The sequence below is a fragment of the Hylobates moloch genome, unplaced genomic scaffold (genome assembly GCF_009828535.3).
Source record: "Hylobates moloch isolate HMO894 unplaced genomic scaffold, HMol_V3 SCAFFOLD_7, whole genome shotgun sequence".
Classification (NCBI taxonomy): domain Eukaryota; kingdom Metazoa; phylum Chordata; class Mammalia; order Primates; family Hylobatidae; genus Hylobates; species Hylobates moloch.
Window position 1 is genome coordinate 100,279,807 of NW_026652282.1, and position 71,819 is coordinate 100,351,625.

General features: G+C 44.7%; 1 protein-coding gene across 3 annotated transcripts; it reads left to right on the forward strand.

Annotated features, from left to right (window-relative positions):
- The first annotated feature begins 13,241 nt into the window (after positions 1 to 13,241).
- Positions 13,242 to 59,430, forward strand: LONRF3 (LON peptidase N-terminal domain and ring finger 3). 3 transcript variants are annotated; one of them, XM_058441699.1, is made up of 12 exons: positions 13,271 to 14,225; positions 16,976 to 17,094; positions 21,488 to 21,610; positions 25,590 to 25,745; positions 28,062 to 28,323; positions 29,121 to 29,211; positions 45,315 to 45,429; positions 48,338 to 48,459; positions 51,029 to 51,187; positions 52,252 to 52,414; positions 53,420 to 53,569; positions 56,609 to 59,430. In XM_058441699.1, exons 1-12 carry the CDS (start codon positions 13,409 to 13,411, stop codon positions 56,762 to 56,764), a joined length of 2,433 nt encoding a protein of 810 aa, XP_058297682.1. In that variant the 5' UTR covers positions 13,271 to 13,408; the 3' UTR covers positions 56,765 to 59,430. The 3 variants fall into 3 exon arrangements, with proteins under 3 accessions (XP_032613403.1, XP_032613401.1, XP_058297682.1); XM_032757510.2 differs by lacking the exon at positions 25,590 to 25,745 and having other exon boundaries at positions 13,246 to 14,225; XM_032757512.2 differs by lacking the exons at positions 21,488 to 21,610; positions 25,590 to 25,745 and having other exon boundaries at positions 13,242 to 14,225.
- The last annotated feature ends 12,389 nt before the right edge of the window (positions 59,431 to 71,819 follow it).

Here is a 71,819-nt window from a genome sequence, read left to right on the forward strand (position 1 = left end):
AACAAAGAGCGAAACTCCGTAAAAAACAAACAAACAGACAAACAAACAAACAAAAAAACGTATAAGATTAAATGTTCATGACCTCAGCTTTGGCAAGGAATTGTTATTTATGATACCAAAGGACAAGCAACAAAATAAAAAATAGATAAATTTGATCTCATCAAAATGTAAAACAAGGACACCATCATGAAAGTGAAAAGTCAACCCTCAGAATGGGGGAAATATTTTCAGTTCATTAATATTATAAGGGAGTGGTATCTAAACTATATAAAAACTCAATAATAAAAAGACGAACCAGTTAAAAATGGGCAAAGGATCTGAATAGACATTTCTTTGGGGAAGATGTACAAATGGACAATAAACACATGAAAAGTTGCTTAACATAGTCAGGGAGATGCAAGGTAAAATTACAATGAGACACCACTTCATACCCATGAGGATGACTATAATTAAAAAGTCAGACAACAAGTATGGGCAAGGATGTGGAGAAATTGGAATCGTCCTACATTGCTGACAGGAAGGTTAAATGATGCAGCCACTTTGGAAGACAGTCTGGCAGTTCGTGAAAAGTTTAAACAGAAAGCTCTCATGTGAACCAGCAATTCCCCTTCTAGGTGTATATCCAAGAGTAAGGAAAATATATGTCCACACAAAAACTTACACAGAAATTGTACAGGAGTGTTTATAGCAGCGTCCTTCATAATAACCAAAAGGTGAAAACAACATAAATATCCATCAACTGATGAATGAATAGACACAATGTGGTATCTCCCTACAATGGTATACTATTTGGCCATAAAAAGAATGAAGTACTTACTGATACATGCTACGACATGGATAAACCTTGAAAACATTACATGGAGTAAAATAACCCAGATACAAAAACCACATATTGTATGATTCCATTAATTTGAAAGTCCAGAATAGGGAAATCTATACAGACAGAAAGTAGATTGTTGCTTAAGGCTGAAGGGAATAGGGAATAGAACAGCGATAGCCAAAGGGCATGGGATTTCCTTTTGAGGTGATGAAAATGCTCCAAAATTGGTAATGGTTGCAGTATCTGTGAATATACTAAAACCACTGAATTCTACATTTTAAGTGGGTGAATTGTATGGTATGCGAGTTATAGCACAATAAAGCTGTTAAAAAAATAACCTAGGACATTCATAGGGCTCACCTTGTTTGTTTCCCATCTTCCTGGGATCACCATCCTTCGTCACCTACTATTAATATCTAGTGACTTGAAAACTTGATTCATGTTGTCTGTCTTTATTTGATTTTATTTGGTTGTTTCATTCGGGAGGGTAACTACAAACCCTGTTGCTCCATCTTAGCCAGAAGTGGAAGTCTCCCTATTTCTTAACTGGAGAAATTGAGGCAGTTAACTGGCTTGCCAAAGTTCACATCAGTCAGGACTATAACCAAGATTTCTTGATTTCTAATCTGCAGTTGAGACAGAATTGTTTCTTGTTTAACTTCCAGGACAACTTGATAGCAGAAAGTCGATTAATCAGGCATAGAAAAAGGAAATATGTGTGACTTGACAATCCCTGGAAGGTTCAGATCAGTTATCTGCCTTCCCCTCAAACAAGCAAGTGTTTGCCACATGCCTATGCGCAATGTCTTTTGGGAAACACTACTGGGGATAGAGAAGTCAGTGCTAGCATCTCTGGCAACAGGGGGATCACTATCTATTTGGGAGAAAAAGCTACAAATGAAACATCTCTATGACTCAAATGACTCAACCATGTTTACCTATAATATAATGACTTACTCAACTGTGCAGCCAAGAGAGCCAGGAAAGGCCACAGTGTGTGGCCTTTTCTCAAGAAGGGCTTCCCAGAGGAGGAGGGACTTGGGCTTCAAAAGATAGGCAGCATACTCTGTCTGGGTAGGGCAGTAAAGGCAGGACGTTGTCTCCACAGGACTTATGTCAAAATGCACATGAGGCCTCAGAGGGTTCTTGGCTGTAAAAAACAAACAAACAAACAAACAAAAAAACAAAAAAAACTTGAGCCTTGTGGTAGGGAGGAAGGAAGGGGATGTTGTCCTGTCCGGAGCACAGACCTAGAGGACAGACCTAGAAGATTTAATGGAAGTTCTATGGTGAGGAGGATGATGAATAAGGCATCTTTATGCCTACTGCAAAATCAAATCCTCCTAGGTAGACAGTTTTCATAGAAAGCAAAAAGTGTCTTCCCAGGTCATGAAGAGCAGGGCTGTCCACTCGAAGCTGCAAGACAAACACTCTAGACTCTACTCATTCAATCATGCAGTGAACATGTATTGAGCATCTACTATACGCCTGAAGTTGTGTTAGGGGCTGGGGACTCACAGTTGCCTAAGACTTGTGGCTTGCCCCAGTTTAGTCTAGATGAGAAGACAGACATTTGGATGATGATGACAATTTTCCTTAGGGAAAGGTGCTCTCTTTCCCCACCCTACTCCCTCTGTCAGTCAACAGAAGTGGCCAAGTCCTTTCCATTTGCAGACCAACATCAGGGTCAGGGTGGGACAGAGGGAGAGACCTAAAGCCACAACAACCCACAGAGGTTTCCACTTAATGTTGGGATAACAGGCAACACCCCTGGAAGACCAGCCCAAAGATCTACTTTACAGCCTGTCTCAAAACTCAGGGCCTCCACGCAGCCTACTTTTCTATATCTGCCCCCTACCACCCTCACCAGAGGCCATCCTGAATGACAGTGATATGTGTGGATATGGTTTAGCTCCCCTAAGAAAGGCCCTTTAGGGGGAACGCCCAGGCCTGCCTCAAGTTTGTAACACCCACGGAGCCTGCCACAGGGCTCTGCACCAGGTCAGTGTTTGGTAAATGCTTGCTGAATGACTCAAAGGGCTTTGGAGTCACTATCACCATGAATGGTGTTTCTCTTCTACCTGTCTAGGGCTTGACTGTCTACAAAGGGCCTTGCTATCCCCTCTTCCTTTTTCTTGGGATCATTTCCCTGGCCTCGCATGAGGTTTCTGCTCTTCCGGCCTAGTGTGATTCTGCTGTAAGGCTGGAGACAATGAGGGATCTCACCCCTCAGGGGAGACCCTGCGCCCGCCCCCCACATACAGGGAGTGACTTGGTCCCTTGCTGGCCTCCTAGTCTACTGTGTCACAGCCAGAGCAGGCTGCGGGCGCTCTCCAAAGAGAAACACAAGTGCAGGAGTGCCATCTCCCTCCAGGCGGGGTAGGGCCCGTGGTCCTCAAGCCCAGTACTTCCTGCTGCTCCTGGAAGCCACAGGAGGGGTGGGGGACAGTCTGGAATGCTGGTCTCTCTTGGGATTTGACCTTCACTCCCACATCCCATGGGGGTCACTGCACAGGCTCTGTGACCTTGAGCTCAGCCCCTGGGAGTGGAGTTGCCTGTCAGGGCTCCATCCTTCCTGTTGAGCAGGAACTGCAGCCCCACTGGGCCCTGATTCTGGGCAAGTCTGCACCACCACAGGCTCCTTTTCACTTACAGACTAACCTAGCTTGTGGGATTCGAAGAAAGATTATTATCATTAATACCCTCTGTGTGTGCAGGGCCTTGCCATTCACAGCGACACTTCTTCATAATCTTATTGATGTCTCAGGATAGGCATATCAGTTGGGTTTTTCATAAACTGTAATTTCATCTCCTTCCTCAGTCATTTTTTCCCTTCCTACTGGTTTTCTAACTCAGTGAGTGGCCCTCCCCCTTCAAAAGTATATTAGCAGTACAAGTGTCTCAGAAAAAAACAAACATACCCATGTATCTTGGTTGACACTTTGAGTCTGATAACACCATGCTCAGCAATTACAGGGCAGGGACACACTCCCTGCTGAGCAAACAGTAGAGTTCAGGGAAAATCGCTATCAAGTATAAGTGTATTATGAGGTCAGAGACCAATTTACCAAATAGATTGATGAGAGAGTTGCTATTCACAGTTTGAAAGTGCAGTTATTTTAAAAGACATTCACAAAGTTATTGAATTTGAGTGAGTATGCACTTGTTTATTCTATTCCCCTGGGTTTTCAGATATAAGTTTGTAAAAAGAAAGTGACTAGTTACATCCCACAGCTAATTAGTGGTCTGGGCTAGGACGCAAGCCCATTTTTCTTTCCTGAGCCTTGGCCTGTTTATATGCGCCTCCCTGGAATGGAAGCGTTTGCTTACAGGCTGCCCATTAAACACTAAAAGTAAAATTGAAGATAAAAGAGTGACTTGAAGCTCAAGTATTCCAAAACATAGTACAATGATGACCAGTTCAACATTTAGATAAAGTACTATACCTCTGAAATGAATATTTGCTGCATAGCAGTCACTGGGGAAACGGGACTTGAATTCCTTGAAGTGGCTTTACATACAAAGATCTAGCAACCCGTCTAACAGCATCTTCTGATGAAGTGAACAAAAGATGTCAAGGTGGAAAGCCAGGGTCCTGACCAAATTCTTTAGGCTGTGAGACCTTGTACAAGTCACTTAGCCTTCCTCAACTTCCATTGATGCTAATATCTAAGTTACTACCAAAGAGAATCAGTTGAGGTCATCCAGTCAGTCTCCACATTTGCTCTGTCTTATCCCTAAATTCCTCTTTTCTCCATCCTCTGTTCTCTCCTTAGCTGAGTCCTCTTCATTTCGCTCTCTACACTGTAGCCAAAGAGATCTTTTGAAAAGGCAAACCCAGTTACGTAGCTCATCTGCTCAAAACCCTTCAATAGGTCTCTGTTATTATTACAATAAAAATCCCAATTCCTTACCCTGGTCTACAAGGCCTTTCATGATCTGGCACCTGCTGGTTTCTCTGGACTCATCCCACACTACTACTCCCTCTTAAATCCTAGGCTCTAGCCATAATTAACAGCTGTTCCTGGGTGAGCCAGCTTCTCTCACCTCCAGCCTTTGCACTAGCTTCTTCTTGTTCCCAGAACACTCAGTGCCTTCCAGCTCCCACTCCCCCTTTTCTTCTTCTAACCCTGTAATATTCTGTATCTATATTACCCACCTGGGAAACCCTCCCCCAGTCTGAACTGCTCTTCCTCTGTGTCTCCCCCGTCACACCCCCGCAGCACCCTATGCTTCTGTCTTCTTAACACTCATCAGCCTGATTAAACGGCCTTTTTTTCCTTGTTGATTTCTCCCACTCACTTCTGCAGGACTGTGTCTTACTCATCACTATGTCCCCAGTGGAGCTCGTTGAATGAATGATGCATGTTTAAATGCTTTGTAAACTGCAACTTGCTACACAAGTGTTAAGTATTATGTAATGTTATTGTGTTCAGATTGCTTGCTTAGTTATTGTTGGCATACTCACCCATTTGATAATAACGAATATAATATTTCAAGCACATTATTCTGGCTCCTTCTTAAGCCCAATAGTAATAAAGGCTACCACTTATTGAGCACTTAACCTGGTCTAGGCTCTACGGTAAGATTTTACATGTACAATCCCATTTACTTATCATTATAGCAATCTTATAAGCAAGGTTCTATTATGAGCATCATCCCTATTTTTCAGATGAAAACACAGCTTGCCCAGTGTTACATAGCCAGATTTTGAATCCAGATTTTTCAAGTTCAAGATCCATGCCCTGCCAAAGTCTTCATATAAGAGAACTATCAACAGAGTGAAAAGGCAACCCACAGAATGGGAGAAAATATTTGCAAATCACATAGCCAGTAAGGGATCAATATCCGGAATATATAGAGAACTCCTAAAACTCAGCGGCAATTGTTTTCTTTTTCTTTTTTTATTTTTATTTTTGAGATGGAGTCTCGCTCTGTCACCCAGGCTGGAGTGCAGTGACGCGATCTTGGCTCACTGCAAGCTCTGCCTCCCGGGTTCATGCCATTCTCCTGCCTCAGCCTCTCAAGTAGCTGGGACTACAGGTGCCCACCACCACGCCTGGCTAATTTTTTGTATTTTTAGTAGAGACGGGGTTTCACCATGTTAGCCAGGATGGTCTCGATCTCCTGACCTCGTGATCCGCCTGCCTCGGCCTCCCAAAGCACTGGGATTACAGGCGTGAGCCACCGTGCCCGGCCAGCAATTGTTTTTTAAAAAAACAAACTGATTAAAAAATGGGAAAAGGCTTGAATAGTCCTTTCTCCAAAGAAGATACGAAAATGGCCAAAAAGCACATGAAAAGATGTTTAACATCACTAATCATTAGGGAGATGCAAATCAAAACCACAATGAGATATTACTCACACTCACTATGATGGCTACTATTAAAAAAAAAAAAAACAAAACAGAAAATAACAAGAGTTGGCCAGCATATGGAGAAATTGGAACCCTTACGCATTGCTGGTGGGAATGCAGAATAGTGCAGCCGCTGTAGAAAGCAGTGTGTTGGTTCCTTAAAAAATAAAAAGTAAAAAAAATAGAAGGACAATGTGAACTAGCAATTCCATTGCTGGGTATATACCCAAAAGAATTAAAATCAGGGTCTCAAAGACATATTTGTATACCCATGTTCATAGCAGCAGTATTCACAATAACCAGAAGGCAGAAATAACCTGTGTCCATCAACAGACGAATTAATAAACAAATGTGAGATTTACGTGCAATGGAATATTATTCAGCCTTAAAAAGGAAGGAAATTCTTGCGGCCGGGCGACATGGCTCATGCCTGTAATCCTAGCACTTTCGGAGGCCAAGGCCAGCAGATTGGCTGAGCTCAGGAGTTCGAGACCAGTCTGGGCAACACAGTGAAACCCCGTCTCTACTAAAAAATACAAAAAATAAGCCAGGCCTGGCAGCATGCACCTGTAATCCCAGTTACTCGGGAGGCTAAGGCAGGAGAATGGCTTAAACCCAGGAAGCGGAAGTTGCCATGAACTGAGATTGCGCCATTGCACTCCAGACTGGGCGATAGAGCGAGACTCCGTCTCCAAAAAAAAAGGAAGGGAATTCTCATATGCTACAACGTGGATGAACCTTGAGGACATTATGCTAAGTGAAATAAGCCAGTTGGAAAAAGACACATATTGTATGAATCTACTTCTTTGAGCTGCTTAGAGTAGTCCAATTGATAGAGACAGAAAGTAGAATGGTGGCTTACTAGGGGATTGGGGGAAAACAGAATGGGGAATTAATGTTGAACGGGTATAGAATTTTGGTTTTACAAGATGAAAAAAGTTCTGGAGATGGATGAATGATGACGATGGTTGCACACCAATGTGAATGTATTTAATGCCACTGATCATGCACTTAAAAGTGGTTAAATGATAAATGTTATGTTATGTATATTTTACTACAATTTAATAAAAAGATCCAAGCCCTGATTCTAACCATTTCTCAGTCCTGCCAAAGCCTTCAGATAATTTGCTCCTGATGAATGTTTGCTGCTTTCCCTCCAGATTACCTGCCTTTTGTTTCTTTTTCCTCCCATAACCAGACTGCTCTGTCTGGTCCTCTAGAGCCTCCACATTGGTGAGTGTCTCTGAAGAGGGCAGGGCCCAGGCTCAAGCCTCCTGCCCACTCTCCTCTTGGGAAGAAAATGCTTACTCTGAGAGCAGCCAGCGCAAATTTTACTCATAACAATTAACAGATGGCTGTGCATCCCTTCTGTTCCCAGGAATCACATCTCACATCGGGAATAACTGTACTGTGCATTTTCCATCACTGGTAACTAATTCAAACAGTGACATTGGGCATTGTTATTCATCGGTGAAGAACAGACATAAAGAGAAAGGGGAAGTGGCTTGGGCTGAGTCACATAGCAAAGTTAGAACTCCAACCTCCCAGTGAGAAACCTCACCCTGGACTCTGTCCCACACACCTGGCAGCTCAAGACTTGCTCCTTTTTGTACTCTGGGCGACAGACTCCCTGGCTAACCAAGCGGGTCTAACTTGTCTTGCAGAGAAATTAAGCAAAATCTTCCTTGGGATAGTATCTTGCCATCTTTCTGTTTTTGGTGGTTGACAGGCCAGTATCTCCACTACTGCTGAATGACCTTGTGCACATCATTGAAAGTCTCTGGACTCTCAGTTTACCCTTCAGTAAAATGTAGGGAAGAATTATTGATGCCACTACCAGGGGAACTGAGGATGAGGTAGGGAGGGAAGAATTGGGGTAAACTCCTCCAGTGTATTCTGCATCATCCTTTACATAGGTGAACATCAAATTTAACTGAGCATCACAATCACATGGGTAGCCTTTAAGAATACAAATTCCTGGCTGGGCGCGGTGGCTCACGCCTGTAATCCTAGCACTTTGGGAGGCTGAGGCGGATGGATCACCTGAGGTCAGGAGTTTGAGACCAGCCTGGCTAACATGGTGAAACAAAGATCACATGAAAAAAAATTTTATAAACAAAGAGATATGAGCCCTAGCTTCCAATTTGGCTGTATCAAATTCATTATGACCTGTGGCAAGTCACTTGCCTTCTCTAGTGTTCGTTGCCTCATTTGTGAAACCAGAGCTGACGTGTAAGCTAACTTTCCTTCCTTCCTTCCTTCCTTCCTTTTCTTTCCTTTTTTTTTTTTTTTTGAGACAGAGTCTTGCTCTGTCACTCAGGCTGGAGTGCAATGGTGTGATCTTGGCTCACTGTAGCCTCCACTTCCTGGGTTCAAGCAATTCTCCTGCCTGAGACTCCTCAGTAGCTGGGATTATAGGCACGCGCCACCATGCCCAGCTAATTTTTTTTTTTTAATTCTTATAGAGATGGGGGTTCACCATGTTGGTCAGGTTGGTCCTGAACTCCTGGCCTCAAGTGATGCACCCAGCTCCGCCTCCCAAACTTCTGGGATTACAGGCGTGAGCCACCATGCCCTGCTAAACTTTCTTTTAGTTGTGGGTTTTGGCTATTCTGTATAGCAAGGGGCGGTCTTGCTTTCCATATCAATACCATTAATGTCCGTGGTTCCTTTTTATCCCCCTGTAAGGACTGCAGATTTATGGGTCACCCCAGTTTATAAAATGAGAATATCAAATACAGAACAACTGCATGCTTTGGCCAAGCTTCCAGGCATAGAGTGTGTGCATGTGTATGTGTGTGCAGGGTTGCTTACACCTTACTACAGTTCTCTGGCTTTGAATGGACTCTTTCCTCCCAGAGTTGCTCAGCAGGCCTTTCCAAGTACAGGACTGTCAACCATTTGTTATTTGTGTGCCCAGTCTCTGCTTTGTGAATGACCACAGTGCATGGCATTCCAACTGTTTCCTCTTGTCCCTCTGCACACTCCTAGGGCCAGAACGTCCACTGGCATGTTCAGTAAGATCTGTTCAAGCACTGTCCTGCTTATGTCACTGGAGGAGATATAAGACACCAGTCCTTGCCCTCTGAAGCTTCTAGGCTACATGGGAAGCCAGTACAAGGATGTGTGTATGTGGGGAAAGATGCACTATCATAAGTGAGGGAGAGCCTGGGAGTTATGTGCTGCCTTTTTTTTTTTTTTTTTGGCAGAGTCTCTCACTCTGTCGCCCAGACTGGAGTGCAGTGGCGTGATCTTGGCTCACTGCAACCTCTGCTTCCTGGGTTCAAACCATTCTCCTGCCTCAGCCTCCCAAGTAGCTGGGATTACAGGCGTGCACCATGATGCCTTGCTATTTTTTTTTTTTTTTTTTTTGTATTTTTAGTAGAGACGGGGTTTCGCCGTGATCCACCAGCCTCAGCCTCCCTATGTGCTGGGATTACAGGCATGAGCTATCACACCCGGCTGCTGCTTTGATGTGTCTCCAGTATCTAGAACAGTCCTTGGTATGTGGAAGATGCCCAACAAATATATGAAAATGTGTGAAAATTGCTACGGTTTTCAAACTTGATATTGTAAGGGACAGCTTTTCTTCAATGAAATCATACCTGGAGGCTCAGTTATGTGAAACAGATGGATACAATACTGCCCTGCTTGAGGGGAGCTAGGGTCAAAGCCTGCCTGCTTGTCTCCTCTGAGCCCCAAAGAGATTCTTGAGAGTCCAGTTGGAAAACTACTAGTTGAAAATGAGGGGCAGCTCAATCCTTGCTCTCTCTTGTTGGTTAACCTTAGCCACAAGGTGATCCTAGCAAAATAAATGGAGGTTTAAAGAACCTTACACTCCAAAGGGAATATTTGCACCTGAAAAAGATGGTGTTAATCTCCCCCTTCCCCTCATTCCAGGGGGGCTCCAATTAGTAAGAGCAGAGGAAGGAAGTTCTGAGTAGGAGACTTCTGAATTGGTTCAACAATGTGTATCAATGTAATGGTAATATTTGTTTAACTTAAACAAAGAAAGAAAGAAAACCGCTGTGATAATGTTTTTCAGCATTCAATAGAAACCCACTTGGTGTTGTCCTACAGGCAGTCTTGATTACAATGTAAAACTCCCTGTGGAGTCTGGTCAGTGAGTAGCTGGTACTGCCATTTACACCAGAGTCCCCCGCATTATCCAGACCGCTATTCACATTCCTGACCAAGTTCACGGTCAACCTCCTGCACTGGCAGCCAAGAGGGCCTGCCTGGAGAGAGCTTCTCTTCTCCATGCCTGCAGGACTGTGACTCTCTACCTGACCTGGCCCTCTCTTAGCCTCCCTACCATAACAGGGCAAGGGAGGGGAATCAACCCAGGGGATATTCCCTTGTCAAGGTCGTCCACAGAGCAAAGCACATCCCAGATTTGCATCTAGGAAACAATTCTGAGTAACAGACATATATATATATATATATATATATATATATATATATATATATATATCTTAGATATGTCGAAGGGGTAAAGCTCTTGAATTAAGATGGTTTCATCGTTATCTAGCTCATGAATCTCTACCTTCCCCATCGACTGTCCTTCCTCACAGGTGCCTGAAGGGGCAGGCAGATAATTAGTGCTGGGGACCTCATTTGATAGTAGGGGAAACTGAGAGGTGAAAAGAGCTCCCTTCAGTTAGATAGCAGCTCACCAGGAACCCCAGTTTCTCCCCTACTGCTTGGTATGGCCACCTCCTCCACCTCTTAGCCAGTCCTCTGACTTCTACATCTTAAAAATCTAGCTCAGGGGCCGGGCGCGGTGGCTCACACCTGTAATTCCAGCACTTTGGGAGTCTGAGGCGGGCGGATCACCTGAGGTCAGGACCTGAGTTCGAGACCAGCCTGACCAACATGGAGAAACCCCATCTCTACTAAAAATACGAAAAAATTAGCCAGCTGTGGTGGCGCATGCCTGTAATCCCAGCTACTTGGGAGGCTGAGGCAGGAGAATCACTTGAACCCAGGAGGCGGAGGTTGTGGTGAGCTGAGATCATTCCATTGCACTCCTGCCTGGACAACAATAGCGGAACTCTGTCTCAAAAAAAAAAAAATCTAGCTCAGGTCTGACCCCGACTAAATGGACAATCTTCCATTGATTTCCCATCCCCTCAACCCCCGTTCAAGCCACCATCCACAGCATTTGGACTAGTCATTTGTACTTAAGTAACTGAGTTGGTATCATGAAATTTGGTCTTAGGATCAAAGCCACTCAAGGTTAGAGCTGGAGGGAACCTTGGAGATTAAGAGAAACTAAGGTTTGGAGAACCTACCTAAGGTTTCATAGCAAATACGTGACAAATCCAAGGCTTCAAGGCAAGTTTTCCAATGTGTTCCTCGTGCTTTCCTGGCTACACCTGGAGTTTCTCTATTTCTTCTTCTCCTTCTCCTTCTTGTGTGTGTGTGTGTGTGTGTGTGTGTGTCTTTTTTCTCCTATGTGAAGCTTCCTTTCTGCCCTGTGACCCTCTCCCTCTGTCCTGTTTTATTAGAAAGAGGCTCTAGAGCTGGCTGCATAGTACCTGTTCTCTGGGACCTTGGTGTTGATCTAAGGCTGATTTAACTACCTAAAGAGAAGCAGAGACCCGAGGGGGCCTGCCATAACCCAGCTCTGAAACATGACTTAATCCCAAGTAAGATCAGCTGTAACATTTGTTCAGAAGCAAAAATGATGGATTCTAAAGTTTGACTTGCCCAAGGTCATCCGGCTAAGAGGTGGCCGCAGCAGGGGGCAACAATAGGTCTTCAGGCCCCTGGGGCGGCACCCTGGCACTGCCCAAGAGCCCGAAGGCTCTGAAGGCCAACTGAGCCAGCGGCAAGCCTAGTCCCTGCCTCCCTGCTTGGAGCAGTGCGAGTATACCGTTTTCTGTCTGCTCATTTGTGAGCTTGGTTCCCGTCCTAAATGTGGGGGTCCAAGGGAGACAAAGAGTGTGCGGTTGGCCACCCCGCTCGCCTTCAGGAAGTGTGTGGGACACCGTCGAGGCCCCCTAGCCATTGTAAACCAGGCGCTGAGGCTCGTGCCCAGTTGTACCCTTCCCGCGCAGCGCTCAGGAGCGACAAACCTGGAGGCTATTCGGTCGGCCACTCGGCTGTGCCAGGATTCGCGGACTTTCTCCTGAGTAGCGCTGTCAGCTCGCGTCTTCCCCCTGCCACTCTCCCACGCCCCCAGAGTACCCACCGACCCCAGCAGGCCGGGTACATCCCTGCTGCGCCCATCCGGCCAGTGGCTCCAGGGGCCGGCCTGGTGTGTCTCCAGCTGGGCGCCTGCCGCCCGCCCCAGCGCTAGTTCTGGCGTTGGGGGCAGAGAGGTAAGGAGGGGAGTTAGCGGGGCATCTCCCTCCCAGGGCTGAGCCGGCAAACGCATCTTCTCCGCGAGTTCCTCACTGTCCAGCGAGCACTGCCCAACTTCTGCGCCGGTGGGACCCGCTGCTCTGAGTCGCTCTTGGCACAGAAGACCAAGCACCCTCAGAAACCGCATTCACCACCTTTGGGAGGCTCCTGTGAAGGCAAGGAACCCAGGCGGGGCTCCCAGGGCTCTCGGGCTGGGACTGGGTTGTGTGTGTGGGGGGCTTCATGGATATCCCTCCCAACCTGCTTCCTTTCCCTGACAGCAGCCATCTCCCCCAAGAGGGAGAGCCTTAGGCGTCCCGGAAGACCCGGCGGACTGTGCACCTCGAGGTACCAGCCTCTCCTGGGAGGAGCGGGGGGCCGCTGGTCAGCGGCTGGCAGAGGGGACCTGTTTGCTGGCCCGTTTGGAGGTGGGATGGGGTGGGGTTTGGAGACTGAGAAGCCCAAGAGAAGACACTGAGTTTCTCCCCACCCCCAACCCCACTTCCGAAAAAGAACCAGGTGGCGAGGAGGAATAAGGCGAAGTGTAAACACAAACAACCTCAAAAAGAAGCCAAGAAAAGCGAAGCCCAAAGAAGCAAGAGCAACACTGTTACAAAACTGTCTGGTTTTGTAACAATTTCCCCGCCGCTGGCCAATGAGCAGCGTGGCGGCACGTCACGTGGTACCGTTTTATATAACACTTTGCTGAGACAAGACAGTTATTAGGCGGCGCGGGGCGGCCGGCATGGAGCTCCGGGAGGCGCGGCAGGGTCAGGAGCTCGGTGGCACGGCGGCGGTGGCTGCCCCGATATTCTCCAGCTGCCACTCCTTGCTTCGTGTCCCCGGTCCCTAGACGCCTCGTCCCCTCCCGTGTCCCTCTTCCCATGGAGTCAGTACGGACCGAACAGATGCTGAGCTTGCCCGCCGAGGTCAGCAGCGACAACTTGGAGCTGGCGGAGCGAGGGGCATCAGCGGCCCAAGTAGACATGGGCCCCCATCCAAAGGCGGCTGCAGAGGGCCCCGCACCTCTACCGACGCGGGAGCCAGAGCAAGAGCAGTCTCCGGGGACCTCAACGCCAGAGAGCAAAGTCCTGCTCACGCAGGCAGACGCCTTGGCGTCCCGGGGGCGAATCCGGGAAGCCCTCGAGGTGTATAGACAGCTCTCCGAGCGGCAGCAGCTGGTGGCTGAGCAGCTGGAGCAGCTGGTGCGCTGCCTGGCGGAGAAAGTCCCGCAAGGCGAGGCGCTGGCGCCGGCGCCCCCGGACGAGGGTAGCACTGCAAGCGGCACCGTGGCGGCGGAAGAGACGGGGGCCGCCGCGGCTGCGGCGGCCACCGAGGTGTGGGACGGCTTTAAGTGCCGGAAATGTCATGGGTTTCTATCAGACCCCGTGTCCTTGTCGTGTGGCCACACCTTTTGTAAACTGTGCCTGGAACGTGGGCGGGCCGCCGACCGGCGCTGTGCGCTGTGCGGGGTCAAGCTCTCCGCGTTGATGGTGGCCACTGGGCGGGCGCGTGGAGCCCGGCGGGCTGGGCAGCAGCCGCCGCCGCCACTGCGAGTCAACGTGGTGCTCAGCGGCCTCCTTGGCAAGTTGTTCCCAGGCCCGGCGCGGGCGTCGCAACTCCGGCACGAGGGCAACCGGCTGTACCGCGAGCGCCAGGTGGAGGCGGCACTGCTCAAGTACAACGAGGCAGTTAAGTTGGGTGAGTCCAACGCGCTGCCGGCCCGGGGCTGGGGCTCGGTGGCTACATGAGGGAGCGGGAGAACAAACCCCGCAGCGAGAATGGATTTGGACCAGGGCAGAAGAGGGGGCGGGGGACCCATAGACTGTGGCCGGGGTGGGGGAGGGGTGATTCTGGGGCTGGGTCTCTGAGTTTGTCCTGTTTTCACTGCTTATCTGTCTTTCACTGTGTTTGTATTGATCTCGGTTGCTTTTTGTCTTTTCCTGCTACTTCTGTTAGCTTTTGTGTTCCTGTCTCAGTCCCCGTTCCTGTCTGCGTCTCCTTGCTTCTGGTTCTTTTTCTCCGTCTCTTCGTATCTTTGTCACTATTTCTTTCTTTTTCGGTGTCACTGTCTCTGTTCCTCTGACTCTCCTTCTCCCGCTGCACTCCTGGCCGCCTCTTACACCTGCTCGCACCTTCCCAGAGAGGAGAGGAACTTCGCGCGCTCCTCGCACTCGCGCCGGGTCCTCCGGGCTGTAGCCAGCAGGAGATGTCCGGTCGGCGCCTGCGTCCGCCGCTCGCGCCGCCGGGTGTTGCCCCTTCCGGGGCCGCGGCTCCCTGTGGGGTGGGTCCGGCGTGGAATTAGGTCAGGAGAGCACTGGTTGCATAAGGGCCGCGAGCGGCCCGGGTCGGGCGCCCCTCCCCCGCGCGAGCGGGCGGGATTGTGTAACCGCTGAGGTAACTGAAGTGGGCCACCACGCTCGCTTCGGAAACCATCCCACGAGCGTGTGCGGGGGGAGGGGGAGCGCTTGCGCCCCGCTGCCCTGTGACTCATTGTCACCGCTTCCTATCACAGGATCCTCGGCTGAAATAGATGCCCCCACCCCGCCCGCCCCGCCAACCCATAGCCTGTGCCCGCGCCTCCAACCCCTTTATCCTGACCAGCTCGGCGGGAGGCCGGCCCGGCAACTGCTTGGGGATCCCCGGGGGCCGTGGGCTGGCTACGAATGGGTCACGCCTCAGTCCCGCTTTCCAGTGCCGCCTGGGAGGGTTTGGTGGGCTTTGCAGCTTCAAGGGTAACATGGGCAGTCCCTCATCTCCAGCTAGACTAGGGCACCCGAATTTCCCCAGGGAGCCGCTCTCTCCGACCCACCACGCCTGGACCCAGGAAGTGGCTGCTGAGCCGCCAGCTGGTGTTGCCCAGCTCTGGCAGTCTGCCAGGAGCTCGGCCGCGGGGCGCGGTGTCTGGCGAAGCATGCCGGGGAGGAGGCAGCAGGGCTGGGCAGGCAGGGCCCTGGGATCCGAGGGTGTCCTGGACCTGACTCTGTGGAGTGGAGGAGGGGTGTGGGCTGGAGTCTCCACGTGTTGAATCTCCACTCAAGCTTGCAACAGGTAATGGGGGGAGGAGGAGGAGGAATGAGGACTGACGGGGCAAGGCTGGCAGCCGGAGAAGGGGACCCCTCTAGCTCTTGTCTGTGCAAAAGCGAGGCAGACTGAGCTGCCACCAGGCTGGAGTGTGCTGCAGAAGAGAAAAGGCAGAAAAGACTAAACAATTTGCTAATGTTTTAAGAGCAAGTAATGGGCACCCAAGCAAGCCCTGAGCACACCCCTGGGAAAAAAAAAACAAACATCAAAGCCTGTTGCCACAGAGGAAGCTAGAGCCCAGGTCTTGGGGAAGAGCAGGGCAATATGAATGAGGCAGGTGGAGGTCACTTAACTCCAGATCTCTAAGGCAGATTCCATACCTTTTAGCCATCCCCCAGGGGCCAGGAAAGCCCCTTCCTGCCCTCACCCTCCTCCTCTGTTGCCACCACATTCCCCTGGAGGTTCTTCCTTGCATCTTTGTTAATCCCCTCAGAGAAGTCAGGGTGAAAATGTCAAGGCCAGCTTTACCCTTCTAAGAGGAAAGGAGGCTCTCTGTTCTGGAAGATGGCCATTGTGTCCCTATTATTCCAAGTACTGCACACACCTTCAGAAAAAGGAGCCTGCTCCCCACATCCCAGCTTCAAAGCTTCAAAGTCTGACCAGTTATCAGTGACTGCCCAGCTAGCTGTGTGACCTTGAGAAGATGCCTTCCCTTCTCTGGGCTTGATTTTCCCATCTGAGGAATGGGTTGATTGAGCCAGATAATCTCTAATAGCCTGTCCAGCTCTGACATCTAGTAATTCAGAGTTTTTGGTGACAGCCGGCCTCACCTTATTCCCAGAAACCTTTTCCAAGTTCATTTACATTTGGCCATTTGAAATGAGGGGATGGGACCATGTAAATGTATTTCCATTTTCTTCAGGAAATCTTCATATGTGCTGGGCTTTGTAGACAAAGATGTTACTAATGTCATCAGTCATTCCCACCTGGAAAAGTAACTTGGATTTGTCTTCTTGGTGGTTCAGATAGGGGTCACATCTGCCCACATCTCTCTCCTTCCTACCTGGACTGCTTTCTTGTTGGTAATACTGCACTCATAAACCAGGCTGCCAGGCACTAGCTGTGTGTAGCCACATCTCGTCTATGTCAAAGTGTCTAATGCATCACTGACACCACGGGGCCTCTAATGAACCGCTTGTGAGTGGGGGCAAAAATGACTTTGCAGTTGGGGAACCTCAGGCCCAGAGTGGCTGGGGGTGTAGAAGGCAGGACAATATTAGGACTAGAAATAGAGCCTAACCCTTTTGATCTCCAGTAGAAAAGTCCTAGAAAACTTATCATTTGCTCAAGATCCATACTCATACAGGACTTAACACCTGCTTGTGCTGGGGGCCATTAATAAGGGTTTTTCTTTCTTATTTTGGCAGCTCCGAATGACCACTTGCTTTATAGCAATCGGTCTCAGATTTATTTCACCTTGGAGTCTCATGAGAACGCACTACATGATGCAGAAATAGCATGTAAGCTCCGCCCAATGGGTTTTAAGGTGAGTGTGGGATGGAAGAGGTGGGAAGGGGTTGTACTGTAGACAGGAATTGGCAGGAAGGGCTGCCTCCCTGGAGCGTAGGGGCACTAGAGCTCAAGCAGAACAGGAAGAAGGCTTTGCAAAGGAGCCAGGGTAAAGATCCCTGGGCAAAGGGTGACTCAGGTCTGCAAGGAAACTGGATTCTTCTCCAATTCAGTCTTCAACTGATGACCTTCAGAGCAGCCTGGGCATAGTGACTCTAGAATATGCACTTGGGAGCCAGACTGCCTGGGTTTGTGTCCCAACTCTGCTAACTTTTATGACCTTTGTAGCCTTGGGCAAATGACTTAACTTCCCAGTACTTCATCTCCTCATCTGTAAAATGGGGGCTATTCAAAGCAGCTACTAAATAGGGCTGTTGTGAGGATTACATAAGCTAATAATGTAAGGTGCTTAGAACAGTGTCTGGCATGTAGCACTGTATAAACGTTTTCTTTCTTTCTTTCTTTCTTTCTTTCTTTCTTTCTTTCTTTCTTTCTTCTTTCTTTCTTCCTTTCTCTCTCTCTCTCTCTCTTTCTGTTTTCTTTCTTTCTTTCTTTTTTTGACACGGAGTTTCCCTCTCGCACCCAGGCTGGAGTGCAGTGGCGCAGTCTCGGCTCACTGCAACCTCCGCCTCCTGGGTTCACGCCATTCTCCTGCCTCAGCCTCCTGAGTAGCTGGGACTACAGGCGCCCGCCACCACGCCTGGCTAATTTTTTGTATTTTTTTAGTAGAGACGGGTTTTCACCATGTTAGCCAGGATGGTCTCGATCTCCTGACCTCGTGATCCACCCGCCTTGGCCTCCCAAAGTGCTGGGATTACAGGCGTGAGCCACCGCGCTGGCTTTTTTTTTTTTTTTTACGACGGGGCGGCACTTTGCCAGCTACTCGGGAGTGCGATGGCGTGATCTCAGCTCACTGCAACCTCCATCTCCCAGGTTCAAGTGAGTCTCCCACCTCAGCCTCCCGAGTAGCTGGGATCACAGGCGTGTGCCACCATGCCCAGCTAATTTTTTGTATTTTTAGTAGAGACGGGGTTTCGCCATGTTGGCTGGTCTCAAACTGCTGGCCTCAAGCAATCTACCCGCCTCAGTCTCCCAAAGTGCTGGGATTCCAGGTGTGAGCCACCATGTCCAGTCTATATAAATGTTTTCTATCGCCATTGTTATCATTTTCCAGGGACATTAGAAAGAGGAAGGTGAGAGTGGTGTTGCTGGCCTGGTGCTCCTGAACCTCTACTGATAGCCAGGCTCCTTGGCAGCTTGGCCAGTTTTCTCTGAAGGGATCCTCACACTCACACAATGGTTGTGCCATTTCAAGTCCTTAATATAGTCAGTCAGCCTGCCAGTATCCCCAAGGATTTAGGTCACATGGGGGGTGAGAAGAAAAACAGCCTGGACACCTCTCAGGATGCCAGGATGCAAAGTGTCACTTTCTGTATCTTTGCCTCGCTTCAGGACTGGCCCTCAGCCACATGTCAGTACTTTGTTTAGAAGATTAGATTTGAGCCTGTGCTCTACTACTTGCAAACCATGGGGAGGTGGCTTCACTCTCTGAACCCCAAGTATCCTTGTTTGCAAAATGAAGCTATTGATATCTGCCCTGATTGCCTCGCAATGATGCAATGAGGGTCAAAAGTGAACGTGGCCAAGAGGACATTCTGCAAGCTATAAATTTCCTGGGTGTAGTGCTCTCTCTCTACACAACCCAAGGATGCCTTCCTCAGAAAACCAATGTATCCAAGTTCAAGTCCATGATCCCTTATCTGAATCTTATAAGACCAGAAGTGTTCAGAATCCAGAATGTTTTACATTTTGCAAGGACCATATATTAGGTCTCAGTGAGCTCTAGACAGCTTCCTGTAATCCAACACACTATCCAGCAGATTCCGTGAAAATTCACACTCAGTGGGACAAATATTTTTAAATACTTTATATCAGTTTAGGTCAGGTTTTCCCATCTAATGAATTTTGATGTCAAGCTTATGAAAATAATGGATTATCAGAACTTTTTTGGATCTGGAAACCAGATAAAGCATGTGGACCTGTGTACTCTGCCATGAATGTCAGGTGAATCTTGTATGTTCTTTCCTGAGAAGGTTTTCATGAGTGATGATGGATTCGTATGTTTTTTTTTTTTCCGAGAAGGTTTTCATGAGTAATGATGGATTGGTATGGTTTTTTTTCCCCAAGGAACACATTTAGTGTTTAATACAAGTCACCAGTGTCTTAACCCAAAGCAACTTTAGTGGGGGCACTTTCGGCCTCCCAGTAGTGCAAGTCAGGGAGCTGCCTGGGAGTAAGAGGACTTGCAACTCTTTCCACCTCCACCCTAAGCCTAGATCCTAGGGCTAAGGACCTTGATAGTGTGGTGAGAAGCAGAGCTGAGAAGCAGTGAAGCATTTTGGATGAAATGGGAAAAGTGACTTCCCCAGTGAAGGAAGAGTTGATGAAAGTATTAAATAGGAGTTCCATTTCCCCATAGTGATGAAGTGAGAGGTGGGGGCAGTGATGAGATAATTTATTTTCTTGGGGGTTAAGAGAAGACAAACTGATGCATATAATTCAAAACCACCTCCCACCCTGATTTGCATATTTCCCAACATTTCTATGTAAAATGCCCCAAGTGTAGGGGTTTATCTGGCAGCCCTATTCTTTATTCCAGCCATCCAGCCAGAGTGTGTGGTACTCAGCACATCCTGCAGGTGATACAGCTCTCAGTGGTGTGAGCTGGTTGCCCTGAGCAGGTAGGGTACATGGATTGGCTGGGCACGGTGGCTCATGCCTGTTATCCCAGCACTTTGGGAGGCTGAGGCAGGTGGACAACTTGAGGTTAGAAGTTTGAGACCAGCCTGGCCAACATGGTGAAACCCCATCTCTACTAAAAATACAAAAATTAGCCGGGCATGGTGACGCATGCCTGTAGTCCCAGCTACTCAGGAGACTGAGGCAGGAGAATCGCTTGAAGCCAGGAGGCGGAGGTTGTAGTGAGCCGAGATCCACCACTGCACTCCAGCCTGTGTGACAGAGCAAGATTTTATCTCAAAAAAAAAAGTGTATATGGATTGCTACTTGATATGATTAGTGGGATCACACAGAGGCCTTTCCAGTCTCCCAACACTTCTCCCCTCTAGCTGCCCTGTGGTGTCACACAAGCCTTTCCCAAAGGCCCTTGGTAAACACTGCTGGGAGAAGCAACAAGGGAGGCCATCAACATCCATGTATCAGCCAAGACAAGGCTTCAGAAGGAGCTGGGGGAATGAGGAAAGGTCCTCAAGAGGTTTGGAGCAGGGGCCACTGCTCAAGAAGGCAGCTTCAGGGCAGCCTCTGCAGCCAGGCCATAGCCTGAGGGCTCTGGGGCCTGCAAAGAGGCATGTTAGAAAGGGGGGCAGGGGAGTATCCAGCAGCCACAACCGGGATCACTTCATTCACTAAGTTAGGCTTAGCACTGCCAATGGAGGAGGCAAGGGAGCAGGCCACTGGGTGGAGGGATGTCCTAGATGACTCAAGTGAAATGCTCTTCAAGGCAAGTTGCTAGTGTCCACCTGTCTCAAGACACACACAGCGGGCAGCCCCCTCCCCAGCTACTTTTTTTCTTCCTTCTTCCCCAGGATGTTCCTCTGCCCTCCCTAGAGTGTCTTTCCCAGAGCAGTTGGGCTTGGGCCCTGAGGAGCCATAAACTTCTTTATACTTTTTAAAGTATGTGGTGAGGGAGCAGAAGTGATCCAGGCCCTAGGAGAGTAAGCATCTGCTCAGCCCCTGGTTAGCCCTCTGAAGGGCAGTCTGCTTTGTGGAGAAGAGCATTCTGGGAGTCCTGAGACTGCAGTTCAAGTTCCAGCTTTGCCACTAGCTACCTTTGAGGTCTTGGAGAGGTCAGATCCCTTCTCCTGGGCCTCTTCTGAAAACTGATCAGTTAGTTTAGGTGCTCTTTCAAGCCACTACTGAGGACTAGTTCTCTGCTTGAGAGACTAGTTCAAATGAAGGCATAGCTGGGCAGGCCCTGAAAGCTGGTTAGCATGTGGTCAAATGGGGGTTCTTGCTACATTTGATGGTCACTCCGTACAATGGTGGGGCAGAGACAAGGTAGTATGGCAGAGTGGTTAAGAATACAGGCTTTGGTATCAGTCAGTCCCAGGTTCAAACCCTGATTCCACAATTTACCAGCTGTGTTACATTAGGCAAGTTAACGTTTTTGGGTTTCAGTTTTGTCTTCTTTATAATGGCATTAGAACAGTTGCCCGCATTTTAGGGCTGTAGATAAGAGAGTCCTTTTAAAATGTTTCACACAACAGTGAGTGCTCTGGGTTAGTTATTGTTAGAGCAGTAGTGTTAATAGGCTGAATAAAATGGGATTGAATGCTAATGTTTCCTTCCAGGCACATTTCAGAAAAGCCCAAGCCTTAGCCACCCTAGGCAAGGTGGAGGAGGCACTAAGGGAGTTTCTCTACTGTGTATCCCTTGATGGAAAGAACAAGAGAGCAAGATGTGAAGCCCAAAGAGTGAGTTGAAATGACATCAGGTCCAGCTGCCTACTGGACCCTCCCCTCTCTGTCTTCTCTAGGAAGGGGAGTGAGGGTGCTGTCCTCCCTGGCATTTGGGGTCCTGAGTGGGTGGTTCCCTGGGTTAAGGGGACAAAAGGGAGATGGGAGTGTTAATTGATTGCCCAGAAACACCGTCCTTCTGGTGTGTATGATCAGATTGGGCAGTTCCTACATTTTTGTAGGAGCCTGTGAGGAATGTTCTTGCTTCTTTGACTCAGGGTCTGGATTGTCAGTGGGAGAAAAACCAAAATCAAGCACATTAACATGGGGATTGAGGCTCACTGAGGACATTCTGGCTGTTGATGAGAGATCCAGGGTGTGGGGCTACCTGCTGTTACGTAACTTTACTTTGGCTGAATCACGGTTTTCACCAGCCACACATGACAGCCAGCCCCTGGGAAGGGATGTTGGTGGTGCCTACCTCTCCTATCACCATACACAGAACTCCAACCTTCAGCTTCTTTGCTAGAAATAAAACACACTGCCTCACAAATGGCTAGTCAGAGACCATTACAATATAATGCAAACAGTCATTCCAACTCTTGGGTCCCAGGAGAATGTGGTAGTTAGAAAAGACAAATGGTGTGAAATACTGAGAGCATTAGTGAAGGCTCAGGCATCTTCAATTCATGCACTTTGTTGGTTATTGTTCTACAGTTTACTCTGCTGGTGTCTGGGTAATCGGCCTGTAAGTTGGATTCTGACAGTTGGCGGTTGTCTCTGCTCTCCTTGTGCTCCATCCACTATTCACCGCCGAGCCTTACGGTTTCTGTCCCAGTGTGGTTTGGCAGAGCAGTGGATAAAGAAAGTGAGCAAGAGACAGAACTGGTTTCTGAAGGCTCTAGAAAGGAATTGTTAGCAAAATCAATGAAATAAGGGAACTGGCCCTGGATTTTCTGTCTCTCACAAAAGATCTCCTTTCTGGGAAGTTGCTTTGAATTGGTTTGAGTATGTGAAAAAGGTATGCTTGAGAGGAGCATGGTTTGGGGAGAATTGCTTCAAGCTGTGGACCCTTCTCCAAATCTGAAGTGTAGTCCATGATGTAATGATAATAATAATAGCTAACATTTGTTGAGAATTTCATCTGCATTAGACACTGTGCTAGGCATTTTATGTGGAGTGTATTATTTAAATCCCACTACATTCCTGAGGCTAGGTTTGGTTATTTATCCTCAGGTTACAGGTGAGACGGATGAAGCTCGGGCTTGCTGACTTTCCCAAGGTCATGCAGCTGGTGATTGGTGGGAAAGTATTCAAACCCAAGTCTGTCTGCTTCCAGAGCCTGGCCTCTTAGCTGCTCTGCCATCCTGCTTCCCATGAGGACATGGCCACAGCCTCAGCACTCACTGGTGAAGCTGGATCAATAGTAGCAATGGAACTTTCCAGTTCCGGGATGAACAAAGACAGTTAAAAGAAACTTGTCTTTGGGGACAGAGTGTGCAAAGGCCAGCAGAGGCAGGTCTCAGACCCAAGGAGGAATGGTTTCTTGACTCCTGTTTGTCCATTTCCCAGCTGGCCTGAGATGTTTTTGGTGTTACCAGTTGGGCTGACCTGTCTCTCTAGTCCGCTTTTGTAGAGAAACTGTTGTCATTTCCACAGCTGCCTAATGGTTTGAGGCAAGGCATTGTGTGAAGCTCTGAAGACCCAAAGAGGCATAAGTCACAGTTTTAGTCTTCAAGGAACTTACAATCTTGCATTTGTTAACATAAATGCCAGATGATTCAAGTGAGCGTATGCCCGTGATGAGTGTTACAGAGTTCTGAAGTGAGGGTGAGAATTTAGAGGTAAATTTCCACTGAGTGTGATGAGGCCATGGCAGCGATTAAGAACATCAAGAATCCTCAGTTGTGTTTATTTACTAGATCATTCCAGTTTCAGGGCTAAAGATTTGACAGAGATTATGCAGGTTCAGTTGACATTTATAAGCTGCCTTTGAACTCATAGGCCTGTGTTTCTTTTTAATGTTTGTTTTTACTGCAGGTTCTTTTTCCCCCTTCTTGACCTATTTGGGCCTTTCTAAGGCTGAGGCTGAAATGGAATTGACTTTCATTCATGTGGAATGATCATTCTCACTGAGAATTGACCCAAACTTTTGTTTTCCAATGCCATTGAGAAGGCCTAGAGAGAGATCTCAAGTAGTAAAATGAAGAAGGGAACTGCTGTTGTTATTTCTGCTTTGTTTCCTTTGATTTCTCCCTTGGCCTCCTTTTCCTTCCCACCACCCTCTGCCCTTTCATCCTTGCACCTTGTGATGCTGTGTGGCTGCCACTGAAGAGTATTATGCTCTTTTTGGGAGAATTCCAAGGATACTGCCTCCTCAGAACTGGCTTGGTCCTGTTGAGTCACGCATTAGGGCTTCAGAGGACCAACCTTGGCTCCTGTGGAGGAGGGACCTCTGAAACCTGGCATTTATGGCCCTGGGTGCTGTGAGTACCTCCCCATTTAACTCCTGTGCCAACTCATAACTGGAAAGTGGGTTTCTCAGAGCTGAAAGGAAACATAAGGATCAATCTGAGGACTTTGGGCCTGAATGCTAGGCCTCTCCCTGGGCCCTGGGGTGGATAAGTGTCTTAATTCAATTCCATCCAGTGTGATGAGTATTTATTGGGTATCTGTTATGTGCCCTCTAGAAGCTGGCCATCTGGCTGGAGAGAAAGGCTTACATCTGTGACACATTTCTAGGATAACATAATGTGGTGGTGTTCAAGATGCTATATTATGGTGCACTCTCTACTACTGCGTAGGACAGGACTGGAATAGTGAGGGAAGGTAGCACTTGAGCTGAGCTTTGAAGGCTGAGTGGGGTTTGGCTTCATGGCAAGTGCTGGCATCTGAAGGAACATCATGAAGAGATTGCTGGGTGCCAGAGAATAAATCAAACTGGAGTTTGGTGTTCTGTCAAATTTTATTGAACGATTAATACCCTAACTATGTACCCTCAGCACGGGACTGGAGCTTCCCTTAGTGGATCTCCAAACACTGCAGGAGCTGCTAGGTGGTAAGCACTGGAGCAGGTTTTAGAATCAAAGTCACCTGCTCTCCTTGTGTTACATGTTTCAGTATATGGAAACACACACACACACACACACACACACACACACACACACACACAATCCTTGCTGGTACAGGGGAAACTTGGGGCAAGAATGTGGACAGTGAATGGTGCAAGCTACATTAGAACGCACGTCTACCCTCCCAGCTTATCCAATTGCAAGGGAAACCAGCAAGAGACTGGAACCTGCTTGCGCCTGGTACTTAAACTTAACCTAACATCCTCTGGGAGGCAAAGGCCAGAAGAGGGGAGGCGAGGTTGGGAGAAGAGGGAGGAAGCTGGAGTTCCGTTTTTCCTAACAGTTAACTGCTCAGGTTCCCAGCTTTGAAGGGATTAAAGATCCAGGGGTGATGGTGGGGAGAGGAGGAAGCAAAATGGGTAGTGGAGAAAAGAAACAGCGAGTATCCTAGAAGACATTTGTAGACTTCTACCCACTGAGGTATTATGAACTTCAAATTCCCCAACTGAGGTTTCTCTCCTGACTTTACCTCTCTGTCTCTTTCCTCCTAGATGAGTTTTAAAATCCCACTGCAGATATTTCTGTGGAGTGTTAGCACTAGCATGGTGGCTCTTAACCTTGGCTAGGCAACAGAAGCATCTGTAGTGCCTTCTCAAAATCCAGATTCCTGGGCCACACTTCAGACCTGGGGGAGATGGGAATACAAAGTAGAGACCTAGATTTTTCATAAGTTCCCCAGTTGATTCTGATGCCTGCTGAAGCGAGGACCCCTGCCCCAGTGTGATGTGTTCCCTAACACACTGGTCCAAGGCTTCCTCCCTGGAGTTCTGCCCTGCAAGCTGGCTCCCTCCCCGCTTCACCCTCCTCCCCTTCACCTGGGCACCTGTAGAAACCTAAGTAGTGAAGTCTTCTGTTTTATGTCACAGCTTCTCCTTAGTTTCTTTTCACCATCAGTCCCGGGGGATTCTCAGGAACATTCTCCCGATATCCTGAAGCTGTTGGCACCTCACTCTAGATTAAAGGAAAACGTAGAGTCAATGACTACTGAAGTTACCAGCCATAATCTGCCAAGGTTGTTACAGGTAAAACTCAACTCACCCAGCTCGCTCGTGATGCTTCGTTTGGCTGTTTTGTGGGCAAACATGGGGAGTGAGCCCTCCCTCTCCTATTTTGGTTCCTGAGAAAGAAGAAATTGAGTCACGAGTGGTTCTGTTCTTTGCAAAGAACCTCTTAAAGATGCAGCTGTGAATTTCAGGCATGGTCCCAGAGTTTATTCATTACATTGAAAAAAAATTATGAGACAGGGTCTCTTTCTGTCACCCAGGCTGGAGGGCAGTGATATGATCATGGCTCACTGCAGCCTCAGACTCCTGGCCTCAAGAGATCCTCCCACCTCAGCCTCCCGAGTAGCTGGGACTACAGGCATGTGCCACCATGCCTGGCTAAGTTTTTTTTTTTTTTTGTAGAGACGGGGTTTCACCATTTTTGCCTAGGCTGGTCTCTAACTCCTGGCCTCAAGTGATCCTCCCACCTTGGCCTTCCAAAGTGCTAGGATACATTTTTTTCCAGTTCTTGGCTAGATCCAGCCAAGAGAGAGATTTTACAGAACTAGAAAGGAATTGGCTCACTGCCCCTGGGCCATACCATTTGGGTGGGTTTATAGGCTTTGGAGAGGAGTCTGGGAAGAGGGCCTAACAATCCCTCCTTTCAAGCTTTTGTTTGTTCAAGCTGTTGGCCTTTGAGTGCCAGCACTTATCCTGTGCAAAGACAACTCTGTCTGATCCTCAAATGGATGTAATTTCATATTCCTGCACTATGCCTTATACATAAGTAAGCTTCCAATACGTATTTGTAACAGAAGAGGAAAGAGATGTTGGAAAGAAAGTTGAGTTGAAGGACCTGGGAGGAAGACAGGTATTTGTACCTTTCTTTGAAAACCAGGAAACAGAATACGAGAGAGATGGGCTCCAGGCCCTGGCTTTCCCGGCAGAGGGTAAGTGGTCAGAAGTTGAGGATCAGAAGCGCAGACTCCAAGGCAGAGTTTGGCACTGAATGCCTGGGCACCTTTAGGGGGGCAGTTTTCCCTCCATTCATGCCCGGTGTTCTTCTCCTGTGTGTAAGCCCTGGGCCCTCATAAAAGGACTGAAATGCAGGTGAGCCCAACTTTTCTTAAAAAACGGCAGAACTTAGAGGATCTCCTGAAATCAGAGAACCCCCAGTGATTTCAATAATTAAGATCACTATTACATGATTGAGAATGCTAATACTGAACCCAAATGCCTGGAGTGACTTCTAATTGCAGCTCCATCTGAATAGAAGAAAAATAGCAACCTTGGCTTTCCAACGTGAACCAGCTGGGGAACAAGGATTGGATTTCCACCCAAACTTTGCTTTGCAAAGCAGTATACTCCTGAGTGGCCAATGCCTTGGGTTCATGGAAAGTCAAGGTTGTAGTATTGCTGTAGTGCTGGAGAAAACCCCAACTCCCAAGTTAGAGACAGAGGAAACCCACATTATTTTTCTCCTCACCTCATTGTTTTCTCCCAGCTATATGCTCCCCTTTTTCACCTGTCTGCCAGTTTTTTTTTGGTAGGGGGTTAGAGGGAAACAACACGATGAGTATCTTGACCTGTGGACTATGGGTTTAGATTAGAGAGGGGTTCTCCATGTAAATCTGCATAAACATGTTGTTATTGCACTTATTTCTAAATCCTTCTTCAAATATCCATCTCCTGGGAAAATATTCTTTAAAAGGCTAGAGACATTGTTGATTTTTTTGCCAGGTGATTTTGTCTTTTTTTTTTTTAATGCTTTTCACCCCAAATCTAGTAAAAGGAATAGTTTGCACCTTGTTCATTTGCCAAGTGTAACATACAGCCCTGGAGCATGAGGTAACTTGGCAGGCCTGTGAACAGACCTATGCCAAAGCCCTACCAACAGTCCTTTTGGAGTTGGAGTTTGGGGATCACAGACGGCCGTGAATGGCAGTGAGGGCGAGAGGAACTATTGAATGACAGGATCTGCCCTCACTGCCTGCCTTGGTTTTGCTAAAGTGGTTACTGGGGAAGGATTTGATAGGAAGGGGAACTGGTGCTATCCCTGGCATTTCCTCTTTTTGCACCTGCCCAAGGAGGCTCTCCTCCTACATACCTTCCTGTCCTTGCCTAGGGAAGTTCCCTAACTCCACCCAAGCTGGGCATGCCTTGGTTGCAGATACTGTGCAGAAAAGAAGTAGGAAATAATGCCTTATGATGACCCCCCAGTTGAGCTCTGTGTCCACTATGCGATCGGGGTGGGGATCAGGACTCTATAGTTTCCCTTTGTCCCTCTGGGTAGGAATATCAGAGGACAATATTGGTCCTAAGAAGATTCTGATATGTGGCCTTTTCTTCATCCAGGACAATCTGGAGCTCCCACATTGTTCTAGTCAGGAGGAAGCAGCAGTCAGGGGACCCAGCAGTCTGATGGACCCAGCTAAAGTGAAGGGGGATGGTCAGCAGCACCACATGAAAGACCAGGAAGAAGAGGAGGAGAAGCGGGATGCTACCTCTCCAAAAGCTGCTTCCAGCAAGACTGGAAAATGCCAGGAGAAGAAAAGGAAACATTGCCAGATTGAATCCCAAGAAGAAACAGGGATGCCTAATAAAGCCTCCAAGAAAGGTACTGGCTCTACCCAGGGAGAAGGTAGCTTGGAGGAGATCCCTGGGCTCACCAATATATACAAGTTACTTACCTCTGTCCGAGGGCTCCTTAGGCTCTGGGTGTGTGGCCCAGCTCTGGCATTTACTTGCTGTGTGACCTCAGAGATTGCTATGAGGCTTCTGTGAGATCATGCACAGTGCCTAGCACACTGTAATAAGTGTTCAATACTAATTATTAATATAACGGAAAGCCAAGGCATCAGGTCAAGCACAGTATCAACTAATGACATCCCATACCCATGGGGATGCCACTTCCTTCTAGGTCAGCCTCTCACTACCCCCATCCCCATTCTAGGAATGCTGGATGAGGAAAGTGAGGTCAGGCCTCACCCTGCTCATTCCCAGTTGTGTTCCCATAGGTAGGCATGTGAGAAGCAGCAGCTGTGGCTTGCTATCTTTCCATGAGAGGTTGGCAGTGCCAAGATTCAGTTTTAGCTTTGAAGGCCTAGCTCAGTCCATTGAGTTGCTGTAGCTTCTGCTGTTGAGAGAGGTGCCTGTTGTATTTGAATGAAGTCCCCAGGGCTCCTGGACATTCTTTGACTTGCATTTCTCTTTCTGTTGGGGCTGCTGGAAACCTCTGAGAGCCTACTTCTGAGTGTCCCATTCTCAACGGCTCAGGTGTCCACTAAGTCAACTCTCTGGGAGGTGGTGGTGAGAGTGGCAAACAGAAAAACGCATTGGATTATTTTGCCTCAGAAGTACCATCTATGAAACCGGGGTGGCTCCAGCGCTGACTTCTTGCTTTCTAAATCGCAGATCCTCCCACTGATCAGGGGGACAAACCTGCTCTCAGTTTACCACTTGCATCTTTCGACGCATCTGACCTTGAATGCGCTCTATGTATGAGGTACGTCCTGTGTACTATCATTTACTTCCTGATGTTTCTTCATCTCTGGTGTCTGGACCTTTCTGCTAGTGACCTACTGCTGGGTTGGTTAGCATGTAAAAAGCATAGCTCTAACGGAATGGAAATCACAACATTGATTGTCACATGGGTCAGCTTGTGTCCCCTTCCCACAGACTGCATTCCCTGCATTCCTGGCTCCTGACTTGGAAAAACCTGGAGAGTGGGAAGGGAACGGTCTATTCACAGGTCACAAACTGATGGCCCACTGGGCTGAATATGTCTGAATATGTCTTTTTTTTTTTTGGTGTCTTTTTTTTGGAGACAGAGTCTTGCTCTGTTGCCCAGGCTGGAGTGCAGTGGTGCGATTTCAGCTCACTGCAACCTCTGTCTCCCCAGTTCAAGCGATTCAGGTGCCCCAGCCTCTTAAGTAGCTGAGATTACAGGCCTGCGCCACCACGCTTGGCTAAGTTTTGTATTTTTAGTAGAGACAGGGTTTCACAATGTTACCCAGGCTGGTCTCAAACTCCTGAGCTCAAGTGGTCTGCCTGCCTGGACCTCCCAAAGTCCTGGAATTACAGGCCACTGCGCCTGGTCTGAATATGTCTTCTGTTTGGCCCTCATGGGGTTTGTTTTTCTTAAACGTGAATGTCTTGAGACAGGACATGTACTCTCCAGTTGACCATACCCGCCGCCACCCAACTGCCTTGTTCCAACCTGTGTGTCACAATTGCATTACATTCTTAGCCCCTAGAGATAATTTAAATTTTGGACCCCAGCACTAATCTCAGTTACATGGTCAAGAGCTCAAAGTTCAAGGACTACTGTCACTGCCACAGATCTATTCTTGGGAAGCCAAGTGGTGGGCCTGACTAGCTTTTGTTTTGTGTTGTGCCATGAATATTAGCGGTGGGCTTGAGATACTTAGCCAAGTATCTCCCCACCAAACAGTGCCACATCATCTCTACTTCCTCAGATCTCTGGAGAGGCAAATTATTCACATGCTCCCCCACCCCAAAAGAAAGAGGCTATGATTATGGTGTGTGTAACCATACGCAATTTTTTAAAATTGCTTACATGTCTTTGATTTCACAGCTGTGACTTAGTGGCTTAGAGGAGAGGCTCCCTGGCTCTGTCATTTACTGGCTGTTGACCTGGATGGAGCAAGTGACATTCTCTGCTACTGTTTTCTTGTCAGTAAAATAGAGAACAGTGTAGCTACTCCATGGGGTTCTCATGATTAATTGATAAAAATCTATTTAACACCTGGAATAGTGCCTGGCATATAATAGATACTCAGTAAATGTTAACTATTTTTTTTTCCTTCTAGACCAGAGGTCCAGAAGGAAACGTTGGGTCTATGGACCTCTGAGGATGTTCTATATATGGATTCTAATAGATGTATGAATGTCTCGAAGTTGTATGTTAAAGTATGTGGGTTTTCCAGGACAAGGTCCACATCCTTTAGCAGATTCACAAATGTGTCTGTTTTCCAAAAGAGCATTAAAAGGAGGCTGAGATATTTGCACAAAAATTAAGATGGTTGGCAGGCCGCTGTTTGTTGTGCTGGCGGGTCCTGCGGGGAGGGCTGTGGAGCTCCAGATGGACTAAAGAACAAACCAGCAATCCCGAGAGGGCCCACAGTCCCTCTGAAGGAAGTGGGTTGCTTCTGCAGGACCCAGGAGACACCCCAAATACTCTGGGAGGCAAATAGCCTTGGTCAAGTTCTCAAGTCCCTCTCACTCTCCGCCTGGAAACAGACTTGGAGCTGTTGGGGAGGGCACGGTGGAAGTGAGACTGGCCCTTCAGTTTGCATGGGAGCTGGGTGAGGCCTGTGACTGCTGTATTTCCCCAACTTCCTTGGTAACCTGCATGACTCAGCGAAGGCAGCCATAATCCTCCTAGGTACACAACTCCAGTGACCTGGGAATCTCACCCCCATCCCCCACAGCAGCTGCAGCAAGACCCACCCAAGGAGAGTCTGAGCTCAGACATACCTAGCCCTGCCCCCACCCAGTGGTCCTTCCCTACCAACCCTGGTAGTGGAAGACAAAGGGCATATAATCTTGGGAGTTCTAAGGCCCTGCCCACCGCTGGTCCCTCTCCACACTACCACAGCTGTTGTTTTCTGGAAAGCACCACCTCCTGGCAGGAGACCACCCAGCACAAAAATAGAGCATTAAACCACCAAAGCTAAGGACCCTTATGGAGTCCATTGCACACTCCACCACCTCCACCAGAACAGGCATTGGTGTCTATGGCTGAGAGACCCATAGATGGTTCACATCACAGGACTCTGCAGACAACCCCCAGTACCAGCCTGGAGCCGGATAGACTCTATGGGTGGCTAGACCCAGAAGAGAGACAACAATCACTGCAGTTCAGCTCACAGGAAGCCACACCTCTAGGAAAAGGGGAAGAGTACTACATCAAGGCAACACCCCGTGGGGCAAAATAATCTGAACAACAGCCTTTAGCCCCGGATCTTCCCTCTTGACAGAGCCTACCCAAATGAGAAGGAACCAGAAAACCAACCCTGGTAATATGACAAAACAAGGTTCTTCCAACACCCCCCAAAAACCACACTAGTTCACCAGCAATGGATCCAAACCAAGAAGAAATCCTTGATTTACCTGAAAAAGAATTGAAGAGGTTAGTTATTAAGCTAATCAGGGGGATACCAGAGAAAGGCAAAGCCCAATGCAAGGAAATGCAAAAATTGGCACAAGAAGTGAAGGGAGAAATATTCATGGAAATAGGTAGCTTGAAGAAAAAACAATAAAAGATTCAGGAAACTTTGGACACTTTTAAAAATGCAAAATACCCTGGAAAGTCTCAGCAATAGAATTGAACAAGTAGAAGAAAGAAATTCAGAACTTGAAGACAAGGTCTTCAAATTAACCCAATCCAACAAAGACAAAGAAAAAAGAATAAGAAAATATGAACAAAGCCTCCAAGAAGTCTGGGATTATGTTAAACCACCAAACCTAATAATAATCGGTGTACCTGTGGAAGAAGAAAATTCTAAAAGTCTGGAAAATGTATTTGGGGGAATAATCGAGGAAAACTTCCCCGGCCTTGTGAGAGACCTAGATAGCCAAATACAAGAAGCACAAAGAACACCTGGGAAATTCATCACAAGCAGATCCTCACCTAGGCACATTGTCATCAGGTTATCCAAAGTTAAGATGAAGGAAAGAGTCTTAAGAACTGAGACAGAGCACCAGCTAACCTATAAAGGAAAACCTATCAGATTAAAAGCATATTTCTCAGCAGAAACCCTAAAAGCTAGAAGGGACTGGGGACCTATCTTCAGCCTCCTCAAAACAATTACCAGCCAAGAATTTTGTATCCAGTGAAACTAAGCATCACTTATGAAGGAAAGATAGTCATTTTCAGACGAACAAATGCTGAGAGAATTTGCCATTAGCAAGCTACCACTACAAGAACTGATAAAAGGAGCTCTAAATCTTGAAACAAATCCTGGAAACACATCAAAACAGAACCTCTTTAAGGCATAAATCACATAGGACCTATAAAACAAAAATACAAGTTAAAAAGCAAAAACAAAAACCAAAGTACACACGCAACAAAGAGCACGATGAATGCTACGGCACACCACATTTCAATACTAACAATGTAAATGGCCTAAATGCCCCACTTAAAAGATACAGAACTGCAGAATGGATAAGAACTCACCAACCATCTGCTGCCTTCAGGACACTCACCTAACACATTAAAAACTCACATAAACTTGAAGTAAAGGGGTGAAAAAAGGCGTTTCATGCAAATGGACACCCAAAATGAGCAGGGGTAGCTATTTTTATATCAGAGAAAACAAAATTTTTTTTTTTTTGAGACAGAGTCTCTGTCGCCCAGGCTGGAGTGCAATGGTGATCTCAGCTCACTGCAACATTCGCCACCGGGTTCAAGTGATTCTCCTGCCTCAGCCTCCTGAGTAGCTGAGATTACAGGCACGTGCCACCATGCCCGGCTAATTTTTGTATTTTTAGTAGAGACCGGGTTTCACCGTGTTGGTCAGGCTGGTCTTGAACTCCTGACATCGTGATCCACCCGCCTCGGCCTCCCAAAGTGCTGGGATTACAGGCATGAGTCACTGCACCCGGCCCAAAACAAACTCTAAAGCAACAGCACTTAAAAGAGACAAAGAGGGACAGTATATAATGGTAAAAGGCCTTGTCCAACAGGAAAATATCACAATCCTAAACATATATGCACCTAACACTGGAAGTCCCAAATTTATAAAACAATTACTAGTAGACCTAAGAAATGAGATAGACAGCAGCACAATAATAGTGAGGGACTTCAATACTCCACTGACAGCACTAGACAGGTCATCAAGACAGAAAGTCAACAAAGAAACAATGGATTTAAATTATGCCTTGGAACAAATGGACTTAACAGATATATACAGAACATTTTATCCAACAACTGCAGAATACACATTCTATTCAACAGTGCATGAAACTTTCTCCAAGATAGACCATATGATAGACGATAAAATGAGCCTTACTAAATTTAAGAAAATTGAAATTATATCAAGTACTCTCTGAGACCACAGTGAAATAAAACTGGAAATCAACTGCAAAAGAAACCTTCAAAACCATGCAAACACATGGAAATTAAACAACCTGCTCCTGAATGAGTGTTGGGTCAAAAACAAGATCAAGATGGAAATTAAAAAATTCTTCAAACGGAATGACAATAATGACACAACCTATGAAAACCTCTGGGATACAGCAAAGGCAGTGCTAAGAGGATAGTTGATAGCCCTGAGCACCTACGTCAAAAAATCTGAAAGAGCACAAACAGACAATCTAAGGTCACACCTCAAGGAACTAGAGAAACAAGAACAAACCAAACTCAAACCCAGCAGAATAAAGGAAATAACCAAGATCAGAGCAGAACTAAATTAAATTGAAACAACAACAATACAAAAGATAAATGAAACAAAAAATGTTCTTTGAAAAGATAAGTAAAATTGATAGACCGTTAGCAAGATTCACCAAGGGAAGAAGAGAGAAAATTCAAAAAACCTCACTAAGAAATAAGACAGGAGATACTACAACTGACATCACTGAAATACAAAAGATTAGTCAAGGCTACTATGAACACCTTTATGCACTTAAACTAGAAAACCTAGAAGAGATGGATATATTCCTAGAAAAATACAATCCTCCTAGCTTAAGTCAGGAAGGATGAGATACCCTGAACAGACCAATAACAAGCAGCAAGATTGAAATGATAACTTAAAAATTACTAACAACAAAAATAAAAGTCCAGGACCAGACAGATTAACAGCAGAATTCTACCAGACATTCAAAGAAGAATTGGTGCCAATCATTTTGACACTATTCCACAAGATAAAGAAGGAACCCTCCCTAATTCATTCTATGAAGCCAGCACCACCCTAATACCAAAACCAGGAAAGGACAACCAGAAAAGAAAACCACATTAAGGTATGTCCCTTGTATGCTGATTTTGCTGAGAGTTTTAATCATAAAGGGATGCTGGATTTTGTTTAATGATTTTTCTGCATCTATTGAGATGATCATGTGATTTTTGTTTTGATTTCTGTTCAGTATTATGTTGGTTGTGGGTTTGTCATAATACTGAATGGGGAAAAGTTGAAAGCATTCCCTCTGAGAACTGGAACAAGAGAAGGATGCCCAGTCTTACCACTCCTTTTCAACACAGTACTGGATGTCCTAGCCAGAGCAATCAGACAAGAGAAAGAAATAAAGGGCATCCAAATCAGTAAAGAGGAACTCAAACTGTCATTGTTTGCTGATGATATGATCATTTACCTTGAAAACCCTAAGGACTCCTCTAGAAAGCTCCTAGAACTGGTAAAATAATTCAGTAAAGTTTCTGGATACAAGATTAATGTACACAAATCAGGAGCTCTTCCATACACCAACAGTGACCAAGCAGAGAGTCAAATCAAGAACCCCTTTTACAATAGTTGCAAAAACATAAAATATTTAGGAATATATCTAATCAAGGAGTCGAAAGACCTCTACAAGAAAACTACAAAACACAGGCCAGGCATGGTGGCTCACGCCTGTAATCCCAGCACTTTGGGAAGCTGAGGCGGGCAGATCACGAGGTCAGGAGATCCAGACCATCCTGGCTACCACGATGAAACCCTGTCTCTACTAAAAATACAAAAAATTAGCCGGGCGTGGTGGTGGGCACCTGTAGTCCCAGCTACTCAGGAGGCTGAGGCAGGAGAATGGTGTGAACCCAGGAGGCGGAGCTTGCAGTGAGCGGAGATCACACCACTGCACTCCAGCCTGGGCGACAGAGCTAGACTCCATCTCAAAAAAAAAAAAAGAAAGAAAGAGAGAAAAGAAAACTACAAAACACTGCTGAAAGAAATGTAAGACGACACAAACAAATGGAAGCACATCCCATGCTCATGGATGGGTAGAATCAATATTGTGAAAACGACCATACTGCCAAAAGCAATCTACAAATTCAGTGTATTCCCCATCATTCTTCATAGAAATAGAAAAAAACAATTCTAAAATTCATATGGAACCAAAAAAGAGCCTGCATAGCCAAAGCAAGACTAAGCAAAAAGAACAAATCTGGAGGCATCAAACTATCTGATTTCAAACTATACTATAAGGCCATAGTCACTAAAATAGCATGGTACTGGTATAAAAATAGGCACATAGACCAATGGAACAAAATAGAGAACCCAGAAATAAACCCAAATACTTACAGCCAACTGATCTTCAACAAAGCAAACAAAAACACAAAGTGGGGAAAGGACACCCTTTTCAACAAATGGTGCTGGGATAATTGGCTAGCCACATGTAGGAGAATGAAACTGAATCCTCATCTCTTACTTTGTACAAAAATCAACTCAAGATGGATTAAGGACTTAAGCCTGAGACCTGAAACTATAAAAACTCTAGAAGATAGCATTGGAAAAACCCTTTTAGACATTGGCTTAGGCAAGGATTTCATGACCAAGAACCGAAAAGCAGATGCAATAAAAACAAAGATAAATAGCTGGAACCTAATTAAACTAAAGAGCTTTTGCATGGCAAAAGGAACAGTCAGCAGAGTAAACAGACAACCCACAGAGTGGGAGAAAATCTTCACAATCTATACATCTGACAAAGGACTAATATCCAGAATCTACAACAAACTTAAACAAATCAGTAAGAAAAAAACAATCCCATCAAAATGTGGGCTAAGGACATGAATAGACAATTCTCAAAAGAAGATACACAAATGGCCAACAAACATAAAAAAAAGCTCAGCATCACTAATGATCAGGGAAATGCAAATCAAAACCACATTGAGATACCACCTTACTCCTGCAAGAATGGCCATAATAAAAAACTCAAAAAACAGTAGATGCTGGCATGGATGTGGTGAACAGGGAACACTTCTACACTGCTGGTGGGAATGTAAACTAGTACAACCACTATGGAAAACAGTGTGGAGATTGCTTAAAGAACTAAAAGTAGAACTGCCATTTGATCCAGCAATCCCACTGGGTATCTACCCAGAGGAAAAGAAGCCACTATTCAAGAAAGATACTTGCACATGCATGTTTATGGCAACACAATTCACAATTGCAAAATTGTGGAACCAACCCAAATGCCCATCAACGAGTGGATAAACTCTGGTATATATACAATGGAATACTATGCAGCCATAAAAAGGGATAAATTAACAGCATTTGCAGTGACCTGGATGAGATTGGAGACTATTTTAAGTGATGTAACTCAGGAATGGAAAACTAAACATTGTATGTTCTCACTGATATATGGGAGCTAAGCTATAAGGATGCAAAGGCATAAGACTGATACAATGGACTTTGGGGACTTGGGGGGGAAAGTGGGAAGTGGGTGAGGGATAAAAGACTACAAATATGGTGCGGTGTATACTGCTCAGGTGATGGTGCACCAAAATCTCAGAAATCACCACTAAAGAACTTAGTCATGTAACCAAATACCTCCTGTACCCCAATAACTTATGGAAAAATAAAATAAAATAAATTAAAAGCAGAAATTAAGAAGATTGACCCAAGAGAAAATATAACAAAAGTCTATTTCATTTTTTAAAATTAAGTTAAATTGATTTTGTTTTTGAGACAGAGTCTCACTTTGTCATCCAGGCTGGAGTGCGGTGGTGTGATTTCATCTCACTGCATCCTCCGCCTCTCAGTTCAGGCAATTCAGTCTCCTGCCTGGCAAATTTTTGTATTTTTAGTAGAGATGAGGTTTCACCGTGTTGGTCAGGCTGGTCTTGAACTCCTAACCTCAGGTGATCCACCCGCCTTGGCCTTCCAAGGTGCTGGGATTACAGGCGTGAGCCACTGCGCCTGGCCCTAAAAAAGTATTTTCATACACTACATGGTGGGATCCAGCCAGCAGAAACTGCTCAGATATTTCCTCGCCCTTTATGAGCACATATGCTTCTCATATTGATCACGTGCATTTGTATTCTGAATGATTGTTGTTGGATGACTAAAAACGAGTAACACAGCCATTACCTGAAATGTGGACCTTCTTTCTCTTAAAAAAAATTTTAGGTGCCAGATTTTTTCATAAGCTTTGGCAGACCTGACAACAAACAGCTCAGCAGGTGGAATGCTGAAGCACTCAAAGCAAGCCTCGCATGCTGTCAGGAGTTGGTGTAGGTGGAGTGGGCTAGGGTGGGAGGGGCTAAATGAGCAGGTTCCTTTCACTACTTCCCTCACTCCCTCACGATAGAATGGCAGGTGGGTGCTGGCAAAGCCAAGGTAGAAGATAGAGAAATCCTGCTTCCAGGAAGAGCAATGGGCTCCTGCAGGTAACACCATTGTGGCTCTAAGCCCATGATGTGCGCTGTGGAGTAGACTTGACTTAGCCTGCTCAGAGACCAGGTCTTTGTTGTGCGTATCCTCCTTAACACTCCCCCCAACATCCAGGGGACAAGAAATTAAACATACAGACTCATCCTGTTTGTGTTTTCTCTGAAAACTAAGAATCCTGAGGTGTAAGTTCTTTTGTTCCTCTGCTTTCTCCCTTTCATCTTGTTTGTCCTTGAACTCAACGGGGCTTTGAAGGAGGTCTTGAAATTTGGTCCAAGAAATAAACACCAAGAGGATAAGACCCCCTTCTAGTTGGCTCACTCGAAATTTAAAAGCCATCATTTCCCTTATCCTGCCCCTCCGTTCTAAGTGAGTCTTCAAAACAAAACAAAACAAAAAACCCTCTGTGCCTGGAGTAGCCATTGCATACACTGCTAAGTTATAGCTGGCCTCTCACTGCTTGATGGTGATAAGAAACCTTCTAAATCTAGAGAGAACTTTGGATCTTGAGGTTCTGAAAGCTGCAGCCATCGGTCAGAAGCATGTAGTTCCCTTTCCAACAGGGTTTATCTATAAGTTAGGCATCGGATGTTGACAGAGGCTATTTCATACACATGCTTCAGCTTAAATTATGATAGCCTTGACAAAGCTTTTGATTCCACTTCTCCAGTGTTTTTCTTCTCTTTCTTGTTGTTAGGAATATGATTGGTTCTCTTATTACCCTCATGTGTCCTTGGGGGAGAGTGTCTGAGAGTAAAGATAGTCTGAAACAATCTGTGGAGATCATGAAATTAGACATTTGTACTACTTGTGCAAGATTTTAGTATGAAATCCGGTTTCATGGTGCTGCATTGGTAGAAAAACAAGTTAGAGTGTGAACTTGTATACACGGATTCTAGAGAGAAAATTAGGAGGAGCAGGTTGTAAGTTCCACAGGGAAAAGGGTGGAAAGAGTGAATGGAACAATAATCGGAGTTGTGTAAGTGAGCACCATTCCAATCTCCAGGTCTCCCTTGCTGAACTGGGAGAGCTCTGTTGAGGGAAGTTACCCCCTAACTTCAACCCTTAAGAACTCTGCTCCTCAATCCTTAGTGGTTGCAAATGCTCCTTTGATATTTGCCTCGTGTGGATACCTTAGCCACTGGGGGCCACCTCTGGGGCTGCTGTGGAGCAGAACTTTTGGGGTTACAAAGACATTTTGAGATATGCAGTAAGAATGTTTGATATTTGAACCAGTTATCTAATGGCCCAGTGACCTCTTTGTCAATTCTAACAAGAAGCTTCATATTTAACCTAGTTTTAGCTACTCAAGTAGCTTGGTGTTAAGGATCTTGTCAGTTCACTCTCATTCTCTCTCTCTCTCTCTCTCTCACTGTCACTCTCTCCCTCCCTCCCTCTCTCTCCCTATTTCTCCCTCTCCTTCTCCCCTCCCTCCTTTCCTCCTCCTTTCCTCTTTGCTCTCATTTGATAGCAAAAGGAAACAATACAAGGATGTAACTGGTGGGAAAAGATAGCTATTTCCAGACAAGCCAAACATTTTATCTGGGCTGACATCAAACTGAAAGCATTTATTATTGCTATTGTTTACTCCATCACTGTAACAATGTAAAATGTTTTTTGTGTTAAAATCTGGCCCTGCTCTGATTTATAAATACCTCTTGGATGTGTTTTCTGAAATCGTTACCTAAAGTGGTAAATTAAAAAAATTCTAGTCAAGTTATCTCTCTCTCTGTCTCTCTCTTTCTCAGAAGGAGGGAGAGAGGAGAGAGGGAGGGAGGAAAACGTGCATATGAGTGTGTGCATCTACATGTAGATGGATGATGTCTATTTGGATGCAGAAATACATGCACACAGTTGTTGCCGCATCATAGAGTGAAGAAGAAGGATGGGCTTGGGAGTCAGATCTGACCTCACATCCCAAAGCCCTGCTGCTTACCAGCTAGCTGTGTGATCTTAGGCAAGTTATTTTAACCTGTCTGGGTTTAAATTTTCTCAATAGTATAATGAAGCTAATCATAATTACCACCTCTTAATATACAAAGTTAAGTATGGACACACCAAGAAATACAGCCAGAAAAATATATTCCATCTGTTCCAGTCACTTTACTCAGGCCGTGCAGAGAAGCAGAGTAGCCCTAAATATAGAAGTGAATTGAGTATTGAAAAGTGTAATGTATTCTAAGCATCTGAACCTTGAATTATTTCAAAGCAATAATTATGCAGCATCTGTGGCTGCATTTGTGTTTGCTACCACTCAGTCAGGGGCATTTTAATCACAGCTTTTGCTAAGAGATTGCTGTGTCCTTTTGTGTGTGTTTTATTCATCTGCTCACTAAATGTCAGTATTTATTGCAATTAATCAGCCAGCTATATCTTTGTTATTTTAGATAGATTACATTAGGTTACATTCTTAAATGAACAATAGGCTCAATTGCAAAATTCTCAAGAAAAATGGTTTTGCATATTAGTTGTAGATACAGATTCATCAATCATCTTCATCATTAGTACCATCAAATAATATAAGGCATTCAGATTCACAGGACTAAGTTACCAAGGAAATGAGATATTTTGGTTTGGCTGCTCTGATAATTAGATCACAGCAGTGATTCCAAATCACACTTTTGAAAAACATTTTAAATTGTGAAATACACACAGTGGAAAAGTGCATAAAATATAAATATGTTCTCTTAACAAAATATTGTAGAGAAGATACTTATGTAATCCCTCTCAGTTCAAGAAGTAAAATATTGCCAGGACCCAAGAAGCTGCCCATATGCCTCTTCCCAATCAGGACTATCCTTCCTACCCCAACCACTATCTTGACTTCTATCTTGTTTCTCTTTATAGCTTTACTACCCGAATATGTGTATCTAGGCGATGCAATCTAGTTTTGCCTATGTAAAAGCTTTATATAAACTGAATTATCCAGAATTTATTGTTTCAATCTGGCTTGTTTTACTCAGTATTAGGATTTACCCATGTTATTGCATATAGGTGAAGTTTGTTCATTTTCATTATTGTATAATATCCCATTATATGAATCCACCACAGTCTGTTTATCAGTTCTCTTATGGATGGATGTTTGGATTGTATCTAGTTAGGGGATATCATGGACAACATTGCTATAAACATTGTTTACATCTGCTGGTGCTTATAAGTGTTTGTTCATTTTCTGTTGGCTTCCTTCTCTTTTTCTTACTGACTTCTAGGGGCTCTATGTATGCTCTAGATACAAGTTCTTTGCTAGTCGTATGTGTTGCAGATACTTTCTCCTACTCTGGCTTGCCTTTTTGCCCTCTTGATGACATTTTTTGATGAACTTAAAAGCACTTCTTCTCCTTTTTTTAATTTTTTTTTTATTTTGAGATGGAGTCTCACTCTGTCGCCCAGGCTGGAGTGCAGTGGTGCAATCTCGGCTCACTGCAACCTCCACCTCCTGGGTTCAAGCGATTCTCCTGTCTCAGCCTCCCCAGTAGCTGGGATTACAGCACCCACCACCACAGTCTGCTAATTTGTATGGGGTTTTGCCATGTTGACCAGGCTGGTCTTGAACTCCTGAACCCAGATGATCTGCCCGTCTCAGCCTCAGCGTGCTGGGGTTACAGGTGTGAGCCACTGCACCCAGCCAAAAGCTCTTCATTTTAATACAGTCAAAATTATCAATCTTTTCATTTATAGACAGGGTCATAATTCATTTTTTTACCTTCAGGTCATAAAGATATTCTCCTATTTTATCTTTATTTTCTTTTATTTGACTAATTAATTTATTTGAGACATGGGGTATCAAACTCCTGGTCTCAAGCAATCCTCTTGCCTCAGCACCCCCTGCTCAAGTAGCTGGGATTAGAGATGCCAGCCACTGTGCCCGGCTATTTCATCTTCTGAACGTTTTATTGTTTTGCTTTTCACATTTATTTTTACAGCCCACATGGAATTGATTTTTGCGAATGATATAAGAGATGATCCAATTTCATTTCCTCCTATAGATAGCCAACTCCCCTAATACCATTTATTGAGAATGCTATTTATGTATTGAAAATCTTTCCCCTATCTGCTTTGAAGTGGCACATTTGTCATAAATCAAGAATCCACATCTGGATCTGTTTCTGGGCTTTCTGTTCTATTCCCCGAGTTTATTTGTCCTTGTGCTAGTCATATACTGTTTTAATCACTGCAGCTTTATATGTTCTGTTATCTGGTAGAGTGAGTCCTCCCACATCGTTGCTCTTCAGATGTATCTTGGCTCTTGGCCCTTTGCTTTTCCTTATAAAGTTTAGAAATCAACTTGTCAAGTTCTACAAAAATAAACAAATGAAATAACCCATTGAGGTTTTTTATTGGGACTTAGTTGTTTAATTTCTTTTAATGAGGTGTTTGTAGCTTTTTGCAATAGAGGTCTCCTACAACTGTTGTTAGATTTCTTCCTGGACACTTGATTTTTAAAAGCAGTTGTAAATGTTATCTTTAAGATGATGACATTTCTAATGTCTATTGCTGGTATATAGAACTATAATTGTGTGTGCACGTGTGTGTGTATTTATCTAGTAACTTTGTTAATTCTATTCTTATTCTAATAATCATTCGTAGATTCTTTTAGATTTTTCTAAGTTCACCATCATATCATTTGTGAATAATGACAGATTTGTTTTTTTCCTTTCCAGTTCTCATATATTTTTTTCTTGCCTTGGTGCACTGAGACCTCCATAGTAAATAGTTTTTTTTTTAAATACTAACTTTGCTTTTTGGCCAATTTGATAACTAAAATTTATTAGTTTTAATTAATTTGTTAAACAAATTAACTACTTTTTATTTTTTATTTTATTGTTATACTTTAGGTTTTAGGGTACATGTGCACAATGTGCAGGTTTGTTACATACGTATCCATGTGCCATGTTGGTTTGCTGCACCCATTAACTCGTCATTTAGCATTAGGTATATCTCCTAATGCTGTCCCTCCCCACTCCCCTCACCCCACAACAGTCCCCGGAGTGTGATGTTCCCCTTCCTGTGTCCATGAGTTCTCATTGTTCAATTCCAACCTATGAGTGAGAACATGCGGTGTTTGGTTTTTTGTCCTTGCGATAGTTTACTGAGAATGATGTTTTCCAGTTTCATCCATGTCCCTACAAAGGACATGAACTCATCATTTTTTATGGCTGCATAGTATTCTATGGTGTATATGTGCCACATTTTCTTAATCCAGTCTATCGTTGTTGGACATTTGGGTTGGTTCCAAGTCTTTGCTATTGTGAATAGTGCCGCAATAAACATACGTGTGCATGTGTCTTTATAGCAGCATGATTTATAGTCCTTTGGGTATATACCCAGTAATGGGATGGCTGGGTCAAATGGTATTTCTAGTTCTAGATCCCTGAGGAATCACCACACAAATTAACTACTTTTTAAACAGAATCATAAAATTCAAAAATTACCAAAAAGGCGAATACATGAAAAGTCTTTCTCCTCCTCCAGACCTCCACTGGCTTGTTAAAAATATCCCATTTCTGCTGGTCTCCTTGACCTGCTGAATCTGGAACTTTAGCCAGTGGAGCTTCACAATGTATGTTTTTTTTTGCTCCACAAGTAACTGATATTTGAAGACCAATACAGAAAGTTTGCCTAGGCAGAGATTAATGGGATTGTGTAACACAGTGATCCTCAACCTTGACTGTACATTAAAACCACTGAGAAGCTTAAAAAAATTTCTGATGCCATCCTGTACACTGGGCCTACTGATCTGAATCTCTGTAGGTGCTGTAGTGGGCATCTAGAGTTTTCATAAGCTCCCCAGGTGATTGGGGGAGGCAGGAAGGAGGGCTTACAAAGGGGCATGAGGAAACATTTGGGAGGGATGGGTATGTTTCCGATCTTGATTGTGGCGATGGTTTCATAAGTGTGTACATATGTCAGAACTTATCAAATTGTACATTTTAAGTCTGTTCCATTTATTTTATGTCAATTTTGCATCAGTAAAGCTGTTTAAAGATAAAGCTGTTCAGGTAATTCTGATGCACAGCAATGGTTGAGAATTATTGTTGTAATAGAAAAGGCACATGACTGGAAGTGGAAGTTGGATAGACTTTCATCTGTCAACAGTTGGCTGTGCACACTTAGACAAGTAACTTCAACCCCTGTGGACCTCAGGTTCATTCTAGTTAGTGGGTTCAGTTTCTTCTCAAGTACTTTTCAGCTGGCATGTTAATTCTTCTACTCAGTCTGGCAGAGCTGGCCAGGCTGCTGGTGCACCTCCTGGCCACACGAGGGAGCCGTGCAGCTGGCAGCCTCTGACTCTCCACTGAACACTCTTGTGAGGTGAAAATAGGCTGGTCAGGCAGGGGTCTTTCTCTTCTTCCTGTGCTCCTCCTCTTGGTGAGTGCAAGCCCCACTCCTCAACGGTCATCTTCAGCTACCCTCACTCACCGATCTCGCTGCAGGTGAGCCTTTTTTTAAGCAAAGCAAATCCATGAATTTCTGAAGGTACGGAACAGCTTTATAAAAGAATTCTCACATTGCTTTGAAAATATTCTGCTCTACCCAAGCAATTAAAATAGTACCAAATTGAAGTATATGTATGTATATATATGTATGTACACATGTAAATGTATGTATATATGTGTGTATATGCAGCATTATAGATCCATATCTAGTCTATATCAGTAAGCACACTAACAATACTATTCTCCTGCCCCTATGAAAATTATCTATATAAAAGGCAGTTAGGTTTGTTAGAGGTACAATTTTGATATCCTTCAGGCATTAACATTGCTTAGATGAAAAGAGGAGTCAAGGTTAGCAAACGGTTTTTTTCCACGGTAATATGATGTAAAGTGCCTAAATGGGGGGTAAATGTGTAAGAGAGAGAGAGAGAGAGAAAGAGTGTGTGTGTGTGTGTGTGTGTTTACATATACTCAGGTGAACAGGTTGGCTAAATATTTTTGGAATGGAATTTATCCAGACACTCTGTGCATTAATCTCTATTTTTCTTGGACCAGACAGGGCAAAAAATCTGAATTCCCCAGAAGAGATAGACTAGAATTGATGTTACAAAATGATCTAGCTATGCCCTAAACTTTAATAGATGTATTTTAATCCAGCTCAAAAATGAAAGGCAAATGTTTATCTGAAGTACAACAATAGCGACTTTTAAAAAAGAACTCCTCCCCCACGCTAAAATATTCTAAATAATGCTTTAAAACCTTAGCTTTGAGTCGCTCTTTTATTTTTGGTCTTATTGCAGTTTTCTTCCATTTTGATTCCTAAATTTCAGATTATTCTATGAGCCAGTCACAACACCTTGCGGGCATACTTTTTGCCTAAAATGCCTAGAAAGATGCCTAGATCACAACGCAAAGTGTCCATTGTGCAAAGACGGTCTTTCACAGGTAAATCAATATTTCTTTCTTGTTTGGTTTAAATCAGTATTTCTTTCTTGTTTTGTTTAGCTTATTTGGAATTGGGCACTAAGACAGTGTTGAACTGGACCCCAAGCCACTGCACTGTGGTAGGGCACATTACTCCCTCAAGCCATCTATTTCTCCTGTCTTTTTTTTTTTTTTTTTTTTTGACGGAGTCTCCACTCTGTCACCCAGGCTGGAGTGCAGTGGCATGATCGCGGGTCACTGCAACCTCCGCCTCCTGGGTTCCAGCAATTCTCCTGCCTCAACCTCCCAAGTAGCTGGGATTACAGGCACATGCCACCACGCTCGGCTAATTTTTGTTTTGTTTTGTTTTGTTTTGTTTTGTTTTGTTTTGTTGAGACGGAGTCTCACTCTGTCGCCCAGGCTGGAGTGCAGTGGTGCGATCTCGGCTCACTGCAAGCTCTGCCTCCCGGGTTCATGCCATTCTCCTGCTTCAGCCTCCCCGAGTAGCTGGGACTACAGGTGCCCGCCACTACGCCCGGCTAATTTTTTGTATTTTTGGTAGAGACGGGGTTTCACTGTGTTAACCAGGATGGTCTCGATCTCCTGACCTCGTGATCCACCCTCCTCGGCCTCCCAAAGTGCTGGGATTACAGGCGTAAGCCACCGCGCCCGGCCTAATTTTTGTATTTTTAGTAGAAATTGGGTTTCAACATATTGGTCAGCCTGGTCTCGAACTCCTGACCTCAGGTGATTCACCCACCTCAGCCTCCCAAAGTGCTGGGATTACAGGCATGAGCCACCGCACCCAAGCCTATTTCTCCTGTCTTATAGCCACCGTCCCCCTCTCCATAAAGTCCTTCAGGAAAATGAGGCAGCATGCAGCTTTTTATGCGGTGTAAGTAGGGAAATTAATTTGTGTTGGAAACAAAAGTATTAAATAGATGATAAACTTGGATCCTGGTTATGATCTCATCGTGGCACCTGATACACTGTGATCGTGAGTAAATCTTTTGTCCCCTCTAGGATTGGACTAGGTAAGCCCTGATGTTCCCTTATCATCAGTGTTTATTCTGTGGCTTGAAGATAACAGCTCCAAAGGCCCCAGAAGAACCTCACAGAACAAGTGTGATCCTTGTCCAACCCCTCAGGAGCAACTGTACCTGGAAACCCTAGAGCTTTGGCAGTAAACCAATTTAGCAGACCGCAGCCCTCTAGGACTTCCAGGTTCTCTAAAACTAATCACACAGACTCCCACCTTTGTTTTTCAAGTGAACCTGAAGGAATTTCCTATAGATAAAGAAGACCTGAGAATCTATCTAGTTTTCCCTCCCTCAGGGACTTATGTGCCACATTTTACAATCGGTGTTAACGTTCCTTGACCCCTGTCATTCCTGAGGAGAGGTTGGAGATGCAAGGCTATCTCTAGGTGACTACAGGTCAAGAGAAGTCACATGTTGAGCTTTACCATCACCCCAGTATTTAAATTAAGGGAATGGAGTGAAATCATCATCACTGGTAGCCTTGAGGGTATGCGTTGGGATTGGGAGGAGGGTCAATGTCATATCTTTCCTTGGATAAAGTTGTAGGATTTGCAGGCCTGATTGTAGGTTAGAAGTCCATGATCTTTATACTTAAATAATACATCTGTGTTGTTGTAGCGCTGTAAAATTCAGATTAAGTGGAAAGAAGAAAAATCTACCCATATGCTCAGTACCTAGAGAAAACCACTGTTAGTTAACATTTTAGTATGTGCCTTTTCTGGCTTTTTGTTTTAGCATCAGCAGAGGAGTCACCTACTTTTTTGGACTGACTACCTCCTCAGTCACTGCTTATCCCCCAAAAATGAGACTGGGAAATGCAGTTGATTTTCCCATAGCCAGGCAATGGCAGTGACAGTGGCAGATAAGGCATCCTGGAGACAGATGCTATAGAGTTCAGGACTTGGGGTCTAGAGGATATTCTCATCTATCTCTGTTTATTCACATAGGGTCACACTTGCACCATTTTACATAGAATAAAATATTCCAGTCATGTTCACTGCAGAAGAGAGACACAGCCCATACTGAGAAAGGAACAAAATTGTTTGAAGCCAACAGTTTTATACTCAGGCGCTGCCCCTGCTGGGACTGTAGGGGTAGTTTCCATAGCAAGCAATTCTCTGCAGGTGTTTTAATATCAGTTGTTTGATTCACACCGTTAAATACCCACTACTTAAACATCCCTGGGTATGCATCGGACAGGGGTGTTTGGGAGGAGAGTAACAGTGACCATTGAGCCTGAGTCCAGTTCTCGAAATCATGACTTTTAATCTCAGTGATACCTAGATGGTATACTAGAAAGGCAAATAGACAAATCAATATTTAGCTGTTTGTGTTTTTTTAAACTAAAATTAAAAGAGAAAAAATAGGTAGATTTGGCAATATCCAGAAGCCAAGCATTGGGTTAGGCTGGGAGTGGGACAGGGCAGGAAAGGATCAGTGATTGAAAATTGCTTTTTAGTTCCCTGAACCTTTTGGCTACTAACTTTGAGCATATCCCAGATGGAGACAATTTCTGTGAGCTTGTAAATACAATCATCAGAAAATGGAAAGGGAAGAATTCCCCCCATCCTACTTTTTGGACAAGAACATGATCTTGATTTCAGTGTTTCAGGAAAACTGTGAGAGTTTTAAAACTTCAATGCAGGTTTTACCCCCTTGTTAAAATATTTTTTCTAATTATAAAGATAATCAATTGCATGTGTGTTTTTTAAATGAAACTGCCATCCAGAAAATACATATATTATGATGGTATCAGCTGCTAATTTGTGAGTCCAGATTACTCCAATATGTGTGTCATTTGACTTTGTTCACTGATTACATCAGAAGTGTTTTGCTGATTGCTGCATATTGCCTAATTGCATATTATCTAATTGCCTCCCCCCATATAGTGCTTGGCATCAAGAAAATACAGCAAAAATGTAATAATGGAGGAGCTCATAGCTAAATTCCTTCCAGAAGAACTGAAGGAGCGAAGGAAGCTTTATGAAGAGGAAATGGAAGAACTTTCTAAGTATGTATATGAATATTTCTGTTTTGTTTCACTCATACCAGCTCATGAGAGCTGAATGTGCACATTACTTCCCAGCTTCCGACTTAGTGATGTCATGCTAGCTGCTTGAAATTGGCTATGGTGAGAGTATTTACACCATGGAAATTGGCAAGTGCTACAAACCAGGGTTTCCCCTGCACCCAGAGAGCCAGTTGTTAAACTCACCAGCATACCACTGAAGAAGCATAAGCGAAACCAGTGATGAGGGTACGCCCTGCCCCCAGTAACAGGGTATTGTTGGCAAGAATAAATTGAAGTAGCTTAATCAGGGGAACTTAACGAAATGTCCAAAAGATTGTTTTCAGATACATAAGAAGTTGCTATGAGGTTAAGAACTTTGGTGTCAACCAGAACCGGGCTTAAGACCCAGTTCTACCTCAAAGTGAGTCTATTTCATGACCCTAGGCAGGTCATTTAACCTTTCTAGGCCTTAGTTTCCTTATCTGTAGCTTGAGAATAATTTAATAATTTGAGTTCTTACCTCATGGACTTCTTTTTTTGAGATTGAGTTTCACTCTGTCACCCAGGCTGGAGTGCAGTGGTGCGATCTTGGCTCACTGCAACCTCCACCTTCCGGGTTCAAGCGATTCTCCTGCCTCAGCCACCCGAGTAGCTGAGATTACAGGCATGCACCACCATGCCCAGTGAATTTTTGTATTTTTTAGTAGAGGCAGGGCTTCACCATGTTGGCCAGGCTGGTCTTGAACTCCTGAACTCAAGTGATCCTCCCACCTGGGCCTCCCAAAGTGCTGGGATTACAGGCGTGAGCCACCATGCCTGGCCACCTCATGGACTTCTTATGAAAATCAAATGAGTTTGTGCATAGTAAGCACTTAATTAATGGTAATAATACTAATACTTGTTAAGCACTTTCTGTGCTGTGCACAGGTAATGTGAGAGGTGAAGGGGAGGGGCAGAGGCGTCATTGAGGCTCTCAGCGCTCTGCCTGGCTGTAAGAACAGCTCCCTTAGCAGAAAAAGCAGGAGGCAATCACTAATTTCTGCCTCTCTTGCTTCTGCCCGCTCCTCCCTCCATTCCTAGTAGAATCCTAACAGCATTCCAGAGGCAAGGTTCCTGACAGCAAAAGTGGTTCTGGTTTCATGTCCACTGTGTAGAGAACATTTGTAAACTCTGCCAGTGGCTTGTTTGAATGCACTCCTCACTTAGAATAATGCTTTTCTCAGAAGCTAGAAATCGTTTTTTTTTTTCTCATTAATTTACATTGGAACTACTCGGGAGATCTTTATCTTTATTTCTGGTCTGTAAATTAGCATTGAGCCTCTCTGAGCCCTCATCTCACATCTCATTTAAGGTCTTATTAACAAATACTGAGATGTATTAGGGCTTTCTATGTAAATGAATCCTAAACTTGATCCTTTTGAGATTTGGGCAGTTGGTCTTATATTTCTTGATAGGTTTAGGTTCAGATGTTCCTGTGTTGGATTTACTAGACAAATAAGACAAGGATCCCAGAGGAGCTGGCTCTGTTTTGGTTCCCCAATGGGTTGTGTGTGTGAATCTCTGGGGGTACTTATTGAAAGGCAGGGCCGGGCACGGTGGCTCATGCCTGTAATCCTAGGACTTTGGGAGGCAGAGGCCGGTGGATTGCTTGAGGTCAGGAGTTCAAGACCAGCCTGGCCAACATGGTGAAACCCCGTCTCTAATAAAATTACAAAAATTAGCCAGGCATGGTGGCATGCACCTGTAATCCCAGCTACTCGGGAGGCTGAGGCAAGAGAATTGCTTGAACCCAGGAGGCGGAGGTTGCAGTGAGCCAAGATTGTACCACTGCACTCCAGCCTGGGTGACAGAGTGAGACGCCACTTAAAAAAAAAAAAAGAAAAAGAAAAAGAAAGACCCTTGGGTCCCAATTCCAGAGCTAATGCATCAGTATCTCTGATAATGTGGTGTCCAAGTCATCTTGATTTAAGAGCCCCTGGTGATTCTGATGCAAAGAAGCATTTGAGCATCACTGGGCTGGATTACTCTTGCCTATCTCTTGGTCCTTCCTCCTTTCAGCTGTGCCTCCTTTGCAGCTTCTTTGGGGTCCTTGCAAATTTGAGATGCCCTAGGGACCTTACAGAGAATTTCCTACCACCCTTCTGGAGAGCTGAGTCCACTTCTATCATCAGCAACCTTTCCCATGCAGCCTGAAAAACACCTGAAGAGATTGTTTTGAGTGGAGAGCATGAAAGAAAGAAAAAATATGAGTTATAGCTATCCTCCACAATATTAAGATACTAGAGAACTTCTACAGCCAAATTAAAATGTGTAGAATGCCAATTTTAATTTCTTAGACCTTAGGCTAACCTCTGCATCAGATCATGGGACTCAGCCCACACTATCAATTGCATTTCAATATTTTTCTATTAGCCATCAAAACTTGATGTATCTTTGGCAAGTGACACTGTCAAAAAACAAACATGGTGTCTCTGCCTTCCCCCAGGGTTATCACATGCTAACATTTGACCAATATTTTTGTGTTCTGTCCGATTGCTTTGAGATCCCTGTCATTTTCTCTTTCTGACAGCCTTAATAAGAATGTGCCTATTTTCGTGTGTACTATGGCCTATCCCACCGTTCCTTGTCCCCTGCACATCTTTGAGCCTTGTTACCGCCTGATGATTCGTAGATGTATTGAGACAGGCACGAGACAGTTTGGCATGTGCCTTGGAGATCCTGTCAAAGGGTAAGTGAGGAGCCATGCGAGCAAAGGGAGGTTGTGTAACGAGGGATTTCTGTTTTACTTTGGGGTACTCCCAGGAGACAGGGAAGCCTAGCTCATGAGGTTTAGCCAACTGAAGAATATGAGCATTTGTAAAGATCAGGGTCCCTTTGGTGGTTAGTTTACCATGTGAGAGGCTGTCTATTTAAAGAACCCTAGAATTAATATTTGGTTAAACAGGTGGTATATGTTATAAAACTTGTAAGCATGTAGGCCTTGGAGTCAAACTGTCTGCGTTCAGTATCTAGTTGCAGCCTTGGAGCAAGTTTGAGTTTGAGCAAGCTATTTAACCTTTCTGTATCCCAGTTTCCTTATCTGTAAAGTGGGTACAATAATAGTACCTACCTCGTTGGGTTTGCTGGGAAGATTGGTGAGTTAATCATGTACATAAAATGCTGAGCACAGTTCCTGGCTTCCTTAGTCCATTTTGTGCTACTATAACAGAATGCCACAGACTAATAATTTATGAACAATCGAAATTTATTTCTCATGGTTCTGGAGGCTGGGAAGTCCAAGGTCAAGGTGCTGGCATCTGGCAAGGGCCTTATTCCTTTATCATAACATAGTGGAAGGGCATAGCAGAAGGGCAACAGAGAGAGAGAAAGAAGGGGGTCAAACTTGTCCTTTTATGTTAATAACAACCCTACTCTACTTTCACCATATCAGCATTAATGCATTCATGAGGGTAGAGGCCTAATCACCTCTTAAATGTCCCCCCTCTTAATAATGCTACAATAGCAATTAAATTTCAAAATGGGTTGTAGAGGAGACAAACATTCAAACCATAGCACTGGCACAGCACATAGTATGTCCTCAATAAATGGTAGCAGTTACACGAATACATTACAAAACTTTTTTTCTTCACACGGGCACTGCCTGTTGTGTAATTGAAGCTGTAACCCAGGGACAGGAAAATAGGCAGAAGTCCCTTGAGCCACAGCATGGGGTTACAGAAATGGCTGGGTGCCAGCCTAGGGAAACAGAACTCATCAAGGATCTATTCTCTCGACTCCATTCTCAATAAACAGGTTTGCAGAATATGGCTGCATCCTAGAGATCAGAAATGTTCAATTCTTTGCCGATGGCCGCTCAGTGGTTGACAGCATAGGCAAGAGGCGCTTCAGGGTGCTCCATCAGAGCCAGCGGGATGGCTACAACACAGCCGACATTGAATACATTGAAGACCAAAAGGTGAGGGTGGCCAGTGCCAAGAATCCCAAAGCCAGGCTATCCTTGTAACTTGATACACAAAGATAGTTGTGAAAGGATTTCTCAGAACCCTTGAGAGCCTTGGGATTTCACACCAAATTGCTGCAGCAACATTGAATGCTGCTGGGTTGCTGTCCAATTGCACTATGGCAGTGAGGGCGCCTACTGTCCTGGCTCTGCTTAGCTGCTGAGTTGCATTCATGCATGAGAAATGCTATCCTAGATCAACCCTGGGGCTCATTCAGCTTCGGAGTTAAGTCTCTGCCAAAGATACCAAGGAATAGATCTGGGGTGGGTCTATACATATATATTTTATCTATCGATTTATGTATATTTTAAACCTTTTTCTTTTGAGACAATTATAGATCCACACATACATTTGTATTTTAAAGTACGTAACCTGGCTAAGAGCCCTTCCCAATAATCCATCATCCCATAAGGCAGAAAGATGACACATCTAGTTAATCCTTGGTTTTCTGAGGTAATGGGTGGAAGAAGAGGTAAATAATCCTATGTTCATTTATATTTACATTTGTTACATAGTAGATTAATAAATATCTGATGACCGAGTAAATGTGTTTGACCAAGATAGTTACATGCTGAGACTGACATACTCCTGTGTCTTTTCCAGCAAGCAATGAGAAAACAGATGTAAAAATGAAAAGGGCAAAGGCATGGACCAGCATAACCTGGTTTAACCACATGCCTCCACTCAGGCCGGTTTGAATCTCTGGTTTTCTGCATGTTTTGCTGTTTCAGCTAATCTACCTAGCTAAACCTTTCTCCTTCCTCCATGGTCAGCAGTATCTACACACTGTCCAGCACTTGACTAAGGGGCATTTCACATCAAGCAAAGGAGAAAGCTGGATGGGTGAGCCTTCCCATAGGAAGGCAGGATGGATGCTCAAAACGAATCAGGTGTCAAAAGTGACTCCGGGAATGATGGAGAGGGTATAGAATGTTTCACTTTCACTTTGATACTTTCAGGTTCAGGGAGAGGATTGTGCTGAGCTCATGGGATTACATAACTGTGTCTATCAGCAAGCGTCATTGTGGTTTCATTCACTCAAATCATCCCTAAAGAATCGGATACTCAATCACTTTGGTCCCATGCCGGAGAAAGACGCTGATCCTCAGGTATAGAAAAATGTCTATTTTTAAACGGGTTGCCCCACTAGAAGAGAGTGCCTAGTGTTTGTGATTAGATGGGTATGTGGCTGCCATTCAGCACATCGAATGCAGAGAGGAAGATGGATTTAATTTGGTGTTGTTTGGCTGCACAGTGAGTGTCATGAGTAAGACCAAAAAGATCCCAAGTTAGAATTGGGGTAACTAAAGTAAAGCAATAGGAACTTGGATCCAAGGCTGGTTTTGAGAGCTAAGTAAGATAAGACAATGGGAACATAGATATCACCAACAGAAGAACCTTCCATGGGAGTCCAGATTCACACCATGGTAATGTTAGGGTGGCAAGATACGTGCAAAGGCCAGGACTTAAGAGAAGGGTATCCTGGGAGCTGAGACCAAAAGCTGCTGCTTTCAGGTAACTTCATAACCGTCTCCCTCATTGTTTTGGGAACTAGGGGATAGGGCCAGCTACCCTTATAAGATTACAACTGCAAGACCACGAAAACTTTTAGTGCCTCAGTCTATCTATGCTTTGCCCTGCCAAGTCTAGACCCTTGCTATTGTCCTCACCAGGGCTGAACAGCTCCTGAGAAAACTGTTAAATACTGTTGGTTGAGTTATACTAGAAAGTAGTTTGTTAGGTTCTACTGATCAGTGTTCTTCCTGGGGGATAGGCCTATTTGCAAGATCAAGCTGCAGATCAGAAGCTCTCTAGGAGAGTGGAGATGGTGAAGTTTCACTAAGCTTTGCTTGCCTGGAATAAATCAGGGAATACTTTCTTTCTAGGATAAGGCTGGAGATATCCTAACCACACATTTCCTCACCACCATCTCTTCCTATGCTCCAAGCTGGCTCTCCTACATAAACACTCCCAGAACTTCCTTGATTCTTTACTTATGCTCATCCCCAACTCTGTCACAAAAGAAAAATCTCAATATGCATATTCTGACCAAAAGTCTGGTCCTGCTTACCTCACTAGCAGTATAACCTTGGGAAGATTCCTTTCCCTTTCTCAACTTTTGTCCCATCTCTGACATGAGGAGGGTTCTAAAGCCCCCTCTTCCTCTTGCATTCTGAGGTTCTAAGGTTCTAAGACAGCAGTCTGTTCTCTAAATGAAATGTCTTGCTTTCCTCAGACCACAAAGATGGCTTCTTTCCCCCCATGCAAAGGCATCATGAGTTTTCAGGGGAGAAAGGCCAGTTAGTGCTTCCTGTGACCCAGCTCCTGGCTCTGGGCCACGGTGAGTCAGGACTGCAGCATATACCTCTGAGCAAACTCATGATCAAGCTTAATGTTCCCCTTCACCTTCCGGGAAGGGTTCTCCCTTAGGCAAAAGATACAGATCAGCAATGGTAACAGGGAAAAACACAGATGCTACAGTGTGATTCATAAAGGCTAATGACAGAGAAAGTTGAAATCTTGGGTTTCACTTCCTTTTTTCTTAGTTCTGTTATTATGTTGCTTTGGCAGCAGCAGCACCAGCAAAAAAGAAAAACCCAAACCCATCCCAGTTTGCTCCAGTCAATGCTGCAGCCCCAGTGGTCCCACAAATAAGAATGTTCTGTCAGGAGGATGTTTCTTAGAAACTGCCACAAGTGTTAATACCAGCTTAAATATCTTTGCTGGTGATCCTTGGAAAGAAAGTTCAGAACATCAGTCTAATATTCAGAACTGATCATAGGAGGGAGAGCGTGTTGCCAGCTTCACGGAGGGACAAAAAAGAATGCAAATAAAGCTAGAGGCACAAAGAAGCAAAGAAGGCAGTGAGATTTGGTGACGATCAGAGGAATCAATTTGGAGCCAAGTAATTTCAGGTGTAGGCACTTTGACCAGAATCGTTCTCTATAGTCCTAAAACCAAACTTGTGAAAGTTGTGGGCAGAAAACTCGTTTTAGGCTTAGAAGGAAATAAGTACCCAATGTCTAAAATATGTGCCAGGGAAGCTGCTTACAAACAGAATTTTGGGGAAGGATTTATGTGGAATGGGAAAGCTCTTTATTAAAAGGAAATCTAGGGGCAGAATATATTTCTTTTTTTTTTTTTTTTTTTTTTGAGACAGAGTCTTGCTCTGTCGCCCAGGCTGGAGTGCAGTGGGGTATCTCAGCTCACTGCAAGCTCTGCCTCCCAGGTTCACGCCACTCTCCGGCCTCAGCCTCCGGAGTAGCTGGGACTACAGAAGCCTGCCACCATGCCTGGCTAATTTTTTGTATTTTTAGTAGAGATGGGGTTTCACTGTGTTAGCCAGGATGGTCTCGATCTCCTGACCTCGTGATCCACCCGCCAGCCTCCCAAAGTGCTGGGATTACAGGTGTGAGCCACCATGCCTGGCCCTGGAGCAGAATATATTTCTAATGTGAATGTTTTCTAATTGGAATTTTTGCAAAGTGAGGTTGTGATTCTTTGGGACTGTAAAGCATAGCCTTTTGTTTCAAGGGAGAAGAGAGCTGTGGCCCTGTATAGTGACATGGTATACATGGACTGTTGCCTTCAGCCACATCAAGGAAATGAGGGGACTTAAAAGACATGCAAAGGTCAAGGGGTCATGGGAATTGAAGGCCTGAATGTTAAATGCATCAGTCCAAAGGACCTCAACAGAATATTAGAAGTGGAAGAGACTACATAGTAGATACCAGCTTGTAAAATCACATTGGCTAGGAGGCATGGTGTATCTGTTAGGATACTGGTTGGTTTGCTTTAACAAGAACCATCTAGCTAGGGGAAAGGGAGAGAAAGAGGAAGGCAGAGGGCATATGCTGCTTTCCCAGAGCATGACCAAGAGGTTACACATATCACTTCCCTTTACATCTCATTAGCCAGAACTTTGTCTCATGGCCTCACCTAGCTGCAAGGGAAGCTGAGAAATGCAGTCTTTTTTCTGGGTGGCTATATGCTCTGCTAAAATAAGGGGGAAAACAGATATAGGGACAATTAGCAATCTGCCACATGGAGTTGTTCTACCTGGGGTCTTTACCTTGAGCATTTGGAACTCTGCAGACTGATGTTCTTGGATGGGAATAGGATGACTCCATTGTGTTTCTCTGTTGCAGATGAACCCAAATGGCCCAGCCTGGTGCTGGTGGATGTTAGCGGTTCTTCCCTTGGAAAGCCGAGCTCAGCTCCCCTTCCTAGCAATGAGGTCCTTAAAGGACAGACTGAATGGTATTCGACGAGTCCTGGCCTTCATATCCCGAAACCAAAACTAGTGAGTGGATTGCCGAAGAGGAGCTCTCACCTTCCCCACTGCTGTCGGGGGGAGTCTTCTTGTAAATATATCTAATTGCAATAATATCTTAACAGAAGGGGGTGTCAAGCAGAGGCATCAGCCTGCTGTTGATCACAGAGAGAAATTGAGTAGAAAGACCAAAAGAATGTGACCTATTTGAAACTTTCTGTCTTAAGATGCTTCTTGACATGCTGCATAACTACGTAAACAGCAGAGGTGTTTAAGAACCCAGAAAAACATAATTTGATTTTAACATTAAAATTTCCAAAAGTTTAAAGTGGTTTTGCTTTAATATTCTTTCTTTCATAGATCAATGACTGTGTGGTTGAAATGTGAAAACAAAGATACTAATAATGTTGCTGTATAATTTCACTGACTTGAGGTCTCATTCCAAATGGTTCAGGTTTTATAGAGCATTGTGTAAAATAATGTTCATACTTCTTTCTGTTTTAATAATTTATTTTTTGCACTACTGTATCCTTTTTTCTACATGTATGTTTGTAACTATTTAAGCGTACATTGCTGAAAAGTCCGTTGCTTTATTTATTGATGTGGTTTACCATGTACCTAGGGGGAAATAACAATACTAGAAGTGTGCAGTTTTTGCTTTAATCTTTTTTTTACTACAATGACACTAGTTCTTAGATCATTTCTGTCCAAATGGATGCTTAAAAGAAGTTCAGAATGATGCTAAGATCATCTGTCTTCAGAGTCCACTTTTTTTTTCAGTTTGAACTAAACAATATAAAATACTTAAGGGATTTGGCCTAGATTATGGTATATGCCAAGGTAAAGTAAAATAAATAATTCATTTTCTGTGTGTAATACAGAACAAAGCTGAAAGAATTATTTTTAATTATAGGCATTTATTTCAGCAATCTAATTGTACATGTATCTAATTTTTCCCCAGTGCAGTTAGGAATCAGATTTTAGGCAGGATTGTAATTAACTCTTCAGAGGAAATGGTGTTCAGTTTAGCACATCACAGTTATGCCCAACTAGCCTCCATAACCCACCTCTCCCCAGGGTTCTGAGGATCAAGACCTGGGCAGAAACACTTGATAAGGACTTTTTCTTATTAAAAATGTAAATAAGCCAAATAGAGTAGAACCCTATAAAAATCTTTTTAAAGGAACCAGACGGCCGGGCACGGTGGCTCACGCCTGTAATCCCAGCACTTTGGGAGGCTGAGGCAGGCGGATCACTTGAGGTCAGGAGTTCCAAGACCAGCCTAACTAACATGATGAAACCCTGTCTCTACTAAAAGTGGATACAAAATTAGCCAGGCGTGGTGGTGTATGCCTGTAATCCCAGCTACTTGGGAGGCTGAGGCAGGAGAATCACATGAACCTGAGAGATGGAGGTTGCAGTGAGCCGAGATTGCACCATTGCACTCCAGCCTGGGCGACGAGCAAACCTGCGTCTCAAAAAAAAAAAAAAAAAAAAAAAAAAAAAGGAACCAGATAATCTATTATTTTACCTAAGTACTGCCTTTGCTTCTAGTTACATGAGTGAAATATTTCAATGTATGGGGAGAATACAGGGTGAGGAGTAAGAGTAAGCCCTGATTTAGCTTGCTTAGTGCTAGTTTGAGTCCTTCAGTGGCAGGACAGCCTGTAAAGTACCACGAGTACGGGAGTGTTATAATGGCAGAGTGAAACAATTATAGTAGGGAGGAAGTGAATTGTGCCATTAGTACCTTCATGCAAATTATACCATGTCATTTTGGACAGTGAATGATTTTTGCATCATTCACTCATAGCCCATCGCTCTGTTAAGGTGAGAGGGTAATTCTTACTTTTCCCATCACCACCTGTAGCTAGAAACAGGAAAGGGAGAATGAGATGATCCAGACAACATAAAAAAGATGCATGTAAGCAGAAACCAGATGGTCTTTTCTGCACTCACTTGATGGACATTATGTTGCCAGAGCGTTGTGTTTATCAGATTTGATGTTTGGAGCTAGTCTGGGCAGGTGAAGAACAGAAATAGGCGGAAGTATAGGCATTATTTCTGCACAAGCAAACTCCACAAAGCTCAGGGAGCAGAAAAAGACTCCCCCTCCCACCTGGTTCCCAGACCATGTGGTCATAACACAATCCTAATAGTTTCTTGTTATCTAGTGTAAATGCAACCAAGAAAAGGGCCCTAAGCTTCTCTACTTATTAGATATATTACTTTTGGCAATTGATTTAACTTTTGCCAAGCCCCAGTTTTCTAATCTATGAAATGATAGTGATAAGTTCTGCATATAGGGTTGTTAAGAAAATTAAATGAGATAACGTGTAAATCAATTAGCACAGTGTCTCACACCTAGAATGCATTCAAGAAATAATAGCTACTATTAGATTAGTCATAGTTATAGAATATCATCAAGGGCCTACATTTGTATAAAACACTGCCTTTACACACAATATCCACTTGAAACTCCTTTAAACTTAGTTGGGGGAATACATACCACTGATTTTTGGACCCATAATTTGATGATTTACTGATAATTCTTTTGGGAATTAAATCTTTGTGAAAGTGAAATGACTGGAGAACAAATAAGGATCAGAGATAGGGATCAATCCTATACCAGAAATTTTTTTCCTGCTTCAATAAGGGCTAGAAGGTAGTGCCCTATGTAGGTCTAGGATTGATTCATTCCTTCCTTCCTTCCTTCCTTCCTTCCTTCCCTCCCTCCCTCCCTCCCTTCCTTTCCTTCCTTCCTTCCTTCCTTTCCTTCCTTCCTTCCTTCTTTCCTTCCTTCCTCTTTCTCTTTTTCTTTTTTCTTTCTTTCTTTCTTTCTTCTTTCTTTCTTGTCTTTGTGTCTTTCTTTCTTTCTTTCCCTTCCTTCCTTCCTTTTTTTTTTTGTGTGTGTGGTGTGCGAGTCTGAGTCTCACTCTGTCACCCAGGCTGGAGTGCAGTGGCACGATCTCAGCTCACTGCAACCTCCGCCTCCCAGGTTCAAGTGATTCCCCTGCCTCAGCCCCCCAAGTGGCTGGGATTACAGGCACGCACTACCACGCCTGGCTAATTTTTGTAGTTTTAGTAGAGATGGGGTTTCACCATGTTGGTCGGGCTAGTCTCGAACTCCTGACCTCAGGTGATCCACCTGCCTGGGCCTCCCAAAGTGCTGGGATTATGGGCGTGGGTATGAGCCACCGCACCCAGCCTAGGATTTCTGATAGAATGGAAGCCTTAAGTTCTAGCTCCATTAGAATAACCAACTTATCACTCCCTGTTCTCCAAAATGTATTGAGAACCTTACCCATCACAGATGATGAGAGTTTACAATCTGTGACTTCTGTGCTTAGTTGATAGTATTTCTTTATGTTGCCCAAAGGTAACAGATTCAACAAAAATGTACTGAGATCCCCATGTACCAGGTACTGAGCCAAGTGATCTCACATATCTGAGCTCATTAAATCATTTATTTCTCATACCAACCCTGCGAGAGCAGTTATTATCCCCATATTATGAATGAGAAAACTGAGCCTCCACTATGTTAAATACTTTGTCTAGTTGCAAGGCAGGATGCAAGGCTAAGCTTTGGCTTTCTTTGGGATGTACCTTAACGAGGTAATCAATTGGTCTGGACAATTTTTACACTGGGAAATTGGTTTTGCTGCACAGCTTGTGAATGAACGGTATACAGAAGAAAGACATAAAGCTAAATCTAGGCTAGAAAAATAAGACTTCCCCCATGGTAGATAGTGCCACTTATTTAGTTAGTTTTTCTGTCTATCGTGACTGACCCAGTCTTTGCCTAGTAGGTTATGTTTTGTATGTATGTATGTATGTCTTTGTGTGTGTGTGCGTGTGTGTGTATATATATATACTAGGTAGCAAGCAGACATCATATCTTTCTGCTTTGTACTGTACTACTGCTGCTAGCAAATAACCAGCAAAATGTAGAAAATGAAAAACCAATTTTCTGTAGACAACTTGGAGAAAAGAGTGCCTGCCCCTGACTTAGCAGGGCAGAGAATGACAATTTTTAAAGTTTGCCTTTTCTGAAGGCCAGCTGCTTCTAGCCCAGTGCTGCCTCGGCAGCAAGGGGCAAGCTGAGTCATTGCGCATGTGGCGCTTCCAGCTCTACCTGTGGAGCTGGCCTGGGCTCAGATAATCCCCTGTGACTGGCCATTGGAGCGGTGGAGCTCCTGAGGCTGGTTCACAGCACCCAGAGGTCTCTTACAGTCAACAGACTGCATACTGTTGACAGACTGCAATCTGTCTGTGTTCCCCACACCAACTCCATTTCCAAGCTGGGAATTTTATTCAGGAACTCATTTCTTGAGTTCCCAACATGTTGACTTCGCATCCATTTCTGCTCACCAAGGCAGAACCATAGCAGTGGTGTGTGACAAAGATGCAAATGGAGGGCAGCCCAAACAATGGAAAAGAGAAGATTTTCAGCCCATTCTTGGGGCCGAGAAGTGAATTTTTGATTTATTATGGTAGAAGACAGTTCTAAAAAGCAGCTGGCAGCATGGGCTTCAATTTGTGCCCCTTCTGAGTTCAAAGAGAAGGAAGGAAAAGGAGCCACATAAAATGTACACATTCAATTCATCTTAGAATGATAGCTCCCACCTTATTACACTGTACAACTATTTAATAATCTGGGTTACACACATCCAGAGGTGAAATGAAGAAATTTTCACTTACAAATGTGTATTTCCAAACATGCTAAGTTAACCTCCAGAGAGAAGTGCCTGTAATCTGTGTTCCTGGTGTCACTTTAAAGCTTTTGCTTCATGACTGTAGCTGTTATTTAAAATGTTTTTGCAGCAAATGTGATTTAACAGAAGTTTACAAAGCAACACTGTAGCTAATGCATAATTTTAAAAGTTGATTAACATTTATCTATTGTTAAAGCAACACTAATAATGGAATAAAAGGAAAGCAAATAGGTCAATGTGGCACCATAGGCTTATTTTAGATAAATTAATTCCATCATCTTATGCAGTTGTAAGTAATGTCAGGATTAAAATATCAAGCAAGCCACGTAAACAGTGGCAAATGTGTGTGTGTTTTCGTTTGTTTGGTAAGCAGCCATTTTACTCTTGCACTGTAACGAACTGAAGGGAAATATAAGATAATGCTTTTTTCCCCCCACATTGCTATTCAACTACCTCTACATGCTTGATTTCTTTTTAGGATTCCCATCCTCCAAATCTGTACAAAAACGTTTCAGCTCATCTGTGTTGTAATAACAATGTGATACAGACAGTTTGTGTGAAAGTTGTTTGTTCATTAAAAAATGTTTCCTATTGCCTCACTTTGTGTCCAACAAAACTGTATTCCTACCTTAGGAAAAAAATTATCCAACTAGCTTCAGTATCACTTCGGTGGAAGCTGAATAGAAAGGAATGCTTCAGGAACATCTATTTTGTTCTTTTTCCTATTGGTTGTAATACCTTTAGGTACCAGAAGATCCTTTAAGGAAATATACTTGCATTCAGACAGCAAACTCCTATGTATGTGACAGCGAGGCCGGTGTGAACTGATTAATGTGACTGATGTGTTCTGAAAAACTGGCCATAAAGTGTTTCAAAATGCACCAGAAAAGCTTGTTACATAAAGAATTATGTTGAAGCATTTTGTCAATATCTGCACCTACTTTATATGTAAATCCAAGCATTCACATATTGGGTTTGCTTAAAGCAGAACACACTGCCTACTATTTTCTTTGGCATCATAAAATGTTCAAGAAAACAAATAACACGTTTTTATTTTAAACAAGCAGTGTATTAACAATAGGCTAAAAGCTAAGGCCCAAAACATTAACCTTTTAACAGGAAAATTGGTAACATTTGTGACAATGAGTGATACTGACCAAGCTGACCCCAGCAGAAGAGCTTCAGCAACATCCCATCTTCTCTACAGTACTGATTTTAGTCTTATGCCATTGATAACTTTTAAATGAGTTCTTACCGTTGAGGGAAGAAGGACACAAGAATGGGACAATTAAAAACGAAATGATAGAAAATTCCACTTGAGCTTGATCTTATTCTGTGTAACAGGACCTTGGGGGATATTGAAAAAAATCAGAACTCCTGCCCATCTAGGCCCCAGAGGAAAGATTTGGCTCTGTTAGACTTCATCCTTCTGTGCCCAGTCTGCCACTCTCAGGTTCTTAAGAGATAGAGTACACTTAAAGGCACAAGCCAGTCCTTCCAAGACAGTCTTGCCCAGAATCCCTGCATAATTTTTCTCTGGAGAACCGAACTGAGCCATCTTAAAAGAAGGTTCTGTTTGCAGTTGTACCCCAGGCCTTTGTTAGAACCAAAGTCAACACTTTCTGCATCCTCTCTTCTGGGATCCACTCTGGCTCTTTTTTTTTTTTTTTTTTTTTTTTTTGAGACGGAGTCTCGCTCTGTTGCCCAGGCTGGAGTACAGTGGCGTGATCGGCTCACTGCAAGCTCCACCTTCCAGGTTTACGCCATTCTCCTGCCTTGGCCTCCCAAGTAGCTGGGACTACAGGCGCCCACCAGCATGCCCGGCTAATTTTTTTGTATTTTTAGTAGAGACGGGGTTTCACCATGTTAGCCAGGATGGTCTCGATCTCCTGACCTCGTGATCCACCCACCTCGGCCTCCCACAGTGCTGGGATTACAGGTGTGAGCCACCACACCTGGCCCACTCTGGCTCTTTTGAGTTCTCCAGGGCCAAAGATGCCTCCCTAGAAGATAATGCCAGTTGAAAAACGAGATATGAACAAGAGAAAGGAAGGAAAAATGCCCTAGACTCCCAGAAGCCTAAACTTTTCCTTGTTCTCTTATGTTTTATGATTTCTTCATTCCCAGGAGGGCCTGAGGTGGGATGGGAAGGGTACTCCCCATATTGACTTCTTCAGGTAATGTAGATTTCCTAGCCAGACTTGTCTGTGGTCAGCTCAATGCAGAGGTATGTTCTGGTCAAGGTAGAGAAGTGTAAGTTCCAAGGAGCCCTGCCTCTGTATCTCTGAGGCCCCTTCTCCCACCCTTTCCAGTTTTTTGTTACTGATTTTCCCATTTCAACCTATACTCACATTGACTGGTCATGCACGTTTCCTGTCCACTTACACACATATATTATCAAATGTCATCGTTGCATTACAAAGACCTGAAAAAATCTACTCCATTTATTGAAGTACAGCCTCCCAAATTGCACCCCTTTGCAGAATACTTCCTACCTTCTAGTAAGTCAATATCAACAATTTCTGGACACTACAAATGCTGCAAAAGGCCGAAATAGCCCACTTGCCCTAAATCCAGTTTTGCTACAGAAATCTTGCTTCTCTTGGATTTTAGAAGTGCATTATGGGGATATTCGATACAGTCATGGGAACAGGGGAGATCATTGCACCTTTGACCTATCAGGATGTCTGTTGTCACTGGTAGAAGGCAACTTTACAGTCTCAGGACCGTGTGTTTCTTCCGCGAGCTGAAATGAACACTTTCATAAGAAAATAGTGGTTATTAGGGAAGGGCGAGCATTATGTCCACAAATGGAGTTAAGCCCTTCTGCTTAGGCAGTCTACAGTGATGAGTTCTCATTGGAGGGAGAAAAGGATGGGGGGAGGAAAAGAAGGAAAAGAGAGGAATGAAGGCAGAGAAGGGTTATGGAAATGGCTAATTATGAGAGCCAAAGTGGTTACCTTTTCATCTCCTGGCCGGAACATCATGTATCCTCTTCCCATATTAACTGTGGACTTGATCTTCCATCCTGATTGGGGAAGTCACTTATGCCCAAACTAAGACTGCAGTCATGTCTTTGGGAAATATGAGCCATGTCCTTGCACCTGTAGGCTGATCCCAGAAAGAACAGTGTATCAGCAGCTCCTCATTGAGCTGGTCACTGATCCAAAGGCCAAGCCAGTGTCCATTGAGTGTTCATTATGTGCCATGTTTTTTTCTAGAATTTTAAACACTCTTTTTAGAAATAATAATCTGTGGCCAGGCGTGGTGGCTCACGCCTATAATCCCAGCACTTTGGGAGGCCAAGGCCAGTGGATCACCTGAGGTCAGGACTTTGAGGCCAGCTTGGTCAACGTGGTGAAACCCCTTTTCTACTAAAAAAAAAATAAAAAAAAAAAATTGCCGGGCATAGTAGCACGCACCTGTAATCCCAGCTACTCAGGAGGCTGAGCCAGGAGAATCGCTGGAATCCAGGAGGCAGAGGTTGCAGTGAGCTGAGATCGTGCCACTGCACTCCAGCCTGGGTGCCAGAGTGAGACTATGTCTCAAAAAGAAAAAGAAATAATAATCTGTGAAGTAGAGCTCTTCACAATAATCTGAAGTAGAGCTCACTATAATATGTGAAGTAGACATCTTGTTATATACTTGTTATAGGCAAGTAAACTATGGCACGGGGTGGTTTTGTTACTTACCAATGGTCATGCTGATTAAGATCTGGGCCAGAGCCTGCATGGATTCCAAAGCCCACATTCTTACCCACTATTATGGGCCGCCCATTGTGTAGTGCCACAGACCCAAGAGAACAACTCAGTTTATAAATGCAAATCAAAACTACGATGAGATACCATCTCACACCAGTCAGAATGGCAATTATTAAAAAGTCAAGAAACAACAGATGCTAGTGAGGCTGTGGAGAAATAGGAATACTTTTACACTGTTGGTGGGAATGTAAGTTAGTTCAACCATTGCAGAAAACAGTGTGGTGATATCTCAAAGATCTAGAACCAGAAATACCATTTGGCCCAGCAATCCCATTACCGGGTATAAACCCAAAGCAATATAAATCATCTTATTACAAAGATACATGCACGTGTATGTTCACTGCAGCACTATTCACGGTAGCAAAGACACGGAATCAACCTAAATGGACATCAATGGCAATGTAACAAAATGTGGTACATACACATCACGGAATACTATACAGCCATAAAAAGGAACAAGATCATGTCCTTTGCAGGGACATGCATGGAGCTGGAAGCCATTATCCTTGGCAAACTAACACAGGAACAGAAAAACAAACACTGCATGTTCTCACTCTTAAGTGGGAGCTGAACAATGAGAACAATGAGACACAGGGAGGAGAACAACGCACACTGGGGCCTGTCAGAGGGGTGGTGGGAGGGAGAGCATCAGGATAAATAGCTAATGCATGTGGGGCTTAATACCTAGGTGATGGGTTGACAGGTGCAGCAAACCACCATAGCACATGTTTACCTATGTAACAAACCTGCACATACTGCACATGTATATCCTAGAACTTAAAATTAAATTTAATAAAAAACGTCTGGTGGAGAACTTCCAGTAATGATGACACCCCAACAACAGCAACCACTTATTGAATGTGAACTATGTGCTGTGCGCTGTGCTAAGCATTACCTTATTTAGTTCCGAAGTTGGTGCTATTATTACCCAGCTTTTACATGGCAGCTCAGAAAAATAAAGTGACTCGTTCAAGGTCATGTGGTTAGGAAGCAGGGAGGCTGGGCTTGGGATCCAGGCTGTCTGCCCCACAGCTGTTGTTCTTACTCACTCTGCGAGTTAGGGTGCCTCTCATAAAGCCCGCCATTCTCCTCACTTCTCAGGCCTTGATTCCTGTGCCCTATGATATTCTAACTCTAGTCCCTCCAAACCTGCCTCCTCTTCTGTCTTTGGGGTCCTCCTCCATGAAGGCCTCTCTCCCTAATGACTACAATCTCTGGGGCCCCTTGATTATCAACACAGCTTGCCCAACTTGTTCTTATCCCTACTCACCTCTGTGGCCGATTTGATTTATTTTTGCATCAAAGAAAAAATAGGAGTATAGATTTGGAGATTCAAAAGGCAAAATAAAAGATAAATGTTGAAAGCTACGTACATACAGATGTATGTTCTAGAGTCATACATCCCAGTGTGTCCGGAATTGGTGGGTTCTTGGTCTCACTGACTTCAAGAATGAAGCCATGGACCCTCGTGGTGAGTATTAGAGTTCTTAAAGATGGTGTGTCCGGAGTTTGTTCCTTCAAATGTTCAGATGTGTCCGGAGCTTCTTCCTTCTGGTGGGTTCGTGGTCTCGCTGACATCAGGAGAGAAGCTGCAGACCTTCGCGGTGAGTGTTACAGCTCATAAATGCGGCACGGACCCAAAGAGTTAGCAGCAGCAAGATTTATTGCGAAGAGCGAACAGCGAAAGAACAAAGCTTCCACAGCATGGAAGGGGACCCCAGCGGGTTGCCCCTACTGGCTTGGGCAGCCTGCTTTTATTCCCTTATCAGACCCCACCCACATCCTACTGATTGGTCTGTTTTACAGAGAGCTGATTGGTCTGTTTTGACAGGGTGCTGATTGGTGTGTTTACGAACATTGAGGTAGACACAGAGTGCTGATTGGTGCATTTACAATCCTTTAGCTAGACACAAAAGTTCTCCAAGTCTCCACTAGATTAGCTAGACACAGAGCACTGATTGGTGCATTTACAAACCTTGAGCTAGACACAGAGTGCTGATTGGTGCATTTACAAACCTTGAGCTAGACACAAAGTGCTGATTGGTGCATTTACAAACCTTTAGCTAGACAGAGAATGCCAATTGGTGTGTTTACAATCCTTTGCTAGACACAAAAGTTCTCCAAGTCCCCACCAGATTAGCTAGACATAGAGTGCTGATTGGTGCGTTTACAATCCTTTAGCTAGACACAAAAGTTCTCCAAGTCCCCACCAGATTAGCCAGACACAGAGCACTGATGGGTGCATTTACAAACCTTGAGCTAGACACAAAGTGCTGACTGGTGCGTTTATAAACCTTTAGCTAGACACAGAGTGCTGATTGGTGCATTTACAAACCTCTAGCTAGACACAGAGTGCTGATTGGTGCGTTTACAATCCTTTAGCTAGACAGAAAAGTTCTCCAAGTCCCCACCTGACCCAGAAGCCCAGACAGCTTCACCTTTCAGTGGCCCTCCCCACGGGAATTTGCAGCACCTAGCCTGGGCACTCCGGCAGCCCAGAGGAAGCTCGTCCCCAATCAAGCCCAGCAGGCGCCAGCTGGCTGCACCTGCACCCACCCAGAACCCTCTGCGCGCAGCCTGCTCCCTCCCGAGCCTCTCCCTCCACACTTCACCGCAGCGGAGGGAGCCGGCTCTGGGGTTGGCCAGCCCCAGAGAGGGGCCCCCACAGCACAGCTGAGGGCTGAAGGGCTCCTCAAACGCCGCCGAGGCAGAGGAGGCGCCGGAGAGCGAGTGAGGGCTACTAGCACGTTGTCACCTCTCACCAGTGCTGAAAGAGGCCTTAAGAAATCATTCAGCCCAGCTAAATCTCCTGCTTTCAGCCACTATTATTTTTCCCATTTTGCAGGTAAGAGAACTATGGTTGCACAGCAGTGTTCAAGATCACTCCATGAGTTAGTGGCCAAATGAGACAAGAGCCTAAAATGTAATGCACACTCAACACACTAGAAGAAGCTCACAGCTGGCCCTCCCCACCCCATGAGTGTTCTGATGTGTGGCTTCTTGGAGATGGAACTTTCACTGGGAAGAACAAAGAATTTTTGATAGAGCTACAGCCTATCTGGAAAGGCCTCTTTGGGGATTGTTCTCTCTCTGACCCTCCCCAACCCAAACTTCTCTTTACATTGCTTCTCTGTTCTAGGAGCCTTTCTCTCACACAATCTGTTACTTAGGAGAAAGCTTCCACACCATTCACAGAAGTTTGGGTTTCATGCAAATGACACAGACTGCTTTTGGCTGAAAAAGAGGAACCTCATGCCTGCCAACTCACACACCCTGTGCCCCCAGTCATTCAGGTGATCATGGAAGGAGTTGGAATGGCTATCACAGTTAGGACTAAAATCAGATTTGGGGATCCTGATCCAGCATAGACAGCCCTTCAACCCTCAATGCTTTCCACTGCATTTATTAATTCATTAATCCATCCATCAAATATTACTACAGTGCAGTGGTTGAGATCACAGACCCTAGAGTTAGACTGTTTACGTTAGAGTCTTGCCCCCACCACTTACCACCTATGTGATAAAGAAACTGTGTCTCAGTTTCCACATCTGCAAAACAATTGTATCTACTTCATAGGACAGGTCATCAAAATATTTCCTACAATTTTCCCACCCAAAATAGACATACATTGTCTTTTTAAATAGGAAGACAAGAAGCAAGAGATTTCAGGGCTGGGGTCACAGGTTCAACAATCCCATCTAAGTGCCTGGTCTATCTTTCCTGAATGTTTTTAAAGCCCCATAGTGAAGTAGATTCACAAAGAAAAGCAGCAAGTCAATCCAGTCCTTTCTGCTGGGGACCAGATGCCTTAAAGGGAGGAGTTTTTTGTTGGCTAACAGGTCTAAAGGGCTACAAATCCATAGATGAAGGAATTTTTAAAGTGAGAAAGGGGGAATTCTAGTGCTCACGCCTACCTCAAGGTTCAAATATGAGGATGTTCACCTATAGAAACTGCCAGGAAAATGAAGGTTCAGCTATCATGGTAATTCTTAGTCGAGGCCCTAAAAGGGCATTAACATCTCTAATTTATTCATTTATTAATGGAATAAACATTCGCAGGACACATATCATATGCTAGGCATTGGGCTATAGAGAGGAATACAACACTATCCCTGCCCTTGAGAAGTTTGCAGCCTAAGGAAGAAAACACGGACTTGTTCATTACACAGGGCACGGTGGTGGTAGCTCATAGGAAACGCACCTAATCTTGCCTGGGGAGGTGTTCAGGGAGGGCTTTGGAAGGAGGTGATGCAGGAGCTGAACTCAGAAGAACGAGATGCTTTCCACATAAGAGAGTAGAGAAGGGTCGAAGCAGATGAGAGAGTAGAGAAGGGCTGAAGAGCACTCCAGGCAGATGCAACAACTCATGAAAAACATCTGGTGATCCATAGAGAGAGAATTGACCAGTTGTGTGGAAAGTTATGAGCAGTTCAGCCTGGTAACGAACAGGGCTTAAGGTATGCAAGTTCCTGACAGGGGAGCAGGGCCTGGTTTCTCACAGTTTTGTTTCATTTCCAGTTAAAATCTGGTCTCCAAGGGGGTCTCCAAGGAGGTCTGTGCAGCAGGCTTTTGAGTGAGGGGGAGAGGGTTGGCCTATGAGAGCCCAGCTTGCTGGCCAAGTCGGTTTAATGGGTAGCCACCAAGGGAGTCCCCTTGGCACAGCCTGATGCTGGGTGCTGGGCTCAGGAAGCCCCTTAGGGTTTGGACAAGAGGAAGAGAAGTGGGAGTTGGTGATACAGACAATTTTTGAAGAGTGATTGGAGTGTTTAGAAGTGGGGGCCGGGCACAGTGGCTCACACCTGCAATCCCAGCACTTTGGGAGGCTGAGGCGGGCAGATGACTTGAGGTCAGGAGTTCAAAACCAGCCTGGCCAACATGGCGAAACCCCGTCTCTACTAAAAATACAAAAATTAGCTGGGCATGGTGGCATGCGCCTGTGATCCCAGCTACTTGGGAGGCTGAGGCAGGAGAATGGCATGAACCCAGGAGGCGGAGCTTGCAGTGAGCCGAGATCGCGCCACTGCAGTCCGGCCTGGGCGACAGAGCGAGACTCCGTCTCAAAAAAAAAAAATCTTTTGGTTAGTATTAAAAAAAATGAGGAAATGCCAAAGATAATGCTGTAAATATTGTGGTAACACATTTGCACATTTCATCACAGAGCAGTTTAACTTTGCTCTTTGCAAGTATAACTTTGCAAGTATAACAGTATAACTTTGCTCTTTGCAAGATAAATCCAGGATTTATATAAAAATTAATTTGTCCTGCATTATATGCAGTATGTTCTGGAAAGGAAACACAAGCTTAAATTTGTTTGTTTTGTTTTGTTTTTTCTTTAGACAGGATCTCACTCTGTCACCTGGGCTGGGGTGCAGTGGTGTCATCTCGGCTCACTGCAACCTCCTCTATGCGGGCTGAAGCAATCCTCCAGCTTCAGCCTCCCAAGTAGCTGAGACTACAGGTGTGTGCCACCACACCTAGCTAATTTTTGTATTTTTCATAGAAATAGGGTCTTGCCATGTTGCCTAGCCTGGTCTCAAACTCCTGAACTCAAGTGATCCACCCACCTCAGCCCCCCAAAGTGCTGGAATTATGGGCGTGAGCCACTATGCCTGGCCACAAAGTTAAATTTGTATGATGAATGTTGTCTCTGTTCAGTCCTGTCCATAAATCTCTGAATGTATGAAAGATAGCCTTTTTTTGTGAGATAATCTCAAACATAGAGGCCCTTCAAGAATGTAAGGCCGGCTGGGTGTGGTGGCTCACGCCTGTAATCCCAGAACTTTGGGAGGCTGAGTAGGGCAGATCATGAGGTCAAGAGTTCAAGACCAGCCTGACCAATATGGTGAAACCTTGTCTCTACTAAAAATACAAAAATTAGCCAGGCATGGTGGTGCACGCCTGTAGTCCCAGCTATTCGGGAGGCTGAAGTAGGAGAATGGCTTGAACCTGGGAGGTGGAGGTTGCAGTGGGCCAAGATCGCGCCACTGCACTCCAGCCTGGGCGACAGAGGGAGACTCTGTCTCAAAAAAAAAAAAAAAAAAAAAAGAATGTAAGGCCTTGATCAAATGGCTTTTCCAGCTGCCCTCTACACATTTCACCCAGCACAGGGCCTGCCACGAGTACTGTCTGCTCTACTTGGCCTCACAGCTCCAGCTCTCACTATAGCTCATAGAGGGGCAGCACAAGCATGAAAGTATTGCTGTATCTCAGTGATTATCACCACACACATGTGGAACACTATCTGCTCTCCAGAAAAAGGCGCGCGCACACACACACACACACACACACACAATTTTTGCATGCACTTTGCATACAGTCTACAGACCTCCCCTGAATCAATGTGTACTCTGTGTATAAGATTTTCTACACGCTAAAGTCTGCAGTCCTTAATAGGAAGTTCTATGCCATAATTGTTTGAGACTACTAAGGTTGCATTAACATGAGAGCCCCATAATATTTCAATATTTGTTGGTGGCTAAGTATATTAGGACAACATGCTAAATTTGGACTTATCCCAAACTCCCACTTTCCCAGTCTGACAAGTTTGGGGACTGCCCTCTCCACCCTTTCTGAGTTAGTCTCCCAGGCATGCTGGCTATCTGGCTATAGC

Bases quoted from the DNA above. Each gene is read 5' to 3' on its own strand.
- LONRF3 (XM_058441699.1), top strand. From the start codon at position 13,409: ATGGAGTCAGTACGGACCGAACAGATGCTGAGCTTGCCCGCCGAGGTC. The intron at 25,746-28,061 runs GTAAAACTCAAC...TTCTTCATCCAG, and splicing joins ATCTGCCAAGGTTGTTACAG to GACAATCTGGAGCTCCCACA. The intron at 52,415-53,419 runs GTGAGGGTGGCC...TGATACTTTCAG, and splicing joins AATACATTGAAGACCAAAAG to GTTCAGGGAGAGGATTGTGC.